General features: G+C 34.6%; 1 protein-coding gene and 2 non-coding genes across 3 annotated transcripts; 1 reads left to right on the top strand and 2 right to left on the bottom strand.

The window, feature by feature from the left end:
* Positions 1 to 36,915: 36,915 nt before the first annotated feature.
* Positions 36,916 to 38,275, bottom strand: LOC128040444 (uncharacterized). Its single transcript, XM_052629194.1, has 2 exons — positions 38,026 to 38,275; positions 36,916 to 37,661 (listed from the first exon to the last, which is right to left on the bottom strand). The coding sequence occupies exons 1-2, from the start codon at positions 38,273 to 38,275 to the stop codon at positions 36,916 to 36,918; spliced, it is 996 nt and encodes a 331-aa protein (XP_052485154.1).
* Positions 38,276 to 38,452: 177 nt separating this feature from the next.
* On the top strand, positions 38,453 to 38,559 carry LOC128040770 (small nucleolar RNA R71). Its single transcript, XR_008195576.1, has one exon. It is a non-coding gene; the product is annotated as a small nucleolar RNA R71 (small nucleolar RNA).
* Positions 38,560 to 44,348: 5,789 nt separating this feature from the next.
* On the bottom strand, positions 44,349 to 44,454 carry LOC128040686 (small nucleolar RNA R71). The gene has a single exon (XR_008195492.1). It is a non-coding gene; the product is annotated as a small nucleolar RNA R71 (small nucleolar RNA).
* Positions 44,455 to 72,089: the final 27,635 nt, after the last annotated feature.

Genomic DNA, 72,089 nt, shown 5'->3' with positions numbered 1-72,089 from the left:
CCCAAAAAACAAGCTTATCCATACAAAAGGTGCATTTTTAAAGATTAGCAAAGAGTCGTTCATGCCTTAACACATCCAATACTAATTTAACATGCCTAACATGATCATTCAAAGTTTTGCTATAAATCAGTATGTCATCAAAATACACAACGAAAAATTTTCCTAAAAAAAGTCTAAGTATGTGGTTCATTAATCTCATGAATGTGCTAGGAGCATTAGTTAAGCCAAATGGCATGACTAACCACTCATACAGGCCATACTTAGTCTTAAAAGCAGTTTTCCGTTCATCACCTTGTTTCATTCTTATTTGATGGTAACCATTTTTTAAGTCAATTTTAGAGAAAATGCATGCACCATTAAGCTCATCCAACATATCATCTAATCGAGGAATTAGATATCGATACTTTCTAGTAATCTTGTTGACAAGACGACAATCAACACACATTCTCCAAGAACCATCTTTTTTGGGACGAGAAGTGCAGGGGACCGCACAAGGGCTTAGACTCTCACGAATCAACCCTTTCTCTAAGAGATCTTCAACTTGCCTTTGCAACTCCTTAGTTTCTTCAGGATTGCTTCGAAAGACTGGTCTATTCAGAATACTCGAACCAGGCACAAAGTCAATTTGATGTTCAATCCCTCGTAAAGGAGGTAATCCCTTAGGCATTTTAGAAGGAAATACATCCTCAAAATCCTGCAAAAGATCAACAAAACAACTAGGCAAATGTGTATTAGGGTTAGTCAAAACAAAGTTTTCTCTAAACCTAATAATTACAAATGTTTGTTTTGTACAAAGAGTAAATTTGATATCTCGAAACCTAACGAATAAACTCACTCTCTCATCTCGTGACTTGTGTGTGCAATCACTTACCAATGTTGGGCCTTTAAGTTGGCTTTTAACACTAAGGGCCTCTTTACTGTCAGCCTTTTTTAATGATTTTACCTCACTTCCCTTACCCATCTCACTAGCAAGTTTGAGTTGATCATTGTAGACTTCTTGAGGAGGAAGTGGAGCCAAAGTAAACTTCTTTCCGAGGAACACAAAGGTATATTGGTTAAGGAAACCATCATGATTTACTCGTCGATCAAACTGCTATGGCTGTCCAAGTAATATGTGCCCAGCTTGCATTGGAACAACATCACACAAAACTTTATCAGAGTATCTACCAATGGAAAATGAAACTAAGCATTGTTTAGATACTTTTACCTCCCCACTATCATTCAGCCATTGCAAGCGGTATGGCCTTGGATGCTTCACACAAGGTAGGCCAAGTTTCTCAACAAGGGAAGAACTCACCACATTGGTGCAACTTCCACTATCGATGATCAATGAACTAGGTTGTCCACCAATCAAACATCTCGTGTGGAAAATGTTATCTCTTTGTTCGCGCCCTTCCTCTTTAAACTGGACATTTAAAGCCCTTCGAGCAACAAGCTTTCTCACCATACTCTAAGTATTCTTCATACTCATCATGAGTATGCACATCATCAGCATCTTCCAAAGGATGCATCTCATCTTCGTTATCAGACTCAAAATCAACCTCGCCATCTTCTCGAATCACCAATGACTTTTTATTAGGGCGTTCTCGAGCATAGTGACCCCTTCCTTGGCATTTGAAACAAGTAATATCTTTTGGCTGCTTAATGGCACTAGGAGAAGTAGAAGAAGAAGATGGAGCTCGATTAGTAGAAGTAGAACCTTTAAATGAATTAGGCATACCTCTATCTTTGGAGTAAGTTCTAGGCTCATTTGGCTTGAACCGTGCATCTCTCCCATTCCATAATCTATCATCTTGTTTTTGCCAATTTCCTCTCCAAGCAGGATTAGAAACTGAACTACCACCCCTCGTTGTCCCTTTCTTTCGTAATTGCTTTTCAAAGGTGAGTGCTGTTTTAAGCATCTCTTCAACATCCATGTAGTGTTGTAGCTCAACTCGATTTACAATCTTAGGCTTTAGGCCGGCAAGGAATCTAGCCATAGTCACCTCAGCCTCTTCAATAACATTGGCTCTAATCTGAATAGTGTCCATCTCTTTGTAGTAGTCATCCACAGATCTATCTCCTTGAACAAGATGTTGGAGTCTTTGATGGAGTTCTCGATAATAGTATGGTGGAACGAACCTTTTTCGCAAGATGTGCTTCATTTCAACCCAAGTAGTAACAGGTTGCTCTCTATAAAGAATCCTACTTTTACATAATTGATTCCACCATGTTAGTGCATAATCAATGAACTCAGTGACAGTGTATGTTACCTTTTTCTCATCAGAGTAGTTGTAACAAGCAAAGGCTGCTTCCATCTTTTCCTCCCAATCAAGGTAAGCATCAGGATCATTCTTCCCTGAGAAAGAAGGAAATTTTGGTTTGGGGGTGTCATTGTTTCGTTCCAACCTTTCTCTAGGTACATACTCGGACTCAAAGTCATCATCAAAAACATGGTCCTCCCTTCGTTTAAAGGTTCGATCGCGCGAATTTGACCGGCTTATAAAGGCTTCGTTCAATTTCTTGTAATTATCGGCAATGTATCTCTCTTGAGTTGTAAGTTTTGCATCAAGATACTTCCTTTGCTCTTGTAACATCTGGGTCATGCGATGTTCGAATTGAGTTTGCAACCTTTTCATCTCTTTTTGTAACAACTCGACCAAAGGATCGTTCTCTCTCTTTTGCTCATCCTCTTCATTTTTACTAGTTTGGGATCTAGTGATCGGCATGGTATCTGTGAAAAAATCACGCAAACAGGAACAAGAAAGAAAAAATAATAATAACCTCACTCGTTAGCTCTTAAAAGAATAACTCTCTGAATGATTCAAAACTTGTAAATATGTTTGGAGAGGGATACTAATCAAGATCAAATAACGGAGGTGCAAACTTCAAAGAAACAATGAAGATCCTAATTGCTTTAAGAGGCCAATAAACTTGACGAGGCAATTTGTAATGGAGGCTATACGGATGAAGGAATTGTGCGTGCCTTTAATATCTACTAACACAAGAAGAAACAAAGTGTTAGAAAGCGTAAGAGAAACAAAAAAAACATAGACCTGCAACGATCCCTAACTCTAGAGTCAAAGAAAAGCTTTAATAAGAAGAAAACTTAAGAAAACTCTACCAAAATTTAAAAAAAAACAAAAATCAGAAATGTTTGGTGTTTTAAGATTTTCAAAAATTGAAGCTTTAATTATACTTGAGTCAAGAAAAGAAGAAGGAAAAAAAATTCAATTTTGGGAAAAATAAAAATAAAAATAATAACAATAATAGGAAAAGAAGAAACCTGTAGGCAACTTTTTTTTTTGCGCTTTTTGCTTTTTTTTCTGTTTTTTTAAAGAATAAGAGGAGAATAAACACAAACTTCAAAAAAAAAGAAAAAAAAGAATCGACGAAACCGATGAAAAGTGTTTTTGGTATTTTGACTCGTTTTGGATTTGATTTTAGCTTCAAAACTAACACCGACTGGCCTGAAACTGATACCAACTGATACGGAACCCCGGATCTAGACACAAGAGAAACATAAACTGATACCAACTGATACCCTTGGTTAACTTACAACCAAAAAGCCAATGATTGAGCGGCTCCCTACGAAACCCCTAGAAGAAGAACCTCTAGAAACACAGATGAACGGGACCACAAGGAAAAACAACCCCTTGAGTGTCACCTCTTTGGCTCATATCAAAAGGTGTAGTACATCTGGTTTGTATGGAATATTGTGCTAGCTAGAATTTAAATAATCTAGTTAGAAACTGAGTGTATGGTTTAGTCTGATAAGTTTGATGAAGGAAACTTATTTATATTTTTCTCAGACACTTTAGGCCAATAATAAGGCAAGTTCTGATATGTATGGCACTTGTTAAATTCCACTAAACAAGATGAGTCATATTTATATGTGAGAATGTGTTCTAAAAGAGGTTATTCTTTCTTCTTCTTTCTCTTCCTTAAGTGGTATCTACTGAAACCTTTCTTAAGTTTGAATATATCCTACAATGACGATTTAGAGGCTAAGGTTCTTTTATGATCAGTAGTTACTTCGCATCTGGGTAAGTATTTCAGCTCTGCATGTTATGTTATGAATGAGTAAAACTGTATTTGGTAACTGAACAGTGAGACTGTAAAATAAGGTTTCTGCATGGGATTGACAATGATTGAATAGATAGAAACTTGTATGTGTAATGTAAGTAGTGTTTGCTACGATTTCATGATGGAAGTTTGAATTTTGAGTTCAAGCTATTGTACGTGGGTGTCAATTGAGTTCTACACTGACTCCTGCATGTATATTGTTCATATTGTGAGTCATCTATAGAAAATTGATTGAGCTATAGATCTAAAGTCATGAAGAGTGTAGTATATGATGAGTGGTGTTTGAGAATTAAAACATTAAAGTATGGTTGAGTATGTATATGTCTACAGTGTATGTTATGAGATTTGTGTTCTGTTTGGGTGTATGTTAGTGAAGTAAAAGTTTGAATTTAGATTCTGTCATTGCATGAAGAGTCTGTCAAGAGAGTCTATTTCTATTCACCGCGGTGGTGTCTAATGGAGTCTGTTAGGACTGAAAACACAAACTTTGATATGAACTCGTAAGGAAAGCCCATGGCCAGGTCACCCTCTGAGAAAGAACTAAGGAATGGTGATTACCTAATGGCACCCTCAAATATTATGAGTTTATGTAAATCCATATAGTAAACATAGCAGTTAAGATAGCCTTTGTGCCGAACTCAGAAAAGGCTAACATTTGTGGTGAACTGTGAAAGGAATAACATGTATGGAAAATTCTAAAAAAAATATCTTGTGTGGCGTACTTTGAAAACAAACACCTTTGTGGCAAACTTAAGAAGGGCTCCTTTTATGGCCAATTCTTAATGGATCACCTTAGTGGCGTGTTCTACCTAATAGCCTGTATGGTGTATTCTACTAAGTCTATGTGGCCTGAACTATCCGGAAAATCTTGTAAGCTATGAATCTGAATGTTTGTTTCTAACGTAAGATATAAGTAAGTTCTAGTAGTTATGTAACAAGTATAACCAAGATAAGGTATTGATATTCTCTAGAATAAGATTTGAATAAAGTCTTAAGGATTTTCCATGACAAAGATATCTGTATCGATTTGTCAAGAAGAGTACATGTTATGATGATCTGTAAGTATGAAACGTAATGTGTATCAAATATTATACTAAATTATTTTGAGTATGAGTTAATGCTATTTTGAATTATGAAATTCTAATAAAGCATGATATGGAGTTCATCTAGATGTTATACCTAGTGAATTATCTGTACGAATATGTGTACAAAACTAGATCAGGGTATGGCTTAGTGTGAATCAATAGTAAGAAATTCTGTGTAAGTGTTCACCATATGCATGTATCAGCCCAAGATAATGTTAGTGAGCAATTTTTTGAGAGAAGGGAATGGGTTTAAGGTATAGATTGTTGAAAATGGTTTCTATGGGTATATTTTGTTAAGAAAGTACTATGGGACAAGAGAATTATGAAACGATGAGGAGTATTGTCCAATTAAAAAGATGGAAAAGATTAATTACAATAATGGTATGATAATTGGCATATACAGGAGTGATAAGATCGTATGGTGACAGTTGAAGTAAATGACTCAGTGTAATAGTTCAATCATAGCAACTTCTATAGGATTGCAAAGCTTCCATCAAGGTATGGTTAATGAGCTAACTAAGTATTCTTGCACTTACAAGATTTGTTGTTTCTTTTCAGGAATTGGGAAGCCTGGTGGGACAACGCCAAGAGTATGCCAATTTTGAGGCAGAGATGGATGTTATACATATAGTGGATTTGGGTGTATATTAGTGAAGTAAAATGTTGAATTTAGGTTGTGTTAATGCATGAAAAGTCTGTCAAGAGAATTTGTGTATGTTCACCGCGATGGTGTCCAATGGAGTCCGTCAAGATTGAAACACGAACTTGAAAGGAATGCCCATGGCCATTGTAGCCTCTGAAAAAAAACTAAGGAATGGTGATTACCCAATGAGGTTTTCTATGTGTCCCAGGACGATGATGGGCAAACCTCACATAATGTGAGCTTAGAAAATTCCACATCATAAACAAAATAGTTAAGAATAGTCGTTTTGGATAACTCTGAAAAGAATAACCTTTGTGGCGAACTGTGAAAGGAATGACATGTGTGGAAAAATTTCAAAGGAATAACCTTTGTGGCGACCTTTGAAAGGGATGCCTTTGTGGCAAATTCTGAATTGATCATCTTAGTGTTGTGTTCTACCTGATTGTCTATATGGTGTATTTTGCTAAGTCTATGTGGTGTGAAGTGTGAGGAAAATCTTATAAGCTATGAATCTGAATGTCTGTCTCTATGGTAAGATATGAGTAAGTTCTAGTATTTATGTAAAAAGTGTAACCAAGATAAGGTATTAATATGCTCTAGAATAAGAGTTGAATAAAGTCTTAAGGGTTTTCCATGAAAAAGATATGTGTATCGATTTGTCAAGAAGGGTACTTGTTATGATGATATGTAATTATGAAAAGTAATGGGATATCGCATCTTCTTCTAAATTATTTTGAATTTTTAATTATGAAATTCTAATAAAGCATGATATGAAGTTCATCTAAATGTTATACGCAGTGAATTATTAGTATGAATGTGTATAGAACTAGATCAGGGTATGTCTGAGTGTGAATCAATAGTAAGAAATCATGTGTAAGTGTTAGCCATATGTGTGTATCCGACGAAGATAATGTTAGTGAGTAATTGTCTGAGGGAAGAGCATGAGCTTAAGGTATAGATTGTTGGAAGTGGTTTATAAGGGTATGTTCTATTAAAAAAGTATTATGGGATAAAAGAATTATGAAATGACAGGGAGTATTCTCTTGTTAATTAGATGTGAAAGATTAAGTATAATAAGGGTATTATAATTAATGTATACGAGAGTGATAAGGTTGTATGGTGTTAGTTGAAGTAAATGGCTCAAAGTAATAGTTCACCCATAGCAACTTCTATAAGATAGCAAAGCCTCCATCAAGGTATGGTTAATGAGTTCACGAAGTACTATTGTACTTACAAGATTTGTTGTTTCTTTTCAGGAATTAGGAAGGTACTTCGCCTGGAGGGACAACGCTAAGAGTACACCATTTTTGAGGTGGAGTAGGCTGTTATGCATACAGTGGATATGTGGCTCAGTCTTGAATATGCCCTTCGAGTCTGTCTTAAAATAAGTTTCTATCTTGTAAAGACCTGTAAGGAATCTTATGTAATAAGTTATTTATCATATATTTTATTTTAAATTAACAAATGTTAACTTTTCCTTTTTGAACTTCAAATAACAAGTTTAAAATAAATAAGAGAATGTAAATTGTTTTCGTTAAATGTTTTGTATCGTTGAGCAACACCTAAGATCCAGACCCGGTGAATCGGGTTAGGTTGAGGGCGTTACACATGGCCCAATCTTCCACGTGGTAGTTCTACAAACTCCAATGCATCTTCTGCTGACAGGTCCACATTTTGCATGTGGGCTAAAGGTGAGTACTCCTTGAATTGTAGATCTTCTTCGACATCTTCGCGCGGACCTTTATTATTTGAACCCCTATCTTTTGGTTTAGTTGGAACCGACTCCAATTTAGAAAATAATGCAATTTCTGATCTATCGGCATCGGGCTCCTAGATTGGATCGGCATCAGATTTCGTGCCCTCTACTTTCTCAACCCCACCAACTCTCCAAGGTTTGATGTCCCCTAGCTAGTGGACATTGTAGGAGTAGTAAATCATCCCTTTTTGTGTAGTTGTCAAAATGGCCAAAATCATTTGTTCATTGCCAACTACTTGAACTTGATGTCATTCCCCTGTAAGTGTTCCCAGCATTGAACATCAAATGACCTTATTTCAAATCAAAACCCCCAATTGAGTGTCGTGCATGGGTCTAGTATTTCGTGTTACCACAAAACCCTAACTGTTCGGTGTACCCCCTACCATGATTCGCATCTAGAGCTGAAACAGATGAATGTCTTCCCATTGATGATTCTAGGATATCATAACGAGAACTTTCTAACAACACGTTAAACCCACCATACAACTATGTTGTTGGACTTTCGGCTTGTTCTTCTGTTCTAGCCTCTAGAACCAGAACATATGTCAATCTCTGAGGGCCTTCATCTATCCTTGCAAACTCTGTATATACGTCTGTACCATCACTTTCAACCCCCTCGCACCTCTGATATCAAAAGCGTCATATCTGACGAGGTCGACCAAAGAAAAAAATTGATATTTAAGGGAAAATACCCTCATCTGGTTGGATCTGATGATTTTTTGTCTAATTCTTGTCTGAAGTTCTAGCAATTGTATGTTTTGGTTAAAATCCAACCGCGATGTGTTCTCTGATAAAAAATGACACCACTCTCGGTGTCACGCACTTCACCATCATAATAAACAATAGCATTTTTTCGTCCACTCATTTTCAACGAAATAACTTGTTCCACATGTTTGAAACAAAAACATCATGCAAAGAAATAGTGCTGTAATTACATATGAACAACAAAAAATGATCCTTACTTTATGCAAATTGCGTGGTAGCTAAAAATTATGTCTTATGTGCGAACTTCTCTTTTTCTGATCTTCTTTCAATTTTCTTCGCTCATAAAATGCCTTATGTCACTCAATGTTGAAATAGATTGCATTCATAGACCCGAGGGTGAGCACCAATTGATTTAGAAGATTTACCCGGGCTAGTGGGAGTTGAAGTTCCTAGAGAGAAAGCGCTCCACGTAGGGTGCTTTTTCAGTGCCTGTAAGGAAAAAGCACTGAAAGCATATCTAGTAGGACGCATTTTCCTGCCACATCAGCTAAAACCGCATCCAACTGGAGGCGCTTTCAATATTTTTTTCTAACATGCACTGGAAAAGTGTCCTACGTGGAGCGTATTCTCTCTAGGAAATTCAATTCCAAACTTTTAGCCATTCAACCATTAAATATCTCAGGAATCCCGGGATATATTTTCTAAAACTATCTCAATGTTTGAAAATAATGCACTAGAATATTTAATCACACCGAGTAGTTTGAGTTTCTGTTATGATGTGAATTGAATTTTGCAATTCGAATAATTAGAATATACAATTGATGTAAATACGATGCTTCTAAACATCAAATTAAATAATTATTAACTTTACATCTCAAAAAATTATAAAAAATCAATATATAAAAAATATATATTATTGAAAATAATATATATAAAAAACTAACCCTAAACCCGAAAATCTAAAAACCCCTAACCTTACTTTAAAATCCTAAACCCTAACCCTTAAAAATGTTACACAATGAAAATGCTTCCAGTTGGAAGTGTTTTCATGCAAATACGCTAAGAACACTTCCAATTGGAAACACTTTTCTACATATCACCTAAAAATGGTTTCAACTGGAAGCGTTTTCATATCATCAATCTATTCGCGTAAATTTTCAAGAAAATGGTCTAATCTTGTAATTTTCTAAAAAAAAAATTCATTATCTCTTATTCAACCTTCAACATTATCTCTATTTTCAGAATCTTTGAAAGAAAAAACAATTGCTTCCATAAACTTCCACCAAACCCCGAATTTGGCCGGCCTCCACCATTATTGTCTCTTTCAACCACCATGCCCTATTGGCCTCCACCATTGCATAAAAGGTTCTATTTTTTATCCCATTCGTCATCTCTAAGCTTGAAGTTCATAACCCCCAAACCTTCTTTTCTCACTCTAGAAATCTATTTTCTCTATCATATTTTCTTTTGGTTGGGTTTCTGTCATATTACTTCATGCATGTTTTGGGGCGTCTAAAAATGGTGGAATTTGTGTAAAATAATTTTCTCTCTTTACAGAACGTGTTGTTGGGCTTTTCTTGTAATGCTTCATGCATGTTTTTGTGAGTCTGAAAATGGAAAATTTTGTGTAAGAAATTTGAGGGTTAAAAAGTCTAAAAGAAAAAGAGTCATATTAAGTGAGGTAAGGAATCACCTATTCTTGGAGGTGGGTGTTGAATATTGGAGAAGGGGGAATAAAAATGTAATAGCCATTACATTGAATAATTAATTCAATGAACAAAACTCCCGAATAAGGGTGGAAAGGAATGGCCATTACATGAAACCAAAATGTATATGGTAAGTAGGATAATGATTGAGAAATGAGGATAATTACAATATTAAAAGATTAAGGAATAATCAATTCGCTCGATGGTTGTCCCCCTTCATATAGTTCACTACATTTTTAGAATTACATTTTTATAACTATTGATTTCAGCTTTAACTTGAACTTATATTCGAGACTAAATTACCAGAAAAGGCCATTTTTTTTAGAAACGTGAAAATAGGCCATTTTAAAAAAAATGACTAGAATGGGCCATTTTTAATAAAACGCGCCCAACTGGTGTCGTTTTCAGAGGAAAATCAAAAAAGCACGTCCAGCTCAAGGCGTTTTCCCCTATCCAATAAAGCACTTCCACCGCAGCGCGCTAAGGAAAAACACGTCTAGGTCAGCGCGTTTCCCCCCACCCCCCCAATGGTCACTTCCAACGACTATATTAAATAGCAGTTGCCCCCCCAATGATAAAAAACTATAAAACCCGCACCTACTAATTTCTCACATTTCTCTCTTAAATCTCTCAAATTTCTCAATCAACTCTAAGAAATACCCCAAATTCTCTCTTAAATTGTTTACTAAAATTCCATTTCTATCTAAATTTATACTTTTTAATATTTTAAGAAATTTTTTTTAAAAAAATTCGTGTTCTATATAATTTAGGAATGGCCAGGTCTCTAATCCGTCTTGATAACAAGCATATCTCTATCAACCAATTGCAAATGGTAAGAATAAATTTTAATATTGTTTAATTTTTTTATTTCATTCATATATTTTAACTTAACATTTTTTTTTAATTTTTACATAAATAGGTGGAAGATCAAATTTTATAATGCCATATTCGTAACTTACCCGATCCTCCTTCACTGTTGATCAAACCATACTTGAGGGAAGCCGATTTTTTGCATGTGGCCTTTGTAGGCTAGGGGTGTAAGTTGGTCTCGAAACTCATAAGCGCGTTCGTGGAGAGGTGGAGACCGGAGAGCACTTATTCCGTCTTCCATGCGATGAGTGTACTATCACTTTGGAAGACATCCATTTATAGTTGGGGTTACCAGTGGGCGGGTTGGTAGTCATTGGTTCTGTTCAGTTTACTGATCAGGGAGTCGTATGCTTAAATCTTTTAGGTGTGATTCCATAGACGATTTACGTAGGTTGGATCAAAATGCTTAGATACGAAGAAATTTCCTAGAGATAGTTGAGGATTTGACTGAAGTCAAAAAAGAGCGGTACATTCGGGCATACATCCTGCAGATCATCGGGGGTATCCTAATGCCGGATAAGTCACGAAATCTCGTCCATGAAAGGTTGCTACTGAAACTCGTCAATTTTAGAGTAGTGAACGAACATAGTTGGGGGTTTACCGTGTTGGCGATATTGTACCGGGAGATGTGTTGGGCGACGTAACAAAATAAAATAAAAATTGGTGGTTGCCTTTTACTACTACAATCATGGGATTAGTTTTGATTTCCATTTTTACACCCTCGAGCGAACTACCCGTATACATTCCCACTCGTAACAATGTAAATTTTAGTAGATATTACCATGATTAAATTGTTTTTTGAATTTAAATTATTATGCTAATAAGTTATTTAAATAGGTGAAACTATGCACCGAGTCACGTGGGATTACCTACTAAGCTTCAAGATATACGGCTTGTATTAGACTAACGATTAGAAGCGGAGGTATGTATTTATTTAATTTTGAACAATATACAAATAACATAGTCGATTTCATATTTATTAATATATAGTCGATTTCATATTTCATACAAATAACATACGGCTTCTAATGTTTTTATCACGTTAATATAGTTTGAATGGACACCATACGAGGATTCGGCAATTAGAGCAAGATTCCCCGAGGAATTCTTTGTGAATTCTAATGCCTAACACGTTAAGGTCTCATTGGTAATGTACGCTACCGTTGAGATGCACGAGACTAATAAAGTGTTGCAGCAATTTAGATTTCGATAGTCGATTCCCTTGGCACATCAAGAGCTTGATGATCTGCATCGTATTGACTTAAGACAACTGGATGAGAATTGGTCGATATTCCACTCGCAACATATCAACATGTGGAATCATCGATATGATTTTTTACCTATTCGCGAACCTATTATCATTCTAGAGTTAGCATGCGATTCACAGTACATGCCATGGTTTAGGATCCATGGCAAGCCATATTTGTATAGGGAAAAGGCATATTTGTACAATCCCATAAGCTTCCTTGCCGTTCAATTGTGGATAGTATTTCAGTTCCGTGATCCGAGATGACACATATATCAAGTTGGGGGCAAACATGCCTCCTCAACCTAGACATAAAGAAATCCCAATTGTTTGCTGACTCCTCCAGTATTATTGCAAACACAATCGATTACCATTCAGTGCCACTGCCAACAACAACTGATGGGTATATCTACCATACATAAAGGTACTGTCTATTTGTACCAATGGCTTACAGTACTAAAATGCTTGAGAGTATTGCTTGAAGGTCCAAAACAGACGGTGGAACATTCGGCATCCACGAAGCAAGTGACCATTGTGATACGTGGGCCCCGTTTCAAGATTTGTTACGTAACCTGAGACATACCTCTCCAGCACCTAACACCAATGCCATACCCCATTGTACGACACGTTCCACCCACTATGCACAATCTCCAAGGCCTTTTAGTTTGTTATCCACGCCTTGTGGTACGAAGGTGTGTAGTTGAATTGGCTACAAATATTTGCAATTAAAACTAGCACAGCAGTCCTCAGATCCACGTTCACCATCAGTAGCATTATGCCCGCAGTCATATCTAAATCTAACTTTGGATGATCCCGTGTAACACCTACAACCCTACGAGTACTTTAAATTAAGTGGAACTGTACCTGGAACCCTAAAAACCCCATGATACTGTACTAGTGGCAACACACGTATACGGACTGGTGAACTTTTTTATCATCCATACCCCCTTCTTATGATTAACAGAACCCATGATTTTTGACACGCATCTACAATCTCGCAAGGCACACTTGGCCTCAAAATTTTCAGATTTGGATTTAACCATGTGGAACCGAACCCTATTCTTGATGTTGCATTACTTCACTGCAACGAGAAAATCATCTTTACTAGAAAACTCACTGCCCACTTCCAGTTCACCCAAATCCAACGAACAACTTGCGTGGCCAGGCCTCCTGTGTGGTAGTTTTGCAAATTCCAACCCATCATTTGTCGTTAGATCAACATTGTAGATATGGGTTGGAGGTGAGTATGTCATAAATCGTGGATCTTCTTCTTCTTCATCTTCACCCCATTCACCATTTTTCAGTTCAGTTGGAACAAGCTCTTATTTAGAAAATAATGTAACTTTTGAACCATCGACACCGAGCTCTTGGACTGGCCACATCGGATTCATTGCCATATTCATTCTCAAACCCACCGACATCTACCTTTTCAGAGGCTCTGTCGTTAGTGGATCTCGTATAGAGTACATCGTCCCTTCTAGTATATGTGCCAGAACGTCAAAACTCACATGTCAATTGCCGACTATTGGAAATTGTTGTCATTCCCTAGTAACTATTCCCAACATTAAACATAGACCCACCAAGGTTCATGTCTCATCCACTACCTAAATGTCATTCAAAGGTCATGTATTTCGTTCTACCACCTAAAGCTGATAGTTCAGTGTTCTGCCTCCTACGATTGAAATCTATGGCTGAGACGGATGAGTGTCTTCCCATTGATAATTCCAAGAAGTCATAATGGGAACTTTCTAAAAAAGTGGTTGGAGAATCGACATTTTCAACCATTCTCACCTCTCAAACAGGAAGAGATGTTGACGATCGAATGCCTTCATTTGGTCTTCCAAATTCAACATATAACTCAAGAAACAGTGATCTTGTAACACCCCAAACGCGGCCTAGACGTTATGGCTGTATCTGGTGTGTTACATTGAAGTGTCTCTCAAAAATTTGGCTTGTTGACAAGCCTGTTTCTTAATTTTTTTAAAACCTTTTATTAATATCTAACGGAGCACTTAATCATATATTTTCCTTGTTAATTGCTTTTTGTTATATTAATTTGATTTAGAATGTGGAAGCATTTAAAAAAACTCTAATGTTTAAAGCTAATGTCTTTAAAAACAGTAGTTATTTTGAAAATTCCGTTTTCGATTAATTAACAGTATAAAATATGAAAGTAAAAAACCCAATTAAAATTTAAAACCAAATCAAAGGTCTTATTACAAAAACAAGCCCAACTTATTAATTAAAATAAAGTAAAAGCTAAAGTGAATAGCAGTGATTGTGTGGCCACCTCCGAGTCCCTCGAAGCACCTAACCGCCTATGGCTGAGGATTTCCTGCACAGTTAGAAGAGATGGCGAGTTTACGAAAACTTAGTGTGTAATCCCCTTATTAAAGAAATAGAATCGGTCTAGGCCTGAGCCCTTAACAGTAACAGTATCAGTGTGGGCCTTAACCCATGATGGTAATGGTGGCAAATGACCTTAGCCCCCATCAGCCTCGGTTGGGCCTTAGCCCATATCAAATGGCACATATCACATATACCTGGGCCTAAGCCCATCTCAACATTAGAATCAGCATATACAATACGTAAATACCCATACCAACCCTGCACTCCATCTCCTGTCCAACCCTACACTCCTGTAGGGATTAAATAAACCCACACGTCCCTACACTCCTTATGTAGCACCGGTTGCGGCACTAACCAATATTGAGTAGAGCTACCAATCACATAATCGGCTAAAATCCATTGGTGGGTCCACAGTCATCTCATGTGACCCGTGCGACCCTCACATATCAATCACTTTCTCCAATACCGGATCCTAACCCCATGCAGTATGTCGTGTATACAGTATGCCATGCTTACAATCATTCATATCGTTCACAGTTAAGTCAATCAAACAATAGCACGAATCAATCATTTACCCTCAAAGAGCAAAATAATCATTTGCCCTCAAAGGGCATTACGATCATTTACCAACATTTCCGAATGTCTACAGTCGCCTCATGTGACACATATAACCTAAATGGTCATAATGGTGTAAATGGGCCGAAGGCCCATATTCGGCCTAGGAGCACAAGAACACTCGTGGTGGCCTCAACAGTCTATCGCCCATAATTGTGAGCTCAATTTACCACACGAGCGTTCGCACACCCATGTGGCCTCAATCACCGTATTTCTAGCTTTCCCGCTTTTGTCGTGCTATAGTCAGATCAAAGTGTGTACACACACCTATTTACGAACTCTTGCCAAAAACTCTTGAGCACCAACCTACATTTATTCCAACCTTCAGTTAGTCTCTTACTTAACAGTGTTCATAGTCATCTAATGCCCACACAAAACTCCTACTTACCTTGACCGAAAGGAGTATGGCTAGATATACTTAAATCGTGGCTAGAATCAACCACACGTATCCTGGCCCTTAACTACACACATGACAGATAGATAGATAGAACCGCTTAGAAAGTAGCCTAAAACCTTATGCATAACACTTCCAGAATCTAAGAGTAATTGGCCTATACCCAAAAACAAGGTGTCAAAAATACCTTAATCAAATATTTGGAGACAGGGTTTCAACAACTCGAGAACACTTGCACCTTTCACTCCTTGGTAATATCTGGAATAATAGCGAACTAGAGAAGGAACATACAAATTCCAACTAATTTCTCTGAAGTCTTGTAAAAATGAAACCAAAATACCAAGGAGTAGTCAGCTTAGTATTTAAGAGGGGAAAAATGGAGTTCAAGGGACAAGAAAGGAGGAGAACTGAGTTGTAAAAGAATGGAGGAAACAAAATAAAAATTATAGAAGAAGAGAGATGTTAAGTTCGGCCAAGGCAAAGAGATATATTAAGAAGAGAAGAAAGGTGAAAAAGAGGGAAAGAAAAAAATAGTGTAGTCGACTTTGATTGTGAGAGAAGAGGAACAAGGGTTCGGACAAATGAAGGATTAAGATAGAGAGTAGAGAGACAAGGTTCGCCTTCAACAAATAAAGCAAAGAAAATGCCAAAAAGCAATTTGATCACAAAGGTAGAGCACAAAATTGCAAAAGAGGAGAAAGCAGAAAGATTCGGTACTCAGGAAAACCAAGACTAGTTGACACAACAATAATATCCCAAAAAAACTCTCAAATTGCCGAAAATCACACAAAAGAGACTCCTAGCCGAAATTTGCATACACAAGCTTCCCAATTGGCTACAACTCTCCAGGTTTTGAATTCCTTGAATTCCTCCTCCTAATTCTCCTCCAAATCACCCAAATACCAACCACATCCCCTAATTCTCTCCTCCTTGACCGATTCATACCTTATCCAACAGAGTTTCAGTCAATCTCCACCTCTCTCACCACAAAGAAATAAAATAAATATCCCTTTGCATTCCATGAGATTTGAACCCAAGCTCTCACAATAGCCAAGTCACGCCACCACCACTGGCCACAAGCTCATTTGTGACATAAATTTATCGCATTTATTTATAAGGCCTACAGTCCAAAGTCAAGGTTTACTTAAGAGGAGAAACTAAAATTTTTCTAGAGCTTAGGTTTGATCCCAGGACTTCTCAGACACTCCTAAACACTTCTAAATCACTTAACCACTGATTCGACACCCTTAGAAGTTATTTTAACTCTTGCCATTGATTAGTCGTGAAGAATCCTTGAGAAGTTTGGAAGGAAGTTAAGTTCAAGAAGGGATATAAGGAGGTTGAAGGAACGTGAGAAAGGAACCGTTAAGTAACGACTTGTAAATGGAATGGGTGTGGGCAGTTGGGGAGGAGTAAATGGGGGTAATGTGGTTCCTATAAACTTACAGTGTAAGATGTGTAAAAAAGAGGGAAGAGGGAAAAGTAAAAAAGGTTTTGGAAGGAACCCTGGAATGACTTAGCCTTAAATTTTTTTGGCATTTTCTTCTCGAGCGGCCTAAGTAATAGGATGGGGTCTAGCTATCCAAAATCTTTTTGTTGACCTTTCTTTCTATTTTCACCCCACATTTCTCTTGCTTCAACGTGCCCTTATCCACTTTGCTGTTGCATATTTCACTTTTGAATTGTTGGGGTAAACACCTATTGGTACTACCTCTATTGTGCTTGCACCTTCTTTCTTTCTCTGTGATTCCTGCTAAATCTGTACATTAAAAAAACATAAATAGAAATGAAAATAACAAGAAGTAAGTAAAAATAAAAACTATAAAAACATAATTAAAGAAAAGCGAATAAAGAAAATAAGGAAAAAAGAAATAGGAAAGAAAAGTTGAGCTTAAACATCTCTAAGGTTAATAGATTGTTTGTCTCGATTTACATGAGTACCCCTAGTAGTGCTTTAAACGTTGTCCATTGACCCTAAAAATTATCCTAGTCATGATATCTTTGATGTCCACTGCATCATGAGGATAGCCTTGATGACGTCAAAAGGTCCTCACCAACGTGATTTTAACTTACCAGGGAACAACTTCAACCTTGAGTTGAATAGCAGCACTTGTTGCCCCTGCTCAAATTGCCTTGGCATGATCATTTTGTCGTGCCATCGCTTGGTCTTCTCCATATAAAACTTAGCGTTCTCATAATCTTGGGTTCTGAATTCTTCCATTTCATTTAGCTCTAGAAGTCTTTTATGTCCGGAGGCAATCCAATCCATATTAAGCTTTTTAATGGCCCAAAATGCCTTGTGCTCTAATCAATAAGTAGGTGACATGACTTACCATAAACAAGCTTAAAAGGAGACATCCCTAATGGTATTTTGAAGGTAGTACGATAAGCCTACAATGCCTCATCCAATCTCGAGGATCAATCCTTTCGAGTTAGTTTCACCATCTTTTCCATAATATACTTAATCACCCTATTAGAAATCTCAGCTTGTCCATTTGTTTGTGGGTGATATGTTGTGGCAAGTTTGTGTGTAACAACCCATTTTTAGAGGTGTCAAAAATAGTGGTTTTGGACCATAATTCCACTGAGTAAATTATTATTTTACTATTATGTTAATGTTTACAAAACTATATTAAGGTTGTATTAAAATTTCGTTACAAAACTTTGATGTTTAAATGGTTAATTAGGTGAAAAAGACTAAACTGTAAAAAGTGTAAAATATGAGTTCTATTAGTTAAAAGATTCCAATGGCTATGAAATCATAAACTAAAGGACTTGATTGGTAAATAAACCATTTAATGAGTTAGTGTATTTGCATGGATAGGTTTTAATGAAATTTTGATAGTTTTTAAAGTTTAATTAAGTAATTTGATAATTAAATGAAAATGTTAAGAAATTAAAAGATGACAAACAATCATCTTTCTCATTTTTATATTTTCTAATCTAAAAAAACATTAAAGAAGGCTTGGAGTATTCGGTTAAGCTTCTTGTTTGCATGGTATGAGATTTCAACCCCGTTTTTTATGATTTTTTTATGTTTTTTAGTCTGTTTTAGCTGAATCTAGCTAGCTCGGGGGTTAATTTGCAAAATTTTTAAAGGTTGAGGGACTTTTCATGAACGTTTTTGGTTAGGTTTTGATGTTATTTGATGAATTATGAATCTTTGTTGAAAAATAAATATGTTTTGCTAAGTCATTTTAATGAAATTGCATTTAGGGATTTTTTTTGTGAAAATAGTAAAATTTCATGTTAAATTTATAAAATAATGGTTATGGTGGGTTGATATGCATCCTTTAGAAATTCAGTTAGCCTATGTGGAGGATTAAAATTGTTAAATTTCTAATTTTGAGCTTAAGGACTAAATTGTAAAAAAGTTAAAATGTTAAGGGCAAATTGGTAATTTTGCATAAATATGAAATATCAACTAAATTGAATTCTAGAAGTACTTAATTGATTGAAATTATCTATTTAGATCAAGATAAACTATGTTCAGACCTAGATCGAGGAAAAGCTAAAGCTTCAGATGAGCTTGATCTTACTTTTACATCCTAGTTATCGAGGTTAGTTCGTATGAACCGTAATCGCTTTCGTGATAATTAAATTGAATTTTCATTATGTTTATTTGGTATAAACGAACTTATATATATATATATAAATTTATCTATGCTATGTTGAATTGACAGATATCGAGTCCCCGATGAACCTTAAGAATTCTTAGGATACAAATGACATGTCATTAGGGATTTCATGTTTCACGTGCTGGTCGTAAATGTACTATCGATGGCTGAGGTCCTGCATTTGTTGCAGATTCTCCATAATTCGTGTGAGCAGCACCGTGCAGCTTACATTCTGATCCACAACTCTTGTGAGCAGGCCCATTTCACAGCTCGTGTGAGCATTGATGTAAATGAAAGGTTACAGTTATATGTAAAGACACATTTCGTTTGATATTTCCCGAGTATCCGATGTAATTCTAGATGGTTCAATGAGTAAGAAAAGAAAATGGTAAGTAGGAAAATACTATGAAACATGACATTATGGTAACATTAATGATGTAAAATGTTACGTTTATACATGGTTGACCATATATCTTATGGTTTATTTCATTTATATATGAACAAGTATACTAAATTGTAAGTTTTGATGATGTTGTATAGGCTCATATTAATCTTATGGAATTGGTTTTGGTTTATACTTCTTCTGTGAATTGTGTTATAGAAATGGTATGTAACACCCCTAACCCGTATGCGTCGTCAGAATAGGGTTACAGAGCATTACCGAACAAACAGAACAGTAAACCATTCAATTAATATATCAATGCATTACATATTCTAATTTCATTCAAATACGTTGATAACGTCCCTTAATCGAGCCCTTAAGGCCTTAAATACAATAGAAACAGTTTGAGACTAAATCAGAAACATTTAGAAAGTTTAGGAAAAAGTTAGAAAAATTTACACTGCAGGGGTCACACGGCCGTGTGACCAGGCCGTATGGCTCACACAGCTAAGACACATGTCCTTGTGTCAGGCCGTGTACCATTCAAAAAATACACATTAACAACCTACAAAGGACACACGACCGTGTTGCCTGGCCGTGTGTCACACACGGTTGAGACACACGCTCTTGCCTTAGGCCCTGTTGACAAGAAATAGGCCAAAAACATGCCTTTTTTCACCCAATTTCAACAAGTACCAACACATCAAATGAGCCTATAATCGAGGCACCAAACATGCCAAAATATGCACAATAAGACCATTTCAATATACCATAAGTCCATTCAACCAACATGTCATTTAGGCACCTCAATCACAACCAAGCATTCATACTTACATTTGCATCAAAATGATCATGTTTCATTCAAACAACCTTAACTAAATTCCATATCAACATATAACCTAATAAACCACATTTCAACCATGCCAACACATACCACTTTGGCCATTTAACCCATGCATCAATTTGGAAATAAAAGCACCAACCAAAGTATCATATTTACAAGCCAAACAAAACAACTAGTTCATCAAACACAACTCCACCTATACATGCCATTATAACCTTGATCAAGACATCAAAAAAAAAACTACCAATATAATCACTAGATAGTGTGATAGATCTCCGACAAGCTTCCAACTCGACGGAGCTTTCAATAATATATAAAGTAAAGGAAAATAACTACGTAAGCAATGAATGCTTAGTAAGCTCGTATGAATATTAAACATAACATTTCATCATATATATGAAATTTATACGAAAAATGTAAAGCTTTACCAATGCCATAAGATTTATCAAACTATAAAAATATAAACTCACATATACTTTGAATTCATAACATAATAAAATCTTATAAGTTGTACTACAAAATCATCAATCCTTTCTTAAAATGATGAATCATTCCACCTACTTACTTTCCCTTCCATTTACTTAGCATAAACTTAATTACATTATCAATTCACGAATTAGTATGATTATTCATGACATAGGTAAATTCACCTTCAGCATAAGTAAATTTCTCACGCATAGATAAGTCCTTTAATTCATCAATACTTTTATCTTATCACATTACATTTCAATTGTAATCTTACCATTTCGTTACCTTTTCTCACCCGTTTCATTTGCATAACACAAGACATAAACATAAACATCAACCATAACCACAAGCTTGATACAAGCCTAACCGTTATCATCAGTACATAAGTTAGTACATTTATACACAACTCTTTTGGGATCAAGTACATGATAAATCATTTCATAAGAAATTACATCTTTTCATTTGCATAGTACAAAGTATAAACACAAAAATTAACCATATGTGTTCCTGTCATCCACAATCTCAACCGGAGAATTGAAACATTCAATTCAAGCTTAAATTTATGGCAATTCCATCAACATAAATAACAAGTTACCTCATCGAGACTTACAGTCAGATGAATTCATCTATGTTCAGATCAATATTCAATAAATAAAAAATCTTTCAAATCCATTAAACAGATTACCTTACCAAGATTTACAGTTAGATGAATTCATCTATGTTCAGATCAATATTCAATAAATAACAAATAAGAGTACATTGTTAGTCCAACCAACTCACCAGATGCTCACACAAGCCAATCCTTCCAACACATCAATGCTTATAAGATTTAATCCAACCAACACACCAATGCTCATAAGAGCTAATCCAACCAACACATCAATGCCCATAAGAGCTAATCCAACCAACACACCAAACAGAGAGTATAACACGAGAGTTCGTAACAAATGCTGAACCTCGATTTACTCAGGTAATATGAATTTACATCACTCCATAACCATCTCCACTCCAATCCCCGGTAACACACCAAATCACAACTGTACTCTATCTCGCGTTCAATCCAAACCTAGCATCAAATTCAATAATATATCTCAATTTCTTATTTATCATCAATAATTAAAAATAAATATAGAAGTTGTTCCATGATAATGTACTCAACAATTCATATTGATATTAAATTCTAAACAGTACGAACTTACCTGGCCAAATCCTAGAAATGTCAAAGTAAAGGGGTTTTTTGGTAATTTTTCATTCTCATCGAATTTCCACTCGATCTTGATCTAAATTAATAATTTCATTCAATTTATTAGTTTAGATAGTAAAAAAATTTATTTTATGCAATTTAGATATTTTTGGCATTTTTAAAAATTGCCCTAATATTTTAATTTTATTCAATTTAGTCCCTAAAACTAAAACATTCAATTTAACCATTTTATTACAAATTCCAAACAACAAAATATTTTTAGCTTCCAATTGAACCTATTTTTGCAACAATTTCACACTAAGTCCTTGTATTTTTACTATTTCAACAATTTAATCTCTAATCGACAAATTCATCAAAAATCACTTAATAAAATACTTATAAATAAAAAAATAATACAAATTCATCCATTAACATATAAAATCACTAAGATTCAGTAATGAAAACATTCAAAATCTTTAACAGTTTCAAAAATGAAGGTACGGGCTAGCTAGACCTAGTTGCAACGATTTCAAAGACATAAAAATTATAAGAAACAGAATCAAAATGGGCTTACATGCAAGAATTAAAAATGACCAAACTTCCCAAGTTGAGTTCCCATGGTGTTTCCGTATGCTGAAAGGAAAAGATGAAGAAGAAACGACTTTTTCTTCTTTTAATTTTGTTTTAATTTCATAAAATCTATTACATTGGTCCTTTCTAATTTAATAATCAAGCCATTAAATCATAAAATGCTATATTTACTATATTTTGCACCTTTTACAATTTAATCCTTTTCTTTTATTAACTTTTAAACATTAAAATTTCTTAACCAAATTTTAATACAACTTTAATAATACTCTATAAATATTTATTAAAATATTTATGGCTCGGTTTATAGAAACGAGGTCTTGATACCTTATATTCTAAAACCACTTGATTTTAGGGTGATACCACTTGAACCTAATTATTCATTCAAATAGCATAAATTGCCAATTTAAAATTTATTTTAATACCATATTTGACACGTAAATATTAAATAAAAATATTTATGAACTTATTTGTTGGATTTGTGGCCCCGAAACCATTATTTCTGACACCACTAAAAAATGGGCTATTACATGGTAAGTTATGTTTAAGGTTTATACGAGCTTACTAAGCACTCGTTGCTTACGCAATTTCTTTCCTTTGTTTTATAGATTATCAGAAGCTCGATTGGTTCAAAAATTCGTCAGAGATCTATCACACTATACAGAAGTCGATTCGGCAGTTTTTGAGTATTTTGACCAAGGTTTATAATGGCGCTTTGATATGCTTATGTTTTGAAGATTATGTTTGGTTGGTGCACTAAAGTGTTTTCCAAAGGTTGTCATTTTTGGTCACTTGTTAAGGCTTGTAAATAAGGCTCTTATGATATGCTTTGAATGGTTTGAAAATTGTTATATGTGGTATGTTTTAGTACCTATATGGACAAGGTTTGCATGGTTGAAATGTAGCATATGGACATGTTTGGCTAAGTGATGTTTGGATGAAAATTGTGGTGCCTTTGAATGGCATATTGGTTAGGTGATTTAAGATGCTTGAAATGGTATGTTTATGCAATTTTGAATGGTGTTTGAACCCGTTGAATGTGTGCGTAAGTGGTTTGAGAAGTTATGCATGAAAGAGTTTGATTTTAGGTAAATTTTTGGTTTACATGGCTTGGGACACTGACGTGTGACATAGCCATGTGAGGCACACGGCCTGGTGACATAACCGTGTGTCATCTGAGGATTTTTTTAGGGTCCAAGTCAGTGAGTTATAGGGCCTAACACATGGGTGTGTGGGGCAACTCAGATTGTTACACGGCCTGGCACACGGGAGTGTGACACGGGTGTGTGACACGGCCATGCGAACCTACTCAGTGAGTTACACGGGTAAAGACACGGGCTGGGATATAGCCGTGTGTCCCTTGTTTGAAAGTTAGACAACATGGAGTAGTTCGACACGGCTTGGCGACATGGCCTTGTGACCCCTATTTCCAATTTTTGCATATTTTTCCTAAACTTTCCAAATTGTTTCAAATTAGTCACGAATTGGTTCTAGGTTATTTCTAGGGCCTCGAAAGCTCGATTTAGGGACGATATGTATGATAATGAATGGTTTATAATATATTGAAATTATTGAATGTTATTATGTTTAAATATTTTTTGTTGTACGGTAATACTTTGTAACCCTAATCTGACGACAGAGACGGGTTACAGGTGTTACATGTGTTTCACCCCATACCTATGCAAAACATTGGTGACGAGTTTGAAATCAAAATGAGACCCCTCATCACTGATGTTGGCTCAAGGAGTACCAAATCTTTTGAGGATGTTCTTAAACAAGAACTTCATCACTGACTTGGCATCATTGGTAGGAAGGGCCATAGCTTCTACCCACTTGGAGACGTAGTCAACTGCCACTAGTATGTATAGGTTTCTAAATGAATGTGGAAATGGACCCATAAAGTATATTCCCTGTAACACCCTGAATTTTGGGCCTAGAAGAAATAGGTTTTGAACAAGGGAATAGTTAGAAGATTGCACATAAATATTTAGTTGTGCAAGGAAGTGACATAAATGATTGTCTGCTTTAGTGGCTAAGTGATTTGGGTGTGTATGGGAGTGTTTGAGAAGCATGGGTTCAAGTCTTGGCTTTTGCAGAATTTTTAGTTTTGCTCTTAAATGAATCTGGACACTGGCATATAGGCCTTATAAATATTAGTATCTGTTTTATGACACAAAAAGAGCTTGTGGTCTAGTGGCAAGGTGACGTGTGGTGTAACTGTGAGGTCTGAGGTTAAAGTCCTGGGTTGCGCATTGGAGTATTTATTTTGCTACTGGAGCTGTGTAGGAAGTGGAGTTGGACTGAAACACAGCTAAGGGGTGTTTGAATGAAATTTGAATGGAGTTGTTGGGGGAGTTGAGGAGAAATTGGTGGAGTGTCAAGGAGGGATAAGGGGAGAGATTTTAGGAGAAAACCAAGGCAAGTGAGGGGAGAGGGGAGTGGTGCCGAAAATTGGCTTGTTACTCTGGAAAATTCGGTTAGTGGGCATTCTGCTCACTTTTGGCTATACTTTTCATGCCGGTTTTGTGTGGTGTTCCCTCTCCCTACTTGTACATATTGATTTTTGCTAAGTTTTAGGGTACCTCTCGGGTTCGTTTTCTTTTGACTGCTCTTCTTCTTTTTCACCTATTTTCTTTTTGGCCGAATATACTCTCCTTCCTCATCTTTTTCTTTTTCCTCTTTCTTTTCGGTTTCTTTCCTCTTTGATAGCCAAATACACTTTTCTCCCCTTTTGTCCTTTTGAATTTCTCTTCTCTACCGTTCCTTGTCCTGCTTCACTGCTGCCATTTCGCTTTTTTGGCTTTCCCCTTCTTTCATCTTTTCCTTTTATTTTCCAGTTGCCGAATCTCTCTTTTCTTTTGGGGGCTGACATTGTGTCTCGTATTTCATAGTTTGATTCCCTTTCTCGCGTTATTGGTAAAGGTAATAGTTTAGTGTTACCTTATTACCTGTTGATTAAGTGCTTACCCAGTTTCAGTTGGTGCATAGGAACTTTTCAAAGGGTTGAAGGGTTGTGATTACTTTTGGATTGGTGAACGTCCCTCTTCACTCGATCAAAAGTTGTGGTAAGTAACGATTGTGATAACTTTTGTTTATTCGATTGTTTAACTGCGTAAGTGATTAATTGGAGATTGTTGGTTAAGTGTAGGTTTCATAGGTGTGGGAGGTTTTCTCAGCAAATAGAATCCAGGTGTGTAATCACACACCCCCTTTACTACAAATCGGTAAAAGCCGAAAGCCAGAAATGATAACGTTCGAGGCCATATGAGCGTACGAACGCTCGTGTGGTAATCTGATCCCATGAAACATGGTGTTAGACTGTAGAGGCCTCCATGAGCATTTTTATGGGCTTAGGCCGTAATGGGCCACGTTAGGCCGAAATGGGCCATGTGAGCTCAATGGGCTCGTGGGCCCCACAAGGATGAAATCCATGATTTGTGGCAAATGCTAGACTTGGTTATGTAGATCTCATAGCTGTGTCGAAATCTAGGTAGAATGGGCCACACGAGTGTGTGGGCCCACTTCGATCGAGTAATGGGCCTTGGGCCCATTTACACTCTTATGACTGAATTACCCCTATAGGGTAAAATGACTGTTATACCATTAGGAGATGAAATGGCTGATATGGCCTTATGTTATGTATAACTGATTTGCTCTATGATATGTATGACTATGAATGAGTGACATTTTGCATACACGTATGATTTATGACATGACATACTGCATGGGGTTCGGATACTGTTGGCTGGGTGGGTCGATTTTATCCCTACATGGTGTGTTGGTGGTACGGGGTGGTGTGTTGGCTACATTGGGATGGGTTGCATTATTGCACTGTACCGATACTATATTGGGCTAAGGCCCACATTGTTACTATATTGGGCTAAAGCCCTATAACATCCTGATTTTGGGCCTAGTCGAAACAGTGGTTTCGGGACAACAAATTCGATGTGATAAAATTTATTTTTATTATATTTTTGTGTTCTATGATTTCATGGAATAATTTTTTGAAAATTTCGTTCGAAAATTTTGACGTTTGGGCACTCAATTTAGGAAAAAGGACTAAATTGTAAAAAGTGCAAAAGTTGAGTTATACATGTTAGAGGTGTCCAATTGTTATGAAATTTTAAATTGGAGGCCCTTATATTGTAATTAGACCATTGGTTAAGTTGGTGGACAAAAATGGACATGGTTAGGCATGTTTCCAAAGTTTTTCATTAAGGGTATTTTGGTCATTTAGTTATTAATATGAATTAAAAACAAAATTAAAAGCCAATTTTTGTCCATCTTCAAGCATGGGCCGAATTTCATAAGGGTGGAAGCCATAGTTAGGGTTTCCAAGCTTCCAACCTCCTTAGTAAGTGATTCCAAGCCCCGTTTTTAATGTTCTTTACGTTTTTAGAGTCCCGGTAACTTGATTTAGCTTATTCTAGCAATAATTTAACCTAGGGTTTATATTTGGAAAAATACCCATAGGTGAAATGTATTTATTTTGATGTTTTATGGTAGAATATAAAGCTAGAAACTATGTTAAACAACTTTTGCTAAGCGATTTTAAGTGAAAACGAGTAAAACGACATAATCGGTAAAAATACCTAATGTTCATAAGTAAGTGTTAGAGTGGGAATTTGATGTTGCCATAGAAGGGAAAAATGTTCAGCATGTCATAAAACATAAGAATAAGAGATGAAGTTTAATTTCTGAGCTTTGGGGCAAAAGTGTAAATATGCAAAAGTTTAGGGGCAAAATCATAATTTTTCCAAAGTTTGAGTCAAGGAATGTTTTGATGAATGTGAGTATTAAATAAGCTAAATTTGCTATTATAGATCAAGAAAGACGTGGAATCGACCTTGATCGCTGAATTGCAAAATTACTATATTTTGCACCGAGGTAAGTTTGTATGTGATTAATACCTAGTTTCATGGAAAATTTATAGAACTTAATTTGGAGTTCTGTAGCTTTGGATAAAAATAATTTAGTGACTATGACACGAATAAATAGCTTACTGGAACTTGAATAAATAATGAATTTATATGTGATTATGATTATATTATTTATGGAAACATGCTAGAAACTTGTTTATTAATTACATACTTACTTACTATGCTATATGCTTACTCTCCTCTCTTTTCCTTGTTTTATAGAATCATCAAGCTAGCTCCGGATTTGGCGATCGTCAGAGATCCATCTACACTATAAACTTTCTTTTGGTATTTTGAAAACATTATTTTGAAATTATGGCATGTATAAAGGACTTGGTCATTTTGTTATGTGTCATAATTGATTTAGCCCATATTATTTGATAGTCCATTTTGTATAAAGCTATCAATGTTGGCGAATATTGTATGGGTTGTACGTGTTTGATAATGCCATGTTGAGTTGATAAATCTGATATTAAAAAAAAGAAAAATTTAATTTGGATGAAATTTCAAGTCTCAATTTTTTATGATTGATTATGTTAAAGTTCGGTAATGCCTCGTACCCTGTCCTGGTGTCTGACACGGGTAAGGGGTGTTACAGGCCCACAATGTATTGTTACTGAATAGGGCTCAGGCCCAGACTGTCATTGCTCATTGTATACTGATTGTCTGATAGGGGATTACACATTAAGTTTCGTAAACTCAGTCTTTCCTTTTAACCGTGCAGGTAATCCTCAGTATTAGGCAATTTGGTGCTGCGAGGGACTCGGAGGTGGCCACACAACTGCAGCAGTTCTACATTTGCTTTCATTTAAATTTAATGTTTATGTTGGGTTTTTTTTATGTAATAAGGCCTTTAAGTTTACTAAATTTTTAATTGGGCTCTTACTTTCTTATTCTAAACTACTAGTTTAGGAGAAGACGCATTTTCAAAATAATTACTGTTTTTAAAGACACGAGATTTAAATAACAGAGTTTCAAAAGCTTCTGCGGTTTTAGATCAACTTATTATATCAAAAGCAGATAACAAGGCAAACGTTTTGGCTAGATGATTTGTTAAATTTTAATTAAGGGGTTTTTAAAACTTAGAAACGAATTTTTACCAACAAGTCTAATTTTCGAAAGACACTTCAATGTGACACGCCAGATTTGACCATAACGTCTAGGCCGGGTTTGGGGTGTTACATTCCCTATACATCAAACAACTCAACCTCTAGAATGTTTTGCAATGGCATTTCATGTCTTCTTAAAACATTACCAGTTCTTTGACATCGATCACATGCATTATAAAAGCTATGGGCATCTTTGAGTGGACTTGGCCAATAAAATCCCGATTGAAGTACTTCGGTAACAATTTTCATTCCTCCAAAGTGTCCTTCATAAGGGGCTGAATGACAATGTTGAAAAATGTTGTGTATTTCATCATCAGGGACACACTTCCTAATTACTTGATTAGCATATTGCTTGAATAGGAAGGGTTTCATCCTAGTAATAATATCTTGCATCATGAAGGAATTTCCATTTTTTTGGCTGTTAAGATCAAATGGTAGCAGACTTCTTACTAAGAAGTTCACTATATCGGCATACCAAGGTAACGACGTGGCGGCCAACAATTTCTCTTTTGGGAAGTCTTCCTTAACAAGCTTGACATTGCCATCCTCATTTTTAGCTTCTAACCTAGATAGATGGTTTGCTAATTGATTCTCTGTTCCTTTTCTGTCTCAAATTTATTGATCGAATTCTTGTAGCAAAAGAATCCACTTGATCAGTCTCAACTTTGCATCTTTCTTGGCAACTAAGCATTTAATTTTAGAGTGACTAATTTAAACTATGACCCTAGTGCCTCCAAGATATGATCTAAAGTTATCAAATGCAAACACAATAGCCAATAATTTTTTCTTAGTGGTAGTGTAATTTAGCTATGCTTCTGTTAGAGTGTGCTGGCATAGTAAATAGTGTAACACCCCAAAATAGGGCCTATGCATTTTAGGGGTATTTTAGGAATTTTAGTCTTAGAGTGTTTGAAATTTTGCGACATGTTTTACCCATAATGTTTTCAATTATGGTTTTTAGAAAATTAAATTAATTTTTGGAAATGAGTTTTCAATACCTATAAATTTAGAAAAGGGATTGATTTGTAAAAAGGTCTAAGGTTTAAGTCTTTACGAAGCAATTAAACCAAACTAAAAAAATCAACCTATTTTCCTCTCCATCTTTATAAAACCCAAGATAGTTCCTTTCACCCTTTATGTTTTAATGTCCCTTGCTCCTCTACACCCCAATCACTCAATTTTGATTCCCAACCTTCATTCTATTGATTTGTTTCTTTCCTATAACATTAAACCTTCATAGAATTTCAAGAAAACACTAAAAAACGCCATACTTTTCTCCATTATCAAGCTTTCAGGTTTTTGATCAATTACTTGGTTTTTCATCATCTAAGGTAGCGGTTCAACTTCTAATTAGTTTTAAATGTTATTTAGTCTTTAAAACTAATTTTTTAGCCATTAAATCGTATGTTTTAAATAAAAGTCAAAAATTGGGTTGTTAATGGTGAAATTCAAGATTTTGAGTAAAAATGTGATTTCAAAGTTTTTTTTCAATTAGTTTTGGCATGGTTAAAGGGTTTCTAAACTTAATTTGAAGTTTCGTTAATGATTTCTTGAGTTTTAATGAATTTTTAGAAAATAGCCATAAAACATGTCGAAAAAGTCGATATCATGAATTGAGTAGTTTTGTGTAGTTTAATGGTTGAGAATTAGTCGTAGGTGAATTATTCGATGAACAAAATTAGTTTTAGGTGAAAAGATTAAGTGTAGATCGAGATATTTGGATTTCAAGTTGGTTATGTTAAAAGTTTCGGCTACATGAGAACACAGCTTAGGCTTATGTTTTTGATTGCTTATGGTTTGTCCTTAGCTAATTTTTTAATGTATTATTATGTGAATTATTATGTTGAAGCTTTGGATTCGTTAGGACCTTCTACGAGTAGAGATAAAGACAAGGAAAAGTAAGTTTGAGCTTTCAGCTTTTCGGCGAAAACGTAATTGGTGAGTGGTTGGGATAATTACTTGTGGACATGATCCAATGCATTTTTTGAGAATTTAGTAGTAGCCTAAATCCGTACTCTAAATTTCAAGTGTAAGCTTTATCATACCTATGTTATCTTGTGAATAAAGTGCTTAAATGTTTGTGAATATGTGAATTGAGATGAGATGCTATAACATGTGATATGTGGTTTTGATAAATATTGTAGAAGTGAAAATATGCACATGTTATGTATATGTTAAATGTTAGTGATAGTGTTTTGCTAAAGATGTAAATATGTAGTGATTGTGCACGGATAATCGGTAAGTGATATATGTTTAACTTCGGATATTTTGGCCATGTGATCTTGATACTATTAGATATAGTTGACATGCCATAGGATTGTGAGTAATCATCTATATGTATAGTGATTTTGGGTGTTGAGGCTCTCAGACATGTTGGAGGGTTAAGGGAATGTGGGCTAAGCTCCATTCAGCGGGACATGTGAGGGGTAATAAGGAGAGTGTTAGCTTTATGCTTCACTTTTGGGACATGTTTGACTTTACGAGTCTATGTTTGGTGTGTTGGAGATCCGCGTATCTGGTGAGTGATGATAGAGCTCACTTTTATGTATCATAGCTCAAGTGCCAAATTATCTTAAAATGTATATATGTGTAATGCGATGTATGCCTAAATGAGTATGTGACCATTGTGCAACTTATCTATAAATATGTTTTGGATATTATGATATATTCTTGAACATTAGGTGATTATATGTGTAATAAGATATATGCTTTTAAGTGAATATGTTAACATGTAAAAGAACTAGTAATAATGCACGAGTAAGTATAATATGACACTAGAGTTGGAACTGTTGAGGTTTTGCCATATGGTTGTTTCATTGATGCTTGATGAATTGTTTGCATTGTGGTTATTTTGATCATTCACTGAGCTTGTTAAGCTCACCCACTCCTTTTAAACCCTTACAGATTAATAGAGAGCCAATGTGAGCGGTTTGGTTTCCGAGAGGTGATCAGTAACAACCCGTTTTTTAGTGGTGTCAAAAATAGTGGTTTTGGGGCCACAAATCTGACGAGTAAGTTCGTAAATGTTATTTTTAAATATTTACGAGTCAAATATAGTATTAAAATAAATTTTGAATTTGCAATTTATACTATTTGAATGAATAATAAGGTTCAAGTGGTGTGACGCTAATGTCAAATGCTTTTAGAAAATGAGGTATTGGGACCTCGTTTCTATAATCGAGTGGTAAATATTTTATTAAATATTTACGAGTGTTATTAAGGTTGTATTAAAATTTGGTTAAGAAATTCTAATTTTAGATAGTTAATTAGCGAAAAGGACTAAATTGTAATAGTTGAAAATGTCAATTACTAATTAGTTTAAAGGTGTTAATTTATTAAAGAAACATAATTGGATAGCCTTAATTGGTAAATTAACCATTCTTAAAATAGTGGGAATGTGTAGGTTTGAATTTACTTTAAATTTATATGTTATTTTTTTATTAAAATAAAGTAAAAGGTTAAAATATGAAACATAAAGCTATCTTCCTAATTTATTTTCCTTTTCTTCTACCGGACACCATTGTTGGGAAGTTGAAGCTTCAGTCTTGCTATGGTTAATGCATGTAAGTCCATTTTTCATTTATTTCTTATAATTTTTATGTTTTTGAGATCGTTGTAATTAGACCCAGCTAACCCGTACCTTTGTTTTCAAAATTATCCAATTTTTTAGAATATGCCATGAATGAATTTGAGGTGTTTGTGAAAGTTTATGATAGATTGTTAAGCTTTGTTGTGAAATAGATCTATTTTATTAAGTAATTTTTGATGATTTTAAGGTATAAGGACTTATTTATGAAAATGGTAAAATTAAAGGAAAATATTGTATATGGATGATAATTATGGGTGTTATAAAATAGGAAAAATTGGTTTGCATGAATTTTATATAGAAATGATGAAATTGCAATCTTGGGTTTAGAGACTAAAATGCAAAAGGGTAAACTTTAAGGGTAATTTTGTAAATTTTCATTATTATGGGTTATAAGCTAAATCAATTATTCTAAATCTTGGAATGGGATTAATTGAATAAAATGGTTAATTTGCATGTTTTGAACTTAGGAACTAAATTGTATGAAAGTAAAATGTTGGGGTAATTTTATAAAAATTCAAAAATGACTTAATTGCATAAAATGAATTGATTTTTCATTAGAATTAATAAATTGAATGAAATTATTAATTTAGATCAAGAACAAGTGGAAATCGAGGAGAAGAGAAAATTACCAAATAGCCCTAAATTTAGTTATTATTGCAATTTAGTTAGATAAGTTTGTGTGAACTACAATCACTTAAATGTTGTTTAAATTGAATGTTTATTATATTTTTTAAAGTAAATGGATTGATAGATAAACATATCAATGATGAATTAATGGATATCGAGTCCCGGTTGAACCTTAGGAATTATTAGGATACAAATGACATGTCATTAGGGATTTCATGTTTCGGGTGCTAGTCTTGAATGTCCTACCGATGGCTTAGGTCCTGCATTTGTTGCGGATTCTCGACAGCTTGTGTGAGCAGCATTTTGTAGCTTACATTCTGACCCACAGCTTGTGTGAGCATTCATGTAAAGGAAAGGTTACGGTTATATGTAAAGGCACACTTCGTGTGAGCTTTCCCGGGTATCCGATGTAATTCTAGATGGTTTAACGGGTAAGAAAAGGGAATGAAATGATAAGTTCACAATTGAGATGTAACATGATGTTATAAAAAGATTGATGAATTAAATGATGTACTTATATATGAGAAATCTACTTATGCTATGGATTAACTCATTTATATTATGGACAAGTGTACTAACTTGTGATTTGGTTGTTTAGGCTTATACTAAGCATTTGGAAGCGACAAGTAAGCTAATTAAATGAAACATGATCATATGGTAACAATGATGAATTAAATGTTATGTTTATATATATATGGTTGATTTCATATGTATCATGAACAAGTATGCTAACTTGAAAGTTTGATAGTGTTATATAGGCTTTATTAATCTTATGGCATTGATAAAGGTTTATACTTATTTTATAAAGTTCATTATTTAAATGGAATATTATGTTTAAATTTTATACGACCTTACTAAGCATTCATTTCTTACGTAGTTAGTTTCTTTTACTTTACAGATTATTAGAAGCTCAATCGGTCAGAAGTTTGTCGGAGATCTATTGCACTATCCAGTGGACAATTCGGTAGCTTTTGAGTAAATTTATTAAGGTTTATAATGGCATGTATAGGGTGCTTTGTGATGGTATTATGGTGTATGTTTGAATAGTTTTTTGACATGTATAAGCTTAGGAAAGCTAGGTTGGTTTGGTACATTTTGATGCCTTACCAAGCTATGTGATATTGGTTACTTTGATGTGCTTGTTTTTAAGGTTATCTTGGCATGTTGATAATGACTTGAAAATGATTACTTGAGACATGGTTAAGTTTATTTATGAGCTAAATTATCATGTATAGAAATGAAAATATTATCATGTATAGGTCTATTGTATTGATGGCTCATGGTAGTATTAATGGTTGTTTTATTACGCTTGTGTCTTTGAAGTTTATGTTATATGATGGACTTGTAATGCTTGTTAAGTAAAGTCATCTTAACCACTTTTAGTTATTGAGATAAGTTCTTTTGGTCTTTTGGTAGGCTTGTAATGGTTGAGAATGGATAAATTGAGATATATTTTGGTAAGGAATTAAGTTAGATTATGATGCTTGAAATAAGGAAATGTTGACTTATGTTGGCATGTTATGATTTGGTATGTTTATGGTGCCTTTGAATGGCATATTGGTTAAGTAAATTAGGATGCTTGAAATGGTATGCTTATGCAACTTTGAACCCCTTGATTGTGTGCACAGATGGTTTATATAGTTATTCAATAAATGGTCTTAGAAATGGTTTGATTTTAGGTATATTTGGGTCCACATGGCCTGAGACATGGCCGTCTGACTCAACCATGTAAGACACACGGCCTGGCAACACGGCCGTGTGACTCAACCGTGTGAGACACACGGCCTGGCAACACGGTCATGTGTCATCTGATGATTTATTTAGGGTGCAAGTCAGTGAGGTACATGGCCTGACACACGGGCGTGTGACACGACCATGTGGCGCTACTCAGAGAGTTTTACAGGTAAGGACACGGGCTGGGACATGGCCATGTGTTTTTAGTTTGAAGGTTGCATGGCCTGCGATACGGGCATGTGTCTCAGGTATGTGAGGCACATGGTCGTGTGACCCCTATTTCAAAATTTTTATGACTTTTTCCTAGACTTTTCAAATGATTTCAAATTGGTCCCGAATTGCTTCTATAGTGTTTCTAGGACCTTGATGGCTCGATTTAGGGACTGTATCTATGTATATGATTGATTTATGATTTGATTATGTTATTTAATGATATTAAGTTTAATTTTTCCTGATTGTATGGTAATGCTCTGTAACCTTAATCCGGCAACGAATATGGGTTAGAGGAGTTATATGAACCAAGCAAGTTTATTTATTATTTTCATTTGTTTCCTGTATTTTTTTACATTTTGGGGAATGAGGTAATATGGTAGACTTATCATAACCCTATTGATTTCTTGACATTTATGATGCTTTTTGGTTCGGTTTATAAGGGTTACATGTTATTGTTATGCTTGGGTTCATAGATATAAGGATGGATTAACATTACTTGCTCGAACACGATTTATGATATTGAACTATCAATTAGGCCATTGAATGATTATTTACCGAAGTAATTGATGTATGATGTTTAGAAACTAAATCGGAATGGTTTAATTACTTTTGTATGATATATTTTTTAGGTTTGTAGTAGAGGTATCGAAAATCAGGCTTTAAAATCGATACCTATGTGTTTTGAAACGTGCAGGGAGTCAACATAGAGAATTGGTATATATACCTTTGTTCGAGTATCAATAATCGAGTTAAAATATCAATATTTCATTGTAGGTACCGATAATTTTTGAGACTTTGGCTTTTGATTGAGAAATAGAATGCAAGTTTGGTATCGTTTTTCTAGGTTATATCAATACCACTTAAAGAAAATATTGATACCTTAGTGTCAATACCAATACCTACAGACATGTTTTGGAAATTTTGTTATATGGACCTTATGCATGTTTTATTATTATAAGACTATTTGATATATGGTTACCATGTAACATTGATAACTAACAAGTATAATTGACTTAAAACCTATACGAATCCTAAAATGAAAGACGCTTCGTTTAGAATGAACTTTTACTTGTTGTATATGAAATGAGACGGTGGTGTGGCATCCCGTATTCGGGCTTGGCGACCAAGCCGAGTATAGGGTGTTGCAAATAGTGTGAAAAATCTTACCTATCTGTTGCCCAAGCACTGCTCCAACAACAAAATCACTCGTGTCGCACATGAGCTCAAATGGCAGTGACCAATCTGGGGCCACTACTATTGGAGCAACCACCAATCACTTGTTTAGCTCCTCAAAAGTATATAGGCAGGCATCATCAAAAAGGAGAGGTTTATTTTGATCCAACAAAGTACACAAGGGCTTAAAAATCATAGAGAAGTCTTTGATAAATCTCCTATAGAATACCTAAGAAGCTCTTAATTCCTTTAACACTCGTTGGGGTTGGTAGCTTCTCAATCACTTCGATTTTTGCCTTGTCAACTTTGATTCCTTTATTATCGTTACTGACCACGTTGACACTTCCCTTTTTTGGCACACATTGGACTGAACTCACCCTTTTTTTCCAGCATCCAACTATTGGATTATCTCTTTTTTCGCCATCTCCTTCATAATGGAGTTCAACCTCTTTTGCTGCTCAATAGAACTTCAATGGCAATTTTCCAGCAAAATTTTATGCATGCAGATTGTGGGGCTGATTCCTTTAATATTTGCGATTGTCCATCCTAATGCTTTTTTGAATTTTCTAAGTAACACTAACAATTGAACCTCTTGCTCATAAGTCAGCTTAACAGATACAACCACAGGCAGTGTGTTATCCTTCCCCAAATAAATGTACTTTAACTGAGCAGGTAGAGGTTTCAGCTCTAACGTGGGTGGTTCTTGTATGGAAAGTTTAGTAGGGCTGAAAGCTTGAGTAGATAAATCTAATGTGTCAAACCTCTTTGTAGGTCTATCGAAAATTAGTATGGATTCTAGCAACTGCTAGTGGTGTCCTAATGGACCTTCATCATCAATATCAACTGAATCCAATTCACTATGCTATTTTTCATGTTATTTTTTCTCAAATTCCTCTTCCACAACAGAGTCTAACAAACTGATAGCATGACACTCTTTTATATCATTAGCATATTTTAGAGCCTGGAAAACATTAAAAGTGGTATTTTAATCATTCACCCTCATACTTAATTCGCCCTTTTGAACAACAATAATAGTCATCCTATTGTAAGAAAAAGTCTACCTAGAATAATAGGCACATCTTTGTCAGCTTCACAGTCTAATACAATGAAATTAGCAAGAAAAATGAATTTATCTACCCTTTCCAGGACATCTTCTATTTTACCTTCTGGGTGTACATATGTTTGATCTACCAATTGCAAGGTCATAGTGGTGCGTCTTACTTCACCAATTCCCAAATTTTTGAACACGGACATGGGCAAAAGGTTTATGCTCGCTACTAAATCGCACAAGGCCTTCACAAAAAATTTGTTACCAATTGAGTAAGGTATTGTGAAGCTTTCTAGGTCGTTGAACTTTGGAGGCAATTTATTTGTCAGCATAGCAGTGCACCATTCATTCATTGCGACTATTTTGAATTCTCTCAATTGTCTCTTCCTTGGAAGTATGTCTTTCATAAACCTGACATAGTTAGGATTTTGCTCCAAGGCTTCCACCAAAGGTATATTGATGTGAAGTTGCTTAAGGAAATCCAAGAATTGCCTGAATTGTTGGTCGTATCTGTGATTCTGAAATCGTTGGGGAAATGGTAGGGATGCGTGAATTTCAGGTTGTAGTGACTTTCTTGCCCACCAGGAATTATGTTCACCAATGCTATTTGAATTTGCTTTGGCATTACTTGGTCCAATTTTCACATTTGTGTTACTCTTCTTGTATTGTTCAAGAGTTTTGCTTTGATTAGATTCTAAATTCGTTGTTTCAGCAACACCCTTGTCAACTCTATCTAGTTTTGTGCCACTTCTAAAAGTGTTTGCTTTACAATGTTTTTTCCTATGTGGTCTTCCATTTTAGGTATCACTAGGTAAATTTCCTTGTGTTTTTGAGTTCAAAGCATTATCTATCTATCCTACTTGGTTCTCTAAAGCTCATAAAGGTAACGCTTGGCTTTAGATCACAGCATCGTTCTTGGCCATATACTCATTCAATAGATAAGGAAGAAGATGATGTCTTCCCTTGTCGAACTCATTGTTGAAGTGGTATAGATTGATGGAAAGTAGGTAGGACATTCATGGTATTGGGTCTAACAACTATGTTGGAATTTACATCTCCTTGATTGTTCCACTTAAATTCCAGGTGTTACTTCCAACCAAGATTATACGTGTTGGAATAAGGGTTGTTGTTCATATTCAAGTTGCCCATATAGTAGACAAATGCTGGGTTTGAGGGACACTCTTTAAAAATGTGATCCTCACCACAGTAAACACAAGATAACCTAGTTGCTTTCAGCTCTTTCACCTCACTAGACTTTTGCATCGTATTTATCATGTTGGCTAAAGAAGATACCTGAGTAGTAACTGATGTAATCACATTCAGTTCAAATGATCCAACTACTCTCATGCCAGTTCCAGCTCTGTTATGGGGTATTGATAATCGTTATTAGCAATTCTCTCTGAAATCTTGTATGCTTCATTGTAGGACTTGTCCAATAGAGTTCCATTAGCTGAGGCATCAAATACCATCCGTGTCTATGCATTCAAACCACTATAGAACATCTCCATTTGGGTCCAATGTTGAAATCCATGCATAGGACATTTCCTAAGCATATCTTTGAACCTTTCCCACGCTTCATATAGTGTTTCATCCTCTAGTTGCTTGAAGGATGTTATGTCATTTCTCATTTTAACATTCATATTGGGTGGGTTATATCATAGTAGGAATCTTTGAAAGAGATCATTTCATGATTCTATTATTCCAGATGGCAAAGCGTTGAGCCATGCTCTAGCATGATCTCTTAAAGAATAGGGAAACAACTTGAGTTTTAAGGCATTTTTAGGGACACCTTGATGTCTGAAAGAATAGCAGGCCTCCAAAAAAAGTCTCAATGAAATCTAGGATCTTTAGTTGGTGAACCACCAAACTGGCCAATTGATTGAAGCATCTGAAACATTACAAGTTCCATCTCAAAGTGGGGGGCTTGAATTTATGGTCTTACGATTCCAGGATTCAGGTCGTCTAAGATAGGAACTATATGCTCTCTAATTGGCCTATCCTGATCATCAAACATCTGAGCAACTGGAGGATTATCATTGCCAGCTCTTGGATTAAGTATCTCATTCAGACCAGGTTGATTGTTACCTCATTGATCCATTGCTCTTTGTTCTTTTCTCCTTTTTTGCAAGGTCTTTTCAATTTTTGAATCTAAGGGATAGAGTTCTTCAACATGAATGCCTCTACGCATACAAATAGTAATAGACCTGTTGTGATCACAAAATAAACAAATTAACAGCTAAAAATTTAAAAATTGCAATAACAAAAACTAAAGTTGACAATTGCCAATCTCTGGCAACAACGCCAAAAACTTGTCGCATGTGAATATGATGTGTGAATTGTGCAAGTATACACGTTGAATCAAGTAATAAACTGATGAGTGTGTATCATTCCCACGAGGACTGGATGGGTAATCTTTGTCTAAGTTACCACAATTGAATAGGAAAGTTAAATAGTATTAAACAACATTTAAATGAAATTAAAATCGGATTAACACATTAGAAATAAGAGTAATGAAGTATACTAGCAGAGACTGGAATTGCAACACTTCAAACAAGAGTACTAAAAACTTTAGCCAGATTGGAATATTGATCGTAAAGGCTGGTATTCCTAAGGGATTAGTTCTAACGTATGAACAATGACATGGCAAAACTATGGCAAAACAATGACGTGGTTATTCACCCATAATGCACTATATGTCTATAGGCTTGGGAGTAACAACCACTACTAAGCATAACCCTCTAAATCATATAAGGTAAGACTCTATTTCTAGAGTTTACACGAGTTCTTCATTCCACACTCACTTATATTACCCATCTTTGATCCAGATAGCCTAAACCTATCGGTATTAAGCTACCTTAAAGCTCCACGAGCATTCACCAATACCTTAATAAGAATTTAAACAAATACAACAGTTGGATAAAACAAAAAAATGAACATATTAATCCACAAACATTAGTCAAAGTTTAAACATCATCCAAAGCAACCCCCAGTCGTATGAAGTTAGCCCATGGCTGGACTACACAAATCTAAGTTTGTTCCTATCATTAACATCCCAGATAATAGTTTAAAACCGAAGAATGGAAACCAACTGTTGAGTGCTCTCATTTTTGACTGGGTTGTTGTCATTTTCTTCACCAACATTTCCATGGTAACTTCTCATAATGCCTCAGCAAACCTCCATCCTCTGCAATCCTTCTTCCTTAAACCTATCATTCAGCCACAGCAAGATCTTTCCACAAGCAATTAACAGTAAAGATGCAATAAAGTAATCACCATCTCAAGCTTCCAAATGCAGTGCTTAATTGACAAAAAAATGATCATGCAATTACCTAAAATGAAGCTAATTTTACTTAAGTACAAGCAATAACTAAGTCTAAAAGTATGAGTTATAAGTCTTTTCAATAAGCACACTTTAGTCATTTAGACACATTAACCATTGAACTCAAAGATCATATCCATATTCCATACGAATCATTCATGTGAGTTCATCATACATACATTTCTCACAGAATCATTACATCATGTATTTCTAGCTTATTTTCACAGAAGGTTCTAGCATGCATAATACATTTGCTAGTGTCGGCTTAGGGACTCACCTGACTTGTCTCTATGACAGCTCTAAGCACCATATTCGATCTTTTATCGAGTAGATCAATAGCCCCTATTTGACAAAACATGAAAAATTATCAATATCTATACACTTCACTCACTTTCTTTCACTTTAAACATCAGTAATCTCTAAAATAAGACTTTACCATACTTTCTTTACCTAGCTAAACCGAGCTGCTCCTTAACAGCTTAGTATGTAAGTTTGTAGACCTTACCTTAACAAGGGGAATCTTAGAGCCTAGAACCATATCTTCAACTCAGCTTGAAGGATGAGAGGAATTCTCTTCATTTCTCTCCTTTTTATAAACAAGGAATACTCCTTGAATAAGAAGAAATTTCCCCCATTTCTTACCCGGGTTACCATGATATTTTACCCTTGTCCCTATAAATATTTGACACGTGTCCCAGTCCTTACAATCCACCAGATAAATGCTTGACAATTGTAAAGAGATGTGCACGGGAATGTTTGATAGTCATTATGTTAGAGCATAACTGGTATCTTATTACACTTGGCGCATCATGCCTTATTGGCGACGAACCTATTATTTTAGTTTCTTTAATACCTTACTAGAATTTTTTTTCCTAATTTTCCTTTATAATGTAATTTATTTCCATGGTCTAATATTGGTTACACGTCCACTTAACACGCCGAGAGCATTAATGGGGCAGACAACACTTCACCATTTGAACTAACACTTAGTTTACTTATAGAGCTCACCCAACTACCAAACGTTACCATACTTTTAAGGAAATCTTATTCAAACATAATGGTCTCAAACTTAGCTTAGAGGAGTACCTCACCCTTCTTCTAGTCCTATTATCATATGAAAGGAAGAGAGAAAATATTTTCTTATTAACCTATCTTAAATAGTTAACTCAACCCAAGTTTTTATTGAAACTTACTAAACATCACATCAGTCATTAGGTGGACTTTTCCAAATCTACAATTTCTAAGAAAACTAATCGAGTACCTACCTTTCATCCTTAACTATCTTGGTTTTCATTTGGTTGGTTCCTAACTATTTTTCTATACATCTTGACTGGCTCAAAGCAAACCTTTTACGATACTCTACATTGTTGACATAAACTCACATCATAAAGATCATTTCCCTTATCTATAATGGAGTCCGCCCACTCTATGTGCCAGCAAAGCTTTTAGGTGAATCCTTCCTTACCAGACACACTTTCTGATCACTATGTGCCAACCTAGTGTTCGCCAACATCAAGGTGCCACAAGCGTGCTCAAAAGGGTTCTTATACTTAGTCTAGTTCTAACACTATACATATTTGAAATTTATCTCATCCGTCTTGTTTCCCTAAATAGTATCCAAACACTAAGGCTTCTTCGAGCGGGGTGTTACAAAGCATGACCCTTATCAATGGCCCAAGGGCATAACCATGAAAGCAATCACCCTCAAGACCTTCTCAAGAGAAAACATTAGCTTTTTTGGGTTTTTGGTAGTCATGGGGCATGAAAGGTCACTCTTTCTCCACACTGATACAAGAATAATTTCTGACTTACCCTTCTCTACTATAGAAATTTTTATTTCATTGCATTTTCACCAAATCTATGGAAACACGAAAATATAAACACTTTTTCATGCCCTTTTTAACTCAAATTCATGCAATTTCGGTAAAATTCTTCTCGAAAAATGTATAATAATTATAAAATAATTAAATTGCACTCAAATTATGAACATGTTGAATTTTAATTAATTTTATATCAAATTTTGATTAATTTTGATTATTTTCGACAGATTTGCACAAAGGGCAAAAAATTGCTCGGCAAACACTGTTAGAAGCGCAAAACCGAGAAGTAATTTTGAAGCATCAAGGAAAATTAATTTTTCAGCCTAAGATGGTCCAAATTATGTGTATTACTTCATAATATAATTAATTTTAATTTTAATTCAATTTAATTTGGGTTAAATAAAGTATTATTAATTAATTATGCAAAGAGGCCCAGTTGAGCTGAACCGAGAAAACTGATCCAATCGAGCACTGGGTAGCCCAAAACCGTCCCACATTCTGACCCAATCAGCTTATTTTGCTGATTATTTGGCTTGAAAAATGGCCCTTGAAGACTCCTTCTATTTGCATTCAAACCCTTCCACTATTCATGCCTTTCAACATTTGCCCCTACCTAAAAATAGCATGTTTGAAATATTCAAACATGCCACATGTGTGGCCGGCCATGGGGGGAGTCTTTGTCTGCTGATTTTTCCTATTTTAGTAGCCTTCTCAACCTATAAATACCCCCCTTGGTTGCTCACTTCAAACAAATCTCAAACCCATTCATTTCTTCACTTCTCTCTCATTTTTCTCTCTTCATTCCCTTCCATTGTTCTTCATTTTCTTCTCCCATTCCTTTGCCAATTTCACCTCTTGAAAAAGAGTCCTTCAACCACCATTTGTAGCAGCATTCAAGTGTTCATAGAAGCCTCGGTTCAACAAGAACAAGCAGAGAAGGAGGAGCGGAGCAAACTAGTCAAGCCTCGGAGAAACACCAGATTTGATTCTTATTCTCTATCCTTTTAATTTTTTTTTGTTGTTATGATGAACATGTCTATGAATATTTGTGATATTTATATGTTTAATTTAATTAATATGGCTTAAATTTAATTCATGTTAGGTTGATTGCATGTTGTCCACTTAATTTATTAAAATTGTGTTTGTGTTGTATGCATTAACACATTTGCTTATTAAAATTTGTTTAATCAGTTGAATTGACATAGAGATATAATCAAGATATAAATAGATTTTGGCGGTAAGTATGTTCAAAAGTTAGCAAATTACCGAGTTGCCGTGAATTTATTCGTAACAATATGATCATGAGTTTAATAATTCTAAGTTAAGAAATGTAATTAATCTAACACAATTATGTCATCTTGATTAAAATAATCTTTTGAAATTGTGCATTGAAACTTTTATTTTATTTTTATTTATTTTACTTAGTTAAAATCCTAGTTTTTAATCACCTACTCAAATCAAAATATTTTTCTTCACCAAAGTGTTTCTGGAATTGCATTCATAACTAATTCTTTTCACAGTCCCTATGGGTACGATAGCTCGACGCTTACTTGTCACTTTATTACTTGTTGCGATTGTGTACACTTGGACATTTATGTCGTTCCAAGTTTTTGGCGCCGTTGTCGGGGACTGTTTTAAAAAGTCATTAGTTGTAAATTTGTTAATTTTGCATTTTGGTTTATTTTTCTATTTAATTTTAACTTAATTAAATTTTCTGAGTTTGTTTCAGGTGTTTATGACTATTGACCGAATGATCGATTTACTCCCCGTAGACCCTGAGATTGAAAGAACTTTTCGACCGTGAAGAAGACAAGCAAGTCAAAGAATGACCGAAGAGTTGAACTTCGAAAATCTGAATCAAGGAAATGGAGCAAACCCTGCTCAAAATCCTATCTTTATTGCTGATGATAGGGATAGAGCTTTAAGATAGTATGTCATGCTAGTATTTCATGATCTTAATCTAGGTATTAGGAGACCCAAAATTGAGGTAGAATAGTTCGAGCTGAAGCCAGTCATGTTCCAGATGCTTTAAACAGTGGGCCAATTCAGTGGAATGCCTACTGAAGATCCTCACCTACACTTAAGACTGTTCATGGAGGTGAGTGATTCTTTCAAGTTAGCCGAAATACCTGAAGATGCACTACGATTGAAGTTGTTCCCATATTCACTAAGGGATAGAGCTCGAGCTTGGTTGAACTCATTGCTGCCAAATTCAATTTCCACATGTCAATAGTTAGCAGAAACATGCCTCATGAAGTATTTCTCGCCTAGCAAGAATGCTAAGTTGAGGAACGAGATCACTGCTTTCCAACAAATGGATGATGAGTCCTTGTATGAAGCATGGGAAAGGTACAAAAATTAGTACGAAAATACCCTCATCACAGAATCCCACGTTGCATCCAACTTGAGACGTTTTATAGTGGTCTTAAAGCTCACACGAGGATGGTAGTGGACACTTCTGCTAACGGTGCTCTCATTTCTAAGTCTTATAATGAGGCTTATGAAATCATTGAAAGGATTGGCAGCAACAATTATCAATGGCCAACTAATCAAGTAGTGTCAGGAAGATGAGTCACTGGAATACATAAAGTAGACGCTCTCACTTCACTCGTATCTCAGGTATCCTCGATTTCCTCAATGCTTAAAATTTTTACCACTAATGGGTTTAATAGTTTTGCAGCACAACCACTGAATCAATTTGAAAGTATAGCCTATGTCTATTGTAGGGAAGGACATTTGTTCGAAGAATGTCCATTGAACCCAAAATCCATGTATTACATGGGTTACCACGACTAATTTCTTATAACCCATCATGGTGAAACCACCCTAATTTCTCTAGGAGTAACAAAGGGGCTCGACTCAGTAACACATACGCCCAACCTAGACCGACCCAACCACCTATTTTTACCCAAAAAGTTCAAAAAAAACCTCAAGTTGAACCATCCAATGGCTTAGAAAAATTGTTGAAGGCTTACATAGCCAAGAAAGATGCCTTAATCTAAAGCCAAGCAGCTACATTGAAAAACCTGGAAAACCAAATGGGCCAGCTTGCAATTGAACTCCGAAACTGACCACAAGCTACTTTACCTATTGATAGAGAGAATTCGAGGAATCCAAGGAAGGAGTATTGTAAAGCATTGATATTGAGGTTTAAAAGGAGCCAACTAATGCTCAAGACTCAGAGGAAGTTCAACCAAGTGTTGAAATTTTAGTTTCATCGGAACCAGAATCTGTAAAACCCTATAAGGTAATTTCTAAACCAATAAATTCTGATAAACTAACAACTTTGGTAGATATAGAATTGCCACAAAAGATGAATCAACCAATTCCAGTAAAGAAGCCTCCACCACCCTACCCTCAAAGACTTCAGAAGTAGAAGCAGGAAGTTCAATTCAAGAAGTTCCTAGACATACTCAAGCAACTTCATATCAACATTTCGTTGGTTGAAGTACTTGAACAAATGCTAAACTACGTCAAATTCATGAAGGGTATCCTGTCAAAGAAACGAAGACTTAGAGAATTTTAGATAGTAGCCCTGGCAAAGGAATACAGTGCATATCTTCAAGACAAACTACCTCCAAAGTTGCAGGATCATGGATGTTTCACCATACCTTGCAACATTGGAGCAACATATTGTGGTAAGACACTCTGTGATTTGGGTGCGAGTATCAACTTGATGCCTATTTCAATATTTAGGAAGTTGGTGATAGGTGAAGTTAGACCTACTACGATTACACTTCAATCATTAGATCGATCTTTAGCACATCAAGAAGAAAAAATTGAGGACGTATTGGTACGTGTAGACAAATTTATTGTTCTTACTGACTTTGTTATTCTAAACTTTGAAGCAGGCAAAGAAGTATCAATCATCCTATGAAGGCCTTCCCTATCAACTGGAAGGATCCTTATTGATGTGCAAAAGGGCGAGATTACTATGCATGTTCAGGACAATCAGGTAACATTTAATGTTTTTAAGTCTATACGATTTCCTGACACAATTGATGATTGTTCTGCAGTGTCCGATTTAGAGGAATTAATCATGAAAAAGGAACTCAACTATGTTGAGCACCCATTGGAACAAATTTTGACATTAGACCCTCCAAGTGATGAAGAGGAGGTTGAATACTTAGCTTTGCTAGAAGCTAATCAAAAAGAATTTAATTCGCAATCCCATTTTGAATCTTTGGAGTTAGAGAACAGGGATTATGCTCAACCAAAAGCGTTAATCGAGGAGCCACCTAAATTACAACTGAAGGTACTCCATTCACATTTAAAATATGTTTATTTAGGTAACGCTTCTACTTTGCCTGTGATTGTTTCGGCATAGTTAACCGTTGAGCAAGAAGAGAAACTCATCTTAGTATTGAAAGAATTCAAGAAGGCTATCGGATGGACCATAACCGATATTCGCGGCATTAGTCCGTCTGTATACATGTACAAGATCATCCTGGAAGATGGCGAAAAAGGGATGATTGATGGACAACGAAGACTGAACCCCATCATGAAGGATGTGGTAAAGAAAGAAATCATCAATTGGTTAGATGCGGGTATAATTTACCCCATCTCAGACAGTTCGTGGGTAAGTCCAGTCCAATGCGTGCCAAAGAAAGGAGGTACTACGGTCATTGAAAATAAGAATAACGAGTTGATACAGACTAGAACGATTACGGGACAGAGAATTTGCATGGATTACCGGAAGTTAAACAAGGCGACTAGGAAATATCACTTTCCTTTGCAATTTTTGGACCAGATGCTGGATAGACTCGCGGGGCAAGACTATTACTATTTTCTCGATGGATACTCAGGGTATAATCAGATTACAGTAGCACCAGAAGATCAACACAAGACAACATTCAACAGCGCGTATGGTACATTTGCATTTAGACATATGCCATTTGGTTTATGTAATGCACCTGCTACATTTCAAAGATGTATGATGTCTATTTTTACTGACATGGTTGAGAAATACTTGGAAGTCTTTATGGATGATTTTTCAGTATTCGTAGATACATATGATGATTGCCTAGCCAATCTAGCCAAGGTACTAAGGTAATGCGAAAGAACAAACCTCATACTCAATTGGGAAAAGTGTCATATTATAGTATGATAAGGTATTGTTCTAGGGCATCAGATAACGAGACATGGAATCAAGGTAGATAAAGCAAAGGTAGACGTTATTGAGAAACTCCCACCTCCAACATCTGTAAAGAGTGTTAGGAGCTTTTTTGGCCACGCTGGTTCCTATCGAAGATTTATCAAGGACTTCTCCAAAATTGCTAAACCCTTATGCAAATTATTGGAGAAGGACACGACATTTAAATTTGATGAGGAGTGCTTAAGGGCTTTCAAAGATTTGAAAAGTCAGTTAGTTTCAGCATCCATAATCATCACACCGGACTGGGATTTGTCATTTCAATTGATGTGTGACGCAAGTGACTCTGACAGGAACAAAGTTTTTCATCTCATCTACTACGTAAGTTAGACTCTGACAGGAGCTCAATTGAATTATATGGTAACAGAGAAAGAGTTACTTGCTATTGTGTTTGCTTTTGACAAGTTTCGATCTTATCTTATAGGTACCAAAGTGACTGTCTATACGGACTATTCGACAATTAAGATTTTACTTGCCAAGAAAGACGCTAAGCCGAGACTGATCCGATGGGTACTTGTACTTCAAGTTCTTGATCTAAAAATTCAAGATGAAAGGGAGTAGAAAACCAAGTAGTAGACCACTTGTCTAGATTAGAGCTGCAAGATAGGAATTCTCCACTTATACCATTCAAGAGACATTTTCGGATGAACAAATACTGAAGGAAAATCATGTCGTAATACCTCTTGGTTTGCTAATATTGCTAACTATTTAGCTTGTGGTTTGATGTCGATTGATAAGATGTATCATCAAAAAAAATTTCTTTACGATGTGAAGTACTATTTCTGGTAAGAACCATACTTGTTTAAAAAGTGTGCAGATCAAAGGATTAGGAGAGGCGTGGCAGAAGATGAAGCACATAAGATTTTATATCATTACCACTCACCTACAAGTGGGGGACATTTCGAAGGTACACGTACTGCGGCTAAAGTATTGCAAGACGGAGTCTTTTGGCCAACACTATTTAAAGATGCATATGCTTACGTAAAGAGTTGTGATCAATGTCAAAGGGTTGGAAACGTCACTAACAGAAATGAGATACCCTGAACAAACATGATTAAGGTAGAATTTTTCGATGTTTGGGGTATTGACTTTCTCAGTCCTTTCCCTCATGTTTTGGTCACAAGTACATATTGGTAGCAGTAGACTACGTGTCTAAGTGGGTTGAGTTCAAGGCATATCTGAAAAATGATGCTAAAGTTGTGATGAAGTTTTTGCAGAAGCATGTCTTCACAAGGTTTGGAACCTCCAAAGCTATCATCAATGATGAAGGGTCCCATTTTGTGAACAGATGGTTGAAATGGTTACTCGACAAACATAGAGTGACGCACAAGGTTGCCATAGCTTACCATCCGTAGACAAATGGGCAAGCTGAACTAGCAAACAAAGAGATCAAAGGCATACACGAAAAGGTAGCTTGCCCAAACTGACGAGATTAGTCCAAAAGATTAGACGATGCTTTATGGGCCTACAGGACAGTATACAATACACTTTTAGGGATGTCGCCCTATAATTTGGTCTTTGAGAAAGCCTGTCATCTGCCCTTGGAGTTAAAGCTCAAAGCTTACTAGGCTCTTCAACAACTCAACTTGGATATTAAGCTTGCTAAAGAGAAACGGATGTTCCAACTCAACAAGTTAGAAGAACTTCGAATGTTCTCATATGAGAATGCCAAATTACTCAAGGAAAGACTTAAGATATGGCATGACAAGCACATTCGAGTTCAAGAATTTGAAGCAGGTCAGCAAGTCTTGTTATTCAATTCCAGATTAAGGTTATTTCCATGTAAGTTAAAATCACGTTGGTTTAGTCCATTTACGATTCACCAAGTTTATCTATATAGAGTTTTCGAACTTCAAAGTAAGGGAGGTAATTTTCGAGTTAATGCTCAGCGTTTAAAACATTACTGAGGGGATAAAATTGAACAGGATCAAATCTATTTCATTTTATCAAATATTTAATTTTTCTTATTTTTCTTTTTAAATAAATGATTTAGGGTATATTTTCGGGATTAGTATGTTTAAATGAATTCTGTCTAGGAGATTGGAACTTAAGCAGGACCGCTTGTGACCCCTCTAATCTTTCCTGGGAATTGATTTTAACATCATCTTCCGAGAAATTATTCCCTAAATGGCAAAATAAATTTTTAGTGTTTCGAATAAAAGGGTCAATTTTGATCCAATTTTTAATTGCAACTCAATTTCAAATTTTCTTTAAGTCTAGGTTCTTAATTGAACTATTTTCAAAATTTGGTTGCTCATTTTGTAAATATTAAAAATTAGATGTCTCTTTTGTAAATATTTTCAAAAGACATCTAGAAGAAATGTTTTAATTTAATTTAATAAATAAGATTATAATAACTAGTATATAATTATATTTATTATAATATATATTAATTATTATCAACTTTGCATAGAATTAAGATTAGTTTAAATTCGATCATATTTTAGTTAATAAGTTTTTATTTTAATAAATTAATAGAAAATAATAATTTAATTTGCATTATATTAATTATTCATTTGTTCTAAGAATTCTAATTAAACTCCTACTCCATTTACTACAAATTTCACCCATCTTTTCCACATTTTCACATCACCTCAACCTAGCCACACCAACACCCACCTTCGGCACCAGTAGCCCCAATACACACTGTGTGCGCCAATAGCCCAATAGCCTGCTCCTTGTCGCTACACCTATCCGCGCATCCAGCTCTAGCAGCCTTCGCACCAGCTCACGCGCCTAGCAGCTCGCCAGGCCAACACAACGCGCCTACCTACTACCCACTGTCTCGCATCCATGCGACTCACGCATGCCCTGCTACTTGCATAAAGATCTGCACATTGCGGCTGCCTCCATTGCGCCAAGCTACGCCTAGTGCACTGCTGCTCCCTAGCGTGCCACTGTCGCCTTGCTGGTCACTCTTGCCTATCGCACCACACCATTAATTTTATTTAATTATTTAATTTTTCAAATTATTGAATTATTAATAATTTATACTAATTAAATTTTTGAGAAAATATTTGTTCTATCTTATGATCAGGTTAATCATGCCTCGCAAAAGAACTCATGCCTCTGCTCAAATTGAAGAATCACAAAACAAATTCCACTGTGAAGAAGCCAAAGCTAGATACGGAGGCATTTTCAAGAATCAACAGATGCCCCCCAAAAAAGGCTTTACGCTGAAACAAAGCAACTATATTGATTTCATAGCGTGCATTCGATAAAATGCTAAAGCTCTCAATTGGGAGTTATTTTGTGAGAAAAGACCTAGTGTAGATGAGGAGTTAGTTCCTAAATTTTATGCGAATTTAACCTCAAGCGAAGTGACAGAATTTCTGTTCGCGGAATCAAGGTACCAATAACCTCAAACGCTATTAATGAATTCTTTAAACTACCTAATTTCGAAGACAACGAATATTCTTCCTTGATGAGCAATATTGAGTCTAAAAATCTGCAAGAAATTCTCGAGGAACTTATATTTTAGGGTTCTAAGTGGACTGTGTCAAAGCAAGTAATTCACACTTGTCGCAGAAAATATTTGACACCACTAGCGAAGGTATGGTTCTATTTCATTCGATTCAACCTTATCCCTATTTCACATGGGACTACAATTTCACTAGAGCGAATGGTCTTATTATACTCGATTTTAATTAGAAAGACCATTGATGTGGGAAAAATCATCCTGACAAAAATGTGGAATTGTGCCGCTAGACATTCTAGCCCAGCTTACTTTCCTTTTACGATAAAAATTTTGTGCTTGAAAGCTAAAATTCTTGCAAACGTAAAGAAGATAGGTTATAGCTAGGGCACAATCATAGATTGGGACCTCTACCGAATTGCGAGAGACTCTATTCTGTAGCAACGAGTTGAAGAAAGAAGATCCCGAAGAAGAAGAAGAAGAATATCCCATAAAGATCGAACCAATGCAATTAGCTGAAATCCCTGATATGGCAGAACCAATAGAACTAGTAACCGAACCTGACGTCACAACTTCAATATCAGGGCTCAACCACCTCACCCAGTTCTTCGAGATGAGCTGTCAAAGTTGATGGATATAATGCAACATATGCAGTGGTAGCAACAAGCTTTCTGGAGATATTCAAAAATACGGGATGACTCAATGAGAAGCGTTCTTACAAAAATATGCAAAAACACGTTTATTTTTGTACCTGAGTTTCCAGATTTCATATTTGAACCATAGAGTCCACTATCGAAGAGGAAGCGAAGCGATTCATGCAAAAACAAAGACGATGGAGCAAAACACAAGTCGAATTTGGAGGGATCTGCAAATAAATAAAAAGAGACAAATTGAAAGTGTAAAGAGGTGGAAATCATAAATAAAAATGCACAAGTTGTAAAGAACAAAGTGTGACAGTAGATATATACATGTCTAGAATTGGATCTAAAGAGAGGTTGGTACTTAAGCAATCAAATTGACTCACCTCCTCTTTTCTAGAATCCTACCTGGTGTATAGTATCTATTCACTTTTAACAATGAGGACATTGTTCATCTTTAATAGGGGGACCGAAAAATTGAAATTATTTCTTCTCAGAATAAATTTTTCTTTTAATTATGATTAGGATATACTTTGTTAAAAAATTTGAAATTTTGTTAAGTATGCTAAACTTCAGTATAAATAAAGTTCTATTATTTTAATAATTATTATGTCAGCTAAATTATGACATCTGTAACACCCCATACCCGAGACCGTTGCTCACCTGCGCAGTAGTCACTAATTTAATTATAACTCGAGTTATGAAATCAAAATTTAGATCCATAAATTTTCCCTGAAACTAGACTCATATATTACCTTACTATAAAATTTTCAGAATTTTTTGTTTAGCCAATTAGTACGGTTTATTCATTAAAGCCTCCCCTATTTCACTGCCTGACTGTTCTACCCTTTATTCACTAAAAATCAATTTTCTCATTTTATGATTTTAATATGGTGTTCTCACTTGTTTCTACAGAAAATAAACTCACTAAGGAATCTAGACATATAAATTATAACTCATAATTATTTTTTTACAATTTTTAATGATTTTCTAAAGTCAGAACAGGGGACTCCAAAAACCATTCTGCCCCTGTCTAACCAAAATTCAAATATCTCAGAATATAAAATTTCTTTATGCACACCGTTATTTTTCTATGAAAATAGACTCGATAAGCTTTAATTATATATATCATTAAATCTCTAATTCATTTTATACTATCCTTGGTGATTTTTCAAAGTCACGTCACTGCTGTTGTCCCAAAACTGTTAATTGCAAATTTTTACTCTTTCATAATTTCTACGTATAAACTATCACCTAGGAATTCATAATACCAAACATTCTTACTTAGCCATTTTAATAGCTAAACATTATCACATATTTACACATCATCCTTTAGCAATATCATAAGGACATACATTCAAAATGACTAAGTCCCTATCCATGCTATAGCTCAAACATTGATCATCATAAAATACCGAGTTGTTGTCGTTGATAGTGTGAGCGCTCTCTAACATCTTTAAGATTTCTGACTTTGCTTGTAATACTATAAAAGAAGGAAAATAAAGGAAGTAAGCATAAAACTTAGTAAGTTTACAAGCAAATAAATAACAACATTTAACACAAATAAATATACTCAAGTGTCATGATCTCTAATTTCTTCTTTACTTAATCTCTTACTCATTCACTTACTTGTTTACTTAGATAACTCATGATTATAACTTACTATTCTCTTTCTGAAATGTTGGTTCTCAATTGATAACATAATATGTTCTTAACTCTTATAACTCACCTAAATTTTCTATTTATGCTTTTACCTGAACTTTCATGGAACATAATTTGTTTACTAGCCCGTTGAGCCACATTGGAATAATACGGATACTTGGGTCTCTTTTCTGATAATAACATGCCAAAGCCATGTCCCAGACGTGGTCTTACATGGGATGTTTCTTGTGCTGCCAATGCCATATCCCAGATATGGTATTACATGGGAGTTCTCATATCGGTGCTCATGCAATGTCCTAGACATGGTCTGACAGGGGACCTCTCATAACCTCAATGATGCCAATGTCATGTCCCAGACATGGTCTTACATGGGATCTCTTCACCCAAATGTCAAGACATTTGTATCTGATATATTCCTTATGTTTAAACGAGACTTTTTAACACTAATTCTCTATCATCTCATACTTGAGTCAACATTAAATAATTTCATAAAATAAACACATAATTTCTGGAAAATAGCAGATTTAATAATAATTATTGAAATATTGTATTTATTTACCGTAAACTTACCTCAATACAAAATATGGCCAAATCTATCAACTTAGTCTTCAACCATTTTCTTTCCTCAGTCTAACCCCAGATTTCATTCTTCTTTATCTATAATTGTAAATTTAGTTTATTTAATATTCACATTTATCAAAACAGCCCTCGACTCTAACTTTGGCAAAATTACGATTTTTCCCCTAAACTTTTACATATTTACACCTTTTCCCCAAAGCTCGGAAATTAAACTTCATCCCATATTCTTATGTTTTATGACATGCTGAACATTTTTCCCTTCTATGGCAACATCGAATTTCCACTCTAACACTTACTTATGAACATTAGGTATTTTTACCAATTATGCCGTTTTACTCGTTTTCACTTAAAATCGCTTAGCAAAAGTTGTTTAATATAATTTCAAGCTTCATATTCTACAATAAAGCATCAAAATAAACACATTTCACCTATGGGTATTTTTCCAAATATAAACCCTAGGTTAAATTTTGCTAGAATAAGCTAAATCAAGTTACCGGAACTCCAAAAACGTAAAGAATATTAAAAGCGGGGCTTTGAATCACTTACTATGGAGCTTGGAAGCTTTAAAACCCTAACTATGGCTTCCCCCCTTACTAATTTCGGCCAAATGAAGAAGATGAGCACAATTTGCCATCTTTTTCCCTTTTAATTCATTTTAATTACCAAATTACCAAAATGCCCCTAACTTAAAATTTTCCTATTTCACTTATCTCAAGTCCATTTTTCTCCATAACTTAACCAATGGTCTATTTACCATATAAAGACCTCCAATTTAAAATTTCATAACAATTGGACACCTCTAACATGTAGAAATCAACTTTTGTACTTTTTACAATTTAGTCCCTTTGACTAAATTGAGTGCCCAAACATCAAAATTTTTGAACGAAACTTTCACGAAATTATTCCGTGAAATTGTAGGCCATAAAAATATAGTAAAAAAATTTCATGCATTCTTCAAGTGTACAGGATAATTCATCAAAAACTCTTATAGTATTCTCGAGCCAAAATTCAGTTTTCTCTGCATCATCATCTTTAGTAGCCCGAAACTCTTCAGCCCCTTGTTTTCTGATCCTATCAACTGGTGGTCTTTCTCTTATAAATATACCTACAGCTGAGGAAGCTACATGGGGAACCTGAGAATCATGAGGGGGTGGAGGTCTAACAGTCAGATTCATACGAACGAACTCGGCAAACCAATCATTCATAGCTTGGAAGAAGGCTTCTCGAGCCCCTCCTCCCTAGCTAACTGATACTGGACTTTTACTACTATCGGGTGGCACCATCCCTTCTGCGGGAGCAGGAGCATTACTCTCTACATCATCTGCACCATCTCGTTCAGGATCCATAACTATAAAAGAAAACATTTTAAAATCATCAGGAGTCATCACACTATCAAAATATAAGTATGGCATGTATAGCTAGACTTTTATTCACACTGAATGTTCCGATAATCGACTAAACCTACTCTGATACCAACAAATGTAACACCCCTTACCCAAGACCATTACCGGAGTTGAGCATGGGGTGTTACTTGACTTAACTTATTAGTTCGAGGCATAAAATTTTACTTTTAAAATTTATTTCACTGTTCACCATAACGCTGTGCACCTGCGCAGTAGTCACTAATTTAATTATAACTCGATATGAAACTCAAAATTTAGATCCATAAATTTTCCCTGGAACTAGACTCATATATTATCTTACAATAAAATTTTCAGAATTTTTTCTTTAGCCAATTAGTACAGTTTATTCATTAAAGTCTCCCCTATTTCACTGCCTGACGGTTCTCACCTTTATTAACTAAAAATATATTTTCTCATTGTATGATTTTAATATGGTGTTTTCAGTTGTTTCTACAGAAAATAGACTTACTAAGGAATCTAGACATATAAATTATAACTCATAATTATTTTTTTACAATTTTTAATGATTTTCTAAAGTCAAAATAGGGGACTCCAAAAACCATTCTGCCCCTGTCTAACCAAAATTCAAATATCTCAGAACATAAAACTCATTTACCCACACCGTTATTTTTCTATGAAAATAGACTCGTTAAGCTTTAATTATATATATCATTCAATCTCTAATTCATTTTATACTATCCTTGGTGATTTTTCAAAATCACGTCACTGCTGTTGTCCCAAAACTGTTTCATTGCAAATTTTTACTCTTTCATAATTTCTAGGTATAAACTATCACCTAAGCATTCATAATACCAAACATAATCTTACTTAGCCATTTTAATAGCTAAAAATTATCACATATTTACACATCATCCTTTAGCAATATCATAAGGACATACATTCAAAATGACTAGGTCCTTATACATGCCATAGCTCAAACATTGATCATCATAAAATACCGAGTTATTGTTGTTGATAGTGTGAGCGCTCTCCAACATATTTAAGATTTCTGACTTTGCTTGTAATACTATAAAAGAATGAAAATAAAGGAAGTAAGCATAAAACTTAGTAAGTTTACAAGCAAATAAATAACAACATTTAGCCCAAATAAATATACTCAAGTGCCATGATCTCTAATTTCCTCTTTACTTAATCTCTTACTAATTCACTTACTTGTTTACTCAGATAACTCGTGATTACAACTTACTCTTCTCTTGGTGAAATGTTGGTTCTCAATTGATAACATAATATGTTCTTAACTCTTATAACTCACCTAAATTTTCTATTTATGCTTTTACCCGAACTTTCATGGAACATAATTTGTTTACTAGCCCGTTGAGCCACATTGGAATAATAAGGATACTTGGGTCTCTTTTCTGATAATAACATGCCAAAGCCATATCCCAGACATGGTCTTACATGGGAAGTTTCTTGTACTACCAATGCCATATCCCAGATATGGTCTTGCATGGGAGTTCTCATATCGGTGCCCATGCCATGTCCCAGACATGGTCTTACGGGGGACCTCTCATCTCGGTGCCAACGCCATGTCCCATACATGGTCTTAAATGGGACCTCTCATAACCTCAATGATGCCAATGCCATGTCCCAGACATGGTCTTACATGGGATCTACTTACCCAAATGTCATGACATTTGTATCCGATATATTCCTTATGTTTAAACGAGACTTTTTAACACTAATTCTCTATCATCTCATACTTGAGTCAGCATTAAATAATTTCTTAACATAAATACATAATTGTTGGAAAATAGCAACATTAATAATAATTATTGAAATATTGTATTTATTTACTGTAAACTTACCTCAGTACAAAATATGGCCAAATCTATCACCTCAGTCTTCAACCTTTTTCTTTCCTCAGTCTAACCCTAGATTTCGTTCTTCTTGATCTATAATTGAAAATTTAGTTTATTTAATACTCACATTTATCAAAACAGCCCTGGACTCTACCTTTGGCAAAATTACAATTTTGCCCCTAAACTTTTACATATTTACATTTTTTCCCCAAAGCTCAGAAATTAAACTTCATCCCATATTCTTATGTTTTATAACATGCTGAAAATTTTTCCCTTCTATGGAAACATCGAATTTCCACTCTAAGACTTATGAAAATTAGGTATTTTTACCGATTATGTCGTTCTACTCGTTTTCACTTAAAATCGCTTAGCAAAAGTTGTTTAATATAATTTCAAGCTTCATATTCTACCATAAAACATCAAAATAAACACATTTCACCTATGGGTATTTTTCCAAATATAAACCCTAGGTTAAATTATTGCTAGAATAAGCTAAATCAAGTTACCTAGACTCTAAAAACGTAAAGAACATTAAAAACGGGGTTTGGAATAACTTACTATGGAGATTGGAAGCTTGAAAACCCTAACTATGGCTTCCCCCCTTGCTAATTTCAGACAAATGAAGAAGATGAGCACAATTTTCCATCTTTTTCCCTTTTAATTCATTTTAATTACCAAATTACCAAAATGCCCCTAACTTAAAATTTTCCTATTTCACTCATCTCATGTCCATTTTTCTCCATAACTTAATCAATGGTATATTTACCATATAAAGACCTCCAATTTAAAATTTCATAACAATTGGACACCTCTAACATGTAGAACTCAACTTTTTCATTTTTACAATTTAGTCCTTTTGACTAAATTGAGGGCCCAAACGTCGAAATTTTTGAACGAAGTTTTCACGAAATCATTTCGTGAAATTTTAGGCCATAAAAATATAGTAAAAATAATTTTTTTCTCATCAAATTTGTGGTCTCGAAACCACTGTTCCGGCTAAGCCCAAAATCAGGATGTTACAACATCAATGTATTTTTAATAAAGCATGCAAATCATACCATAAAATTTTTTGTTCCTTAGGGAAGTTAGGCATGCATGAAATTTTAAGTCTCAAGAATTGGCGTAGTAGTTTCTTGAGGCAAAATCCTAGGAAGCATGGAATGTTGAAAATGATTTAAGCAACTTTTGTTTGGACCGTTTGAGGCTTTCAAGCCAACCTTGACAAATTTTTATCCCTTGAAACCCAACTTTGAGACTATATGGCCTAATTTTATTTGAACCCTTACAATATTTAGCCGTCACTTTTCTCTTAATTATCTTTAAATTTTCCCAAACACTAGACTCAATACTATTCAGAATGTTCTTTGAAAATAAGTTTGGGTAGTTGAAAAGAAATACCAAATGCTCAAAAAATTATAGTACATACAGCAAAATGCTCGTGAAAAAAAAGAATAAGACGAAGAAGAGCATATGTACTTGAAAGAAAATAGATGTACAAAAGAGCATGTGAAAGCAAAACAAGTTGGTGTATTGAAGGTAATTCTTCCGAAGGTCCAATTCAAGTTGAGTTTAGGGTTTTTTAGCCTAAATTTATCTATCTTTTACCTACCCCTAGCCTAACCACATTACGACCTTTTTAAAAACCTATTGATTCAAGTTTCTATGCTACCTACATTAGGGGGGAGAAATTGCTATATTCAACATATGAAGGCATAAGTTAAGCTTAATGATTGCAGCTTAATCTTGAATAAGGGAATAAAATCAAATTGGTAGGGACTTAACATGTCTTTATTTGGAAGCATTTAGTCTATTTTTTCTATCATAAGAATAATTGAGATTAATTTGAATGATATGTATACTGAAGTAGCGGAAATCTCAAAATCCTGTTCTTGAGCATAAGTATACTAAAATCATAATTTTGGGATGTTGTTCTGAAGGAATTTTTCAAAGGTGTTTCTGAGAAATTCTTTTCAAATTTTTGCATTACTCAAGATGAGCAATGAATTAAGTTTGGGGGTGTGGAAACACGAAAATATACACACTTTTTCATGCCCTTTTTAACTCAAGTTCATGCAATTTTGGTAAAATTATTGTCGAAAAATATATAATAATTATAAAATAATTAAATTTGACTCAAATTATGAACATGTTTCATTTTAATTAATTTTATATCAAATTTTGATTAATTTTCATTATTTTCGATAGATTTGCACAAAGGGCGAAAAATGGCTCTATAGACACTGCTAGAAGCTCAAAATCGAGAAGCAATTTTAAAACATCAAGGCAAATTAAATTTTCAGCCTAATACATTCTAAATTATGTGTATTAATTCATAATATAATTTAATTTAATTTTAATCCAATTTAATTTGGGTTAAATAAATTATTATTAATTAATTATGCAAAGGGGCCCAATTGAGTTGAACTGAGAAAACCGATCCAACCGAGCACTGGGCAGCCCAAAACCGTCCCACATGCTGACCCAATCAGCTTCTTTGCTGATTATTTGGCTTTCAAAAAGGCCCTTGAATATTCCTTCAATTTGCATTCAAACCCCTCCATTATTCATGCTTTTCAAGATTTGCCCTTACCTAAAAATACCATGTTTGAAATCTTCAAACATACCACATGTGTCGCTAGCCATGGGGGGAGTCTTTGGCTGCTGATTTTGGATATTTTTAGCAGCCCTCTCAACCTATAAATATCCCCTTGGCTGCTCACTTCAAACACATCTCAAACCCATTCATTTCTTCACTTCTCTCTTATTTTTCTCTCTTCATTCCCTTCCATTGTTCTTAATTTTCTTCCCTCATTCCTTTACCGATTTCACCTCCTGAAAAAGAGTCCTTTAACCACCATTTGTAGCAGCATTCAAGTGTTTGTGGAAGCCTTGGTTCAACAACAACAAGCGAAGAAGGAGGAGCGGAGCAAACTAGTCAAGCCTCGGAGAAACACCGGATTTGATTCTTGTTCGCTATCCTTTTAATTTTTTTTGTTCTTTTGATGAAAATGTCTATGAATATTTGTGATGTTGATATGTTTAATTTAATTAATATGGCTTAAATTTAATTCGTGTTAGGTTGATTGCATTTTGTCCACTTAATTTATTAAAATTGTGTTTGTGCTGTTATAGGCCTCAGTAAGATGTTTGATTAAGTAAAGTCATGACTAAGTTATTTTTGCATTACAATTGCAAGGTAACTAATGAATTAACTATTTAAACGGATTGAAACTGTAATTAATTGACATGATACTTAATCAGTGCATGTTTAAGCATCTAAGGTTACTGAGGGTTAAATTAGCGACGGTATCTAACGATACATTAGCCTTGCATAACTTGCAAGATTATTGTGATTAAACTTTTTCAAGGTAGAAATACATTGTTACCTCACGTAATCTTTTATGTGCTTATGAGATTGAATTAATTGTTTGAATTGGAATAGAGATATGTACAAGAAATTATTTTAATTTCATAGGTATGTATGTGCATTAACACATTTTCTCATTAAAATTTTTTAATCGGTTGAATTGACATAGCGATATAGTCAAAAGATAAATGGATTTTGGTAGGTAAGTATGTTCATAAGTTAGAAAATTACCGAGTTGCCATGAATTTATTAGTAACAACATGAACATGAGTTTAATAATTGTAAGTTAAGAAATGTAATTAATCTAACAAAATTATATCATCTTGATTAAAATCATCTTTTGAAATCGTGCATTGGAACTTTTATTTTATTTTTATTTATTTTACTTAGTTAAAATCCTAGCTTTTAATCACCTACTCAAATCAAAATATTTTTCTTCACCAAAGTATTTTTAGAATTGTATAATTCTTTTCACAATCCCTGAGGGTACAATAACTCGACATTTACTTGTCACTTTATTAGTTTTTGCGATTGTGTACACTTGCACATTTCCATCATTCCAATCTGCCCATAAACAAAGTTACCTATACATACTTGAAAGACTAAGCCAGGCTAGGCGTATAATGCATACAGGATCCTACATCTTTAATGTCCAAGAACCAGCTAAATCATACTTTGATACCAAACTTGTAATGCCCCAAAATTGGTTTGATAAATCGGAATCAAATATTGGGTGTCATGCCCTAGAATGAATGTAACTTAATTTTTTACTTAAATGAATAGCTTTTATTCAAGAACATTTACATAGTTGTAGGAGGTTCGAATTGAATTACTTTAGTATATATATACAATGCATGATTACAAGTACGACGTATCGCAGTTAAACTTCAGTGTCACCTATTATTAACTCTTAAAACTAACATAATTACTATGAGACATTGATTTACTACCATGTAATTAGGTTTGCACACGCCGCTTAACTTGTTCTATATGCATAATAACCCCATCTCGCCACTCCTTTGGCGTAGTCCTACCACCGTCCCACCAAGCATAGACCCAATCTAGCTCACCTAAAACATAAGGCACAGAGATAAGTTCATGTGATCTTAGAAAGGCAAGCATAATTTACCTGAATTACATTTGAAACTTATTTATCAACCTTATTTTACTTATTCTTCAACATAACTCTAGCGTATATCATTCTAGGTTTTTCCTTCTTTGTACCGTGGTATTTTGCCTTACCCTGACCTCATACCTTATAAATGTTCCTTTCCTTATGCAATACTCACGTTCATCACCATACCTTCTCATGTTTTTCCTTAACCAGGCTCATTTTAGAATTCCATTTAGGTAGATTACTATTGTTTTAATGTTCCTATTCTAACATCGATTCCTTAATTGTTCATGTAGTTCATAGACATTCATAGATCTTTCACTCCTTACCTTGCCAGACATTGCCCTTACTCGATTTAGTCCTTCAAACTTAAATGACTAGTTCTTTTGTGCTCGCCACATACTTTGGCGAATACTCACCCAATTACTCTATTTATTCCTTGTGAAAGATTTATTCGCCCAAAATGTTGCCAATTCAGCATTCATCAACCTTTGTTTCTTGTCTTATTGAAAATCTTTAATGATTACCCATAGTTAGTCAATACTTCTTTAAGTTAGCTTATAACACCATAAGAACTAAACATCCTGTAATCATCGTAGGGATTGCTCTTCCCATTTCACCGTAAGACATTTCCCTCAAGCATTTCTACGAGTACATTAATTTCAGAGTTCGCCAAAAGTTTCATTACTTTAGAACTCTCCACATACGTTGTTCCTTCAGGGTTCATTACATTTGCCATACCTTTAGAGTTCCCCATATATATATATTTTTACTATTCTTTCAAAGTTTGTTGTACATACTATGCTTTCCACAAACCATACACATTGTTCCTTTATAGTCAACAAAGAATTCCTTTCCTTTCGTTTAGGGTTCGCCACCAAGACGCTCCCTTCTGTTGTTGCCACAAGAACTATCCTTTAGATTGCGCCGCAAAGGCATTCCTTCCATATTTCGTCGTAAGGTTTCCTTTATTCGGATTGCCATAAGGGCTTCCTTTACATGGTTAGCCACATAAGCTTCCTTTACATAGATAGCCACGAAGGCCTTTTTTACATAGGTAGCCACAAAGGCTTCCTTTGCATGGATAGCCACAAAGGCTTATTTTACAAGGGTACCCACAAATGCTTCCTTTTAATAGATAGCCACAAAGGCTCTAATTACATAGATTGCCACAAAGTCTTCCTTTACAAAGGTTTTTCACAAAGTCTTTCTTCAAAGGTTCGCCACGATGGAATTCCTTTTAGAGGTTTGCCACAAAGGCTTTCTTTTTAGATACGCCACAAAGGCTTCCCATTTTTCGGTGTTTCTACGATAGGGATTTGCCTAAACTCACCTTAGATGAGGTTTTTCTCTCATCACCTAGGGTCACGTAGAAAACCCTCCTTTGGGCAATAACCTTCCTTTACTTCTTTCCATATGATGCCATAACCCAGTCATGGTCTTATACGATATGGTATTTCCACATGATGTGGTTAAAGTCTCGATATGGTTCCATAGACCTTTCCTTTTAGTAAATAGTGCTTAAAGTCCCAATGGACTCCTTTAGTTGAATCCGAAGATAGACATCGACTAATCATACATTAACTCGTACAAGACATACATGATCATATTTTTTCCAGACACATATTACACCTTTCAATCTTTCATATACAAACATCGTTTAACCTCACATTCCTATTACAAACTTAGACTATCAGATTTCATGAAATCCATCCACATAAGTCCACAAATGATACATTTCTCATTAGAATCATCACATCATACTTTCCCAGCCTGAATCTAATGGTTTAATCTTTTTTCACTAAAGTTTCTAGAATGCATAACATACATGCAAGACACAGCTTAGAGACTCACTTAATAACTTTGATGGGCAGCTTGGACTCAATATCCCGCACTCAACAAGATATTGTAGAATCCACTACCTTGTACAAAAAAAGATCACCATTAATGTAACACCCCTAACCCGTATCCATCTCTAGAATAGGGTTATAGAGTATTACCGGAGTTTACAAATTAATTTATAGACATTTCATAGCATTCATATTTAAAATCAATCAAAATCAAAACATTAATGAGCTAACGTTGGCCAATTTAACTAATACATGTCATTATAACCAGAATCAAAACATCCAAAATTACCAATAGATTTAATGGATAGTGTGCTAAACATTCATACATCCATTCAATCCATTATTCCCTTTTATCAAATATATCAATGTTTCATCAATTTTCATACAATGAACATTCAAATCATATTCACATCAATAACATACATTTCAAGCATTTAAGAATATAATTCAAGTTACATGAACTTACCAGACTAAATTGCGAAATACCAAAATTTCGGGATATTTTGGTAATTTTCTATTTTCTCTAATTTCCACCCAATCATGATCTAAATAAATATTTCATTCAATTTATTATTTAAATAATAAAACAATTCATTTCATGCAATTTGGTCACTTTTTGTCATTTTTACGAATTTACCCTTAAAATATTACTTTTATTCAATTTAGTCCTTGAACCTAAAACATGCAAATTGACCATTTTTAATGCAAACTCATGCTAGTTGAATAATCATTTATTTTCCTCCTCCTCCTCTCCATTCCACATCCTTAATGTATAATATGCTTATATGTAACATTATCTATAATAACATCATTTATTTATATATTAATTCAAAGTTATCCACTTGAGTCATAGTCACTAAATTATTTATATCTAGAGCTACGGAACTTCGAATTAAGATCCGGTAAATTCCTACGAAACTAGACTCGCATATATTCTTACAATAAAATTTTTAGAATTTTTAGTTTATCCAAATAAGTAAATTTTATTCTTTAAACTTTCCCCTATGTTACTGTTTGATAGTTCTGACCCCTCGTTACTAAAAATTAATTATCTCTTTATACAGAATTTGGATGATGTTTCTGTTTGCTTCTATTGAAAATAGACTAATTCAGGATTTCAAACATATAAATTTAAGCCCATAATTATTTTTATTCAATTTTTATGATTTTCCAAAGTCGAACATGGGAACCCAAATTCATTCTCGACCTTATCTCACAAAATTTATTATATCACATGATTTTACAATTCCATTACTTACATCGTTTCTTCTATGAGAAACTATACTTAATAAGATTTGATTCCATATTTTTTTCATCCTTTAATTCAATTTCCACAATTTATGGTGATTTTTCAAAGTTAACCTACTGCTGCTGTCCAAAACTGTTTTAGTGCAAGATGTTGATTACTAAATTTATAACTCCCTTATTCCCTTTCTCTATACTATTTCCCATCATTTTCACTTATTTCCTTCACTAATATATCAAGAACATAATAATTTACTTAAGAAAACTCTACTATAACATCATTTCCATACTTTTTCAACAATAACAAACTTAAAATATATTGAAATCTTTATGTTCTTATCTTATTCTATTGATTTCAATCTTTAACTTCATTTTCTCTCTTCCAGCTTTTATTTCTTTAATCTAACTTGACATTCTAGCTCCCCATTGTGTCCTTATTATTTTTCTCTCTTGGAAGCTATGGAAATTCTTTTAATTTCTAGGTGAAAATAGTAAATTTTTGGTGAAAGGACCAAATTGTAAAGAAAGCAAAACTTTCTTTCTTCTCTTCTCTTCTAACGATGGTTGCATGGCAAGATGATGATTTTTCATCATCTTTCCTCCCTTTTATATTAATCATTTAATAATAAAATAATACTAAAAATCTTAATAAAATATTAATTAAATAACATTTATCTAATTAATTAATTAAAAATATCACAAATATCATCATTACCTTCTAGAATTCTCTCTCTATTTGACCATTTTGCCCTTTATAATCTTTTGAAAATTCATCCTTGAGTCATCACTTAATTTGGTAAAATTGCAATTTAGTCCCTCAAAATTCTTCACCTTTTCAATTTGGTCCTAATTCATCCATTTTCCTTATGTTCTAGATTATTCCACCCTTAAATATTTACACTATTGGTCCTTCAAATTTTTTGTATTTACACTTTAACCCATCAAATTTTGAGTATTTACTATTGGGCAACAAAAGTTTTTTCACTTTTGCAATTTAATCATTTCTTGAATTAATATGTCATAATATAGTTCCCAATGTTGACATAATTCAATATTACCCTTTTTATCACTTTATTTCCTCATTTTACTATATCAAGGATATTATCTTACTTTCTTACTGTAGTAATTTTCGGGGTATTACAATTAAAACCCATCCAAGTAGCTTTTACAATCATATCAAACCCAATAACCCATAACCAAAGCCATACTTCAGCGGACATTCATGTAGATCTACTTTTCCAAAGCCATAAAACTAACCTTGACATGGAGAAAGATCACTTAGTAAATCCAAAAATTTCAGATTCAGCTTAAACAAGAAAAATACTTCTTATTTTCTCCAGCTCTAGATCTTAGTACCTTGGAGGAAAAAGAGAAGAGGATAACTCCGCTTAACTAAACCGGAGTACTCTTTTAACTTAACCCAAGTCTCTATTGGAACTTGGTAAATGTCACATCCATACTGAGTTGTCTTATCAAATATCTGCCACACCCAAGAAACCAACTCGATTATTTCCTTAGCTTTTAAATTTTCTTATCTCACATTCAGTTAACTCCTAACCAACTTACCCTATAACTTAACTGGCACGAGACCACAATTATTTCAAGGTGTACTATACCACTAGTGTGAACTCATACCCTAAAAATTATTTTTCTTAACCACAAATCTTATTATTTTAATTATAAAAATCTAGCATGGAAACCTTATTCTTTTTTCTTTATTTTGGAGTCTACCCACTCTATACACCGAAAAGGGATTTTGGGCAAATATTACTTCACCAATCATAATTCTTTATGACTATGTGTCCGATCCTATGTCCGCCAAAACGAAAGGGTTACTGGCGCACTTGAAGAGTTCCTACACTTAAAAGAATTTTAACATCAAACATTCAAAACTTACTCCTAGGTTTTATTTCTATAAACGGTACCTGCATACTACAAGGATTGGTTGCTCCGTGGATGCCAAGTGTTCCATCGTTTCTTCTGGACTTTTAAGCAATGTCGACAGGCATTCTAGTACTATAAGCGATTGGTACAAATCGATGGTAACTTTATGTACAGGAGATAAACCTATCGGTTGTTGTTGGCAGTGACACAGGACAACAATCGAAAAATCCTATCTATTTCTTTCACAATAACATCGGGAGAGTCAGCACACAATTGGGATTTTGTCCTATCTAAGTTGAGGAGGAATGTTTACCCCCAACCCAATATATGTGTCATTTTCGATAGTGGACCTAGAATACTGGCCACAATTGAACGACAGGGAACCTTTTGGGACTGCACACACCATAGGTATTGTCTAATACATGTTATGACAAACTACCAAGGGTAGTACAATTTTGTAGCTTAGCGTGCACAAGTGATTACCATGTGTATGTATTCGCCACTATATCAACCGTGTTACACCCTATACCCGGCCTAGTTGCCAAGCCCAAATATCAGGATGCCACACCACCATCTCATGTCATACTCATAACAAATTGTCGCATTGTTAAGAAATCATCCTCTTTATTAGTGATCTTATAATTTTTTAGTCAAACATATATCAACTATCATTAAAACATACCAAACATACTTTAAATAAAATTATAGTAATAATTGAACAAGCATTAGGATCACTTAGCAAAATTTCCAAGACAGTCACATACGTATCAATACTAGAAAATGGGTATCGATATTTTCCTAGTATGGTATCGATACTATTTGTAAAATCGGTACCAAATCAGAATTTTGTTTCTCATCTAAAATCAAAGTCTCGAAAAATATTGGTACCTTTACAAAAGTATCGATAAAATTACCCCACGTATTGATACTCATGCAAGGTATCAATACTTTATGATTCGAACTTCCTACACATCTCAAAATCATAGAGGTATCATTTTTACAACATGAATATTGATACCTTTACTCCAGACCAGAAAATACAACATTTTAAAGCATATAGGTCATTCCAACTTGTATCAATTCATCATGTTATCATATCATTATCAAATAAACATCAAAATGGTCGTAATACTAGTCTCAAACATCAAAATAAGTTCAAATGATAACCGACATAATATGATTCAATTCTCAAAATCCTCAGAGCAATTAAGCTATGGAACTTCCAAAACATCATGAAACTATCATTAAAAGTCTACTACATTACCTTATTCCTAAAATGAAAACAAATAATGATAATACCTACGGAAATACAGAAATGGACTTGCTTGGATCACCCATTAGAACCACACCGGCACACTACTAATCTACAAGGTTTTTAAGAAATGAGTGGATGAGCTTAACAAGCTCAATAAATGCCTAAAACAACTACCATGCAAACAATTCATCAAGCATTAATGAAACAACCACATAACACAACCTCATCTGTTCCAACTCTAGTGTCATATTATACTTACTCCTACATTATCTACTAGTTCTTTTACATGGTAATCACATTGGCATTTAAGCATATATCATATTACACATATAATCACCTAATATACAAGCATATATCACAATTCTCAAATAATCACATAACACTTAAGCATATACACATATAATCACATAACATTCATAATTTAAGATAATTTTGCACTTGAGCTATGAAACATAAAAGTGAACTCTACCATCACTCATCTGGTACACGGATCTCCAACACACCACATAGACTCATAGAGTCAAACATGTCCTAAAAGTGAAGCATAAAGCGAACACTCTTCCTTCTTTCCCCCTATATGTCCCGTTGAACGGAGCTTAGCTCACATTCCTTTATCCCTCCAACATGTCTCAAGGCCTCAACGCCCAAAATCACTATACATATAGGTGAGTACTGACAATCCTATGGCATGCCAACTATATCTAACATTTTCAAGATCACAAGGACAAAATATTTGAGATCAAACACATATTACTTATCGATTATCCATGCACTATCACTGCATATTTGCATCTTTAGCAACACAATGTCACTAACATTTAACAAATACATATCATGTACATACTTGCACTTTCATAACAGTTATCATAACCACATATCACATGTTATAGCATCTCAATTCACATATTCACAATCACAAGCACATAGTTCATAAGATAACATACGTATTAGAAAGATTACACTCAGAATTTAGAGTAGAGGTTTAGGCTACTACTAAATTACCAAATAACACATTGAATCATGTCCACAAGAAATTATTCTAAACACTCACTAATTACACTTTCGCCAAAAAGTCGAAAGCTCAAACTAGCTTTTCCTCTCCCTTAACTCTACTCGTAGAAGGTCCTATCAAATTCAAAAATTCAACACAACAATTCACACAACAATGCATTCAATAATCAACTAAGAACTCACCATAAGCAATCAAAACATAAGCCTAAGCTATGTTCCCTTGTAACCGAAATCTTTAACATAGCAAACTTTAAATTCAAATATCTCGGTTTATACTTAAATTTTTCGTAAAACCAATTCTGTTCATCTTATAAATCACCTATGACTAACTCCCAATTAAACTATAATAAAATACTCCATTCATGGTATCGACTTTTTTGACATGTTTTATAGCTATTTTCCAAAAATTTATTAAAACTCAAGAAATTTTTAACAAAACTTCAAAGTAAGGTTAGAAACATTCTAATTACATCAAAACTAATTGAATAAAACTTTGAAACCATGTTTTTACTCAAAATCTCGAAATCCACAATTAACGACTTAATTTTTGGCTTTTATTAAAAACACACAATTTAATGGCTAAAAACTTAGTTTTAAAGACTAAATAACATTTAAAAATATTTAGGAGTTGAATCGTTACCTTAGACGACAAAAAACTGAGTGTTTGATCAAAAACCTGAAAAACTCACAAGCTTCACAATGGAGAAAACTATGGTTTTTTTTGTGTTTTTCTTGGTATTTAATGGAGGTATTTTGCTTGGGTGATGATAGAAATCAAGAGAATTAAGGTTGAAGAACAAAAAGTGGAATAGAGGAGCTTGGGGAGCAAGGGATAGCTAAGGCATGAAGATAGAGAATATTAACGTGAAATTTATGGGTGGGGGATGATATTAGGGTGATTTTTACATTTTGGTTTATTGCCTCTTAAAAACTCACAATTTTGACTCTTTTACAAATCAGTCCAATTTTAAAAATTGAAGGTCTTTAAATCTCTTTTTCAAAAATTGACTTAATTTTCTAAAAACCATAGTAAAAAACATTGTCGATAAACCATGTCACAAAATTTCGAACACTCTAAGGCTAAAATTCCTAAAATACTCCTAAAATTCTTAGGTCCTATTTTAGGGTGTTACAAACAATTTGATATTTAACCGGTCAGTAGATTTTGTGCTTAATAGATAACCTATTTACTTTTCTCGATAGGGTACGAGCTCGTCTGACACCTTTTCTGTGAAATTTTGAATAAATTACAAGCCATTAACAATGTGGATGAGAGTTACCTATCCAACATACCTTTTGATTAGTGGACACAATCATATGATAAGGGTCTACGATATCGATAGCCTCCGGACGTACTAGCATCCGGAGTATGAATACTATAATGGAATATATAAATATGAGGCAGTTTCTATAGTATACGGGTCTAGTTGTAATATAGTTTTACAACGGTGTGGGTGAGTACTACGAGGATCGTACCCAATGGAGGTGAGTACTATATCAATCTTAACCTAAACACTTAAAGATCTAATTAGTACTTTAAATAAATTATAGTACGAGAACATAAACGAAAAGGTTTTACAGTTTTTAGAATAATAAAATAAAATAACATAAAATAAAATAAATAAAATTCAAGAGATAGAAGAGTGGAGTAAATCAAATCTCGATTATAGGTGATTTGCTTGCTTCGGTAACCCCCGTCAACTGTTTCAGGTTCCTCGTCAATAAACTAGTCGCTACCCTAGCAAGACTATCGATCTTCCACTAACATAACAAGTGAACAAGAACTACTTATCTTTCAATCTCACAATCCAAACTGGTTTGGGGTGAAGGTGTTCATGAATTGGCAATACTAATTTTAGGTTAGTTCCCACTTTAATGACTTCCCGAGGTTGTTAGGCTTAGGGTTTGTTTCATGTTCTTCCTTTCCCATACAGTTGATCTGTTAAGTAACCCTATAAAATAATTAATAGATCATACCTACACTCTCTAATCCCACATAAAAGGATTAGCTCCTCATGGCTTTCATAGACAATATGAAATTGATATAAAGAGAAAGCATGCTAATTATATCGACAAGATAAAGTAAATGAAAGAGCCTGATTGTATTGAATTTAAGCACGAATCCACAGAGTTTGAATGCTTCCACAATTTAGATATTTTGAAATCAACTAGAACAAATAAAAGAAATCTAAAACATAAGAATGAAAGAAAACTACACTAAATTTTACAGAGAGAATCTAGACTAAAGGAATGATGTCTATAACATGTGCCCAAGGAGCCTATTTATAGCTTTTAAGTGGTGGTCGTCCTTAACCCTAGGTTAGCTAACACCCTCGAGCTTTAGGTTTGATTGTGCAGACCAAAACGCCCCTACTTTGTATTTAATTTATGTCACAGAGTCGTTGTAACACCCCTAACACGTCTCTGTCGCTAGATTAGGGTTACAAAGCATTATCGTACAATCAAAAACATTTATCATCATAATATTTAAATAAATTAAACATATCATAATCCATTCAATCACATGCATTCAGTCCCTAAATCGAGCCCTCGAGGCCCTAAAAATAACTTAGAAGTAATTCGGGACTAATTTGAAACAAAATAGAAAATTTAGGAAAAAGTAGCAAAAACTGGAAACATGAGTCACACAATCGTGTGAAATAGCCCAAATCGTGTAACTTTTGAACAAGGAACCCACGGTCGTGTCCCAACCCGTGTCATCACCCGTGTAACTCATTGAGTGGGGTCACACATCCGTGTGCCAGGCCATGTAACTCTCTAAGTTGCCCCACATGCCTATGTGTCAGGCTATGGGCTAGGCCATGTAACTCACTCACTTGGAACCTTGAAAAACTTCAAATGACACCCAGTCGTGTTGTCAGGGTGTGTGTCTCACATGGCTATGTGAAAGCCCGTACCCTAGGCCGTGTGAACCTAAAATTTTACCTAAAATCAAGCCATTTCATAACCAACCCATTTGTGCACACTTCCAAAGTACTTAAGCACCATTCAAATACACATAACAATGCCATTTCAAACAACCTCATTCACCTAACCAATATGCCATTCAAAAGCACCACAATTGCAACCAAACATAACTTACCTAAACATGTCAATATTGTCTCATTTCATGGAAACAAACGTAATCCAAATAGGTACTAAAACATGTCACAATAGACCATTTTCAAGACAACAACAACATACCAAAAGAACCATATTATCAAGCATATTAAAGTAACTAAATTGACATAACTTGGTAAGGCATAAAAGTGCACCAAACTAACATAGCTTTCAAAACTTATACATGTCAAAACACCATTAACACTTTCACCCAAATACCATTACAAAACATCATATACATGTCATTATTAACCTTGGCCAAAAGATTCAAAAACTACTGAATTGACTACTAGATAGTGTAATTGATCTCCGACGAGCTTTCAATAATCTATAAAAAAATGGAAAAAAACTAGGTAAGCAATGAGTGCTTAGTAAGCTCGTATAAACTAAAACGTAACTTATCATGTCATTTATACAATTCAAAGATTAAACATAGTTCATCACCAATGCCATAAGCTTGTTAAAAGTCTAAATAATATCACTAACTTACAAGTTAGTATACTTATC

The sequence above is a fragment of the Gossypium raimondii genome, chromosome 4 (genome assembly GCF_025698545.1).
Source record: "Gossypium raimondii isolate GPD5lz chromosome 4, ASM2569854v1, whole genome shotgun sequence".
Taxonomy (NCBI): Eukaryota; Viridiplantae; Streptophyta; class Magnoliopsida; order Malvales; family Malvaceae; genus Gossypium; species Gossypium raimondii.
Note: the sequence above shows the minus strand (reverse complement) of the source record. Positions and strands in the feature narration are given on the sequence as shown.

Bases quoted from the DNA above. Each gene is read 5' to 3' on its own strand.
- LOC128040444 (XM_052629194.1), bottom strand. From the start codon at position 38,275: ATGAGAGTAGTTGGATCATTTGAACTGAATGTGATTACATCAGTTACT. The intron at 37,662-38,025 runs GTTGGAAGTAAC...GCACAAAACTAG, and splicing joins TTCCAACACGTATAATCTTG to ATAGAGTTGACAAGGGTGTT.